This window comes from Heteronotia binoei, chromosome 20, assembly GCF_032191835.1.
Source record: "Heteronotia binoei isolate CCM8104 ecotype False Entrance Well chromosome 20, APGP_CSIRO_Hbin_v1, whole genome shotgun sequence".
Lineage (NCBI taxonomy): Eukaryota > Metazoa > Chordata > Lepidosauria > Squamata > Gekkonidae > Heteronotia > Heteronotia binoei.
In genome coordinates this window covers 3,898,110-3,968,610 of record NC_083242.1, presented here as the reverse complement: position 1 = coordinate 3,968,610, position 70,501 = coordinate 3,898,110, and the positions used below count along the sequence as shown (strand labels likewise).

Below are 70,501 nucleotides of genomic sequence, written 5' to 3'. Positions count from 1 at the left end.
TTCTTACGTTTGGGGCAGTGATGCTCTATATTCTTGGTGCTTGTGGGGGGGGCACAGTGGAAGGGCTTCTAGCCCCACTGGTGGACCTCTTGATGGCACTTGGAGTTTTTTTGACCACTGTGTGACACAGAGTGTTGGACTGGATGGGCCATTGGCATGATGCAACATGGCTTCTCTTATGTTATGTTCTTACGTTCTCCTGTGATGGGTTTCAGCTTTGGTAGACAGACACAAATATTTCTTTTCTGGATCTGATTTTGGAAATAATCGAATGAATGTGGGGCTCAGGTTAAAAGTTGGAATTAAAGAAGAACCTGCTGGGGATGCCAGCCTCCAGGTGGGACCTGGGGATCCCCTGGAAATCCAGCTCATCATCAGACTACAGAGATCAGTTCCCCCTTGAAGAAAATGGTGGCTTTGGAGGGTGGACTCTATGGTATTGTATACCCCACTGAGGTCCCTGCCCTCCCCAGGCTCCATCCCCCAATCTCCAGGAGTTTCCAAGCCTGGAGCTGGCAACCACCTGCCTGTTGGAAACAATTCTCTTCCACCCATTTTTGTCTCTGGGACCCCTGGTGCCTTTATAGCTTTCGACATCTCTTTTAGTCTATATTGATGATACTGGCCATCAACAAGCACAAAATAAATGCAAAAAAATTAATGTTTTTTTAAAGAAGTACATTTAATGGGGAAGAAGAAGGAGATTGAGGAAGAATCGCACTGCTACAGCACCAACCCTAAATCAGACTTTTCCCTGCAGCCACTGTGGCCGGACCTGCCTGTCCCACATTGGTCTTGTCAGCCACCAGCGAGCCTGCAGCAGACGTGGACTATTGCACCCTTCTTAAATCTTCGTTCGCGAAGCCAAGCCAAGAGAGAAGAAGAGAGACATTTAATGGGGAAGAAGAAGAAGATGACTGCATATTTATACCCTGCCCGTCTCTCTGACTCAGAGAATCAGAGCGGCTTACAATTTCCTATATAAGAACATAAGAGAAGCCATGTTGGATCAGGCCAACGGCCCATCAAGTCCAACACTCTGTGTCACACAGTGGCAAAAAATGTTATATACACACATACACTGTGGCTAATAGCCACTGATGGACCTCTGCTCCATATTTTTATCTAAACCCCTCTTGAAGGTGGCTATACTTGTGGCCGCCACCACCTCCTGTGGCAGTGAATTCCACATGTTAATCACCCTTTGGGTGAAGAAGTACTTCCTTTTATCCGTTTTAACCTGTCTGCTCAGCAATTTCATCGAATGCCCACGAGTTCTTGTATTGTGAGAAAGGGAGAAAAGTACTTCTTTCTCTACTTTCTCCATCCCATGCATTATCTTGTAAACCTCTATCATGTCACCCCGCAGTCGACGTTTCTCCAAGCTAAAGAGTCCCAAGCGTTTCAACCTTTCTTCATAGGGAAAGTGCTCCAGCCCTTTAATCATTCTAGTTGCCCTTCTCCAGCAGCCGCAAGTGGAGGAGTGGGGAATCCAACCCGGTTCTGCCAGATAAGAGAGCTCTGCCTGACCCAAGGCCATTCCAGCAGCTGCAAGTGGAGGAGTGGGGAATCTTACCCTGTTCTCCCAGATAAGAGAGCTCTGGCTGACCCAAGGCCATTCCAGCAGCTGCAAGTGGAGGAGCGGGGAATCAAACCCAGTTCTCCCTAGATAAGAGCTATGGCTGACCCAAGGCCATTCCAGCAGCTGCAAGTGGAGGAGCGGGGAATCAAACCCAGTTCTCCCAGATAAGAGTCCACACACTTCACCACTACACCAAACTGGCTCTCTGGTTCAGATATTCTGATTCCCAGGTTCAACATGCACTTTGCAAAAATCAAACCAGGAGCTTACAAGCTGAACCAGAAGACAATCAAGATATTATGATTACTGGTATATAGATTGGTCTGTGGGTGAGCTACTCCAGGGAGCCAGAAATAAAATGTATACCTTCAGGGATCTTTCTTATCTCCTTTCCCTTTCCTCCCTATTATAGCCCTGCAGTTTTTCAACCTCACCAGAAGATGGCAGACTTTCTTCTCCCTCCCTTAACCCTGCATTTTTCTCAGTTTGAAGACCAGACCGCAGTTATCTCCTTTCACGAACGATCCATTGTATACCGCCAGGCTCTACGCTACAGCCATACCTGCTCCAGTCCTGGAGAGAGATTCTCACCTGAGGGATCTACAACAAACCTTTTTGGGGCTATGAAGTCAAGAAACAGACTAGCAAAGCCAAAATGGTACCCAAAGAAAACCCGTTGCTAGACAGGCCCCAAAGAGACAATAACAGAACACCACCAGTGGTCACACACAGCTCTCGACGCAGAACACTTCAGCACATCCTCAACAACTTACAACCTCTGCTGGATAACGACAGTTCTCTTTCACAGGTACTGGGTGCGGGGGGGGGGGGGGGGCAAAGCTTTTCTTACACACTGACAACATCCCCCCTCCAATCTCAAACAACTCCTTACCACAATAAAACAGCATCTGATTTGAATGGGGACACTGGTGCCAGAGTTTGCAATAAACCCAGATACCAACTTCACTAGAGATAAACTATGGAAGCTCCAAGAGAATTGGCTACATCAGGGGAGTGTGGCCTAATATGCAAAGGAAGAAGAAGAAGAAGATATTGGATTTATATCCTGCCCTTCACTCCGAAGAGTCTCAGAGCGGCTCACAATCTCCTTTCCCTTCCTCCCCCGCAACAGACACCCTGTGAGGTAGAAGAAGATATTGGATTTATATCCTGCCCTTCACTCCGAAGAGTCTCAGAGCGGCTCACAATCTCCTTTCCCTTCCTCCCCCGCAACAGACACCCTGTGAGGTGGGTGGGGCTGGAGAGGGCTCTCACAGCAGCTGCCCTTTCAAGGACAACCTCTGCCAGAGCTATGGCTGACCCAAGGCCATTCCAGCAGGTGCAAGTGGAGGAGTGGGGAATCAAACCCGGTTCTCCCAGATAAGAGTCCGCACACTTAACCACTACACCACACTGGCTCTCCAGTTCCTGCTCCCCCCAAAAAAAAACCTCCCTGTAAACTAAACTTGTTATTCCTGTTTGGTCCTTGAATCCATTAGAACAGGGGTGTCCAACTCATTTGTTATGTGGGCCGGATCTGACATAAATGAGACCTTGTCGGGCCATGTCGGGTTGGGTCGAGCCATATTGGGCCAGGCCATGTGTACTTAAAGCATGCTTAAAACATTAGCACTTATTGATCTTAAAGGTGCTTTCTTTGTACTTCTCCCATGGGATACAGGGAGCTGGGCAAAGGAAGCTCTGGCTCTTTCCTTCCTTCTCTAGGGAACTGGGGGGGAGCCTCAGCCAAAAGAAGGAAGAGAGGCTTGGCTCAGTAGCTCTGCTGTGTAATTGAGAGAGCCTGGAAAAACAAGCTCTGCATCCCCCCCCCTTTATCCCCCAGGGAGGAGCCTCAGCCAATGGAGAAGATAGAGGTTTTGCTCTGTATCTCCTGTGCAACTGAGCAAGCCTTGCAAAGCAAGCTGTGACGCAGAAGGAAGCAACAGAGAGAGAGAAAGAAACAGATGACAGCCAGTTGCTCGGGGGCCTGATAGGAGCCTTCTGGGAGCCTGATTCGGCCCCTGGACCACATGTTTGACACCCCTGCGTTAGAACATAAGAACATAAGAGAAGCCATGTTGGATCAGGCCAATGGCCCATCCAGTCCAACACTCTGTGTCCAAGAAAACCAGATGCCTTCAAGAGGTGGGGTCAGGACACTAGAAGCCCTCCCACTGTGCCCCCTCAAGCACCAAGAATACAGAGCATCCCTCCCCCAGACAGTATGCTAATTTACCCTGCTCCTCCTCTACCGATATGTATGGACTGGTCATTTCCATTTCATTGTATCTGAAGAAGTGTGCAGGCACAGTAAAACTTATATCTTGAATAAAACTTAAACTGATCTTCAAGGTGCCCCCCCACCCCCGTTCAGACTTCGTTCGGTCCCTTTCCCTATCCCAGCCTTGCAGTTTCCTAATTTCACCACCAGAGGGCAGCACTTCCTTTCCCAGTCTTAGCCCTGTGTGAATTCAGACCAGCAATGTGCTGGGTTAGACCACTGGTCCATGCCCCGTGGTGCAGAGCGGTAAAGCAGCAGAACTGCAATACTGTGGTCTGAACTCTGCTCACGACATGAGTTCGATTCCAGTGGAAGCTGGATTCAGGTCGCTGGCCCAAGGTTGACTCAGCCTTCCATCCTTCCGAGGTCGGTAAAATGAGTACGCAGCTTGCTGGGGGGGAAGCGTAGAGGACTGGGGAAAGCAATGGCAAATCACCCCATAAAAAGTCTGCCATAAAAACGTTGTGAAAGCAACGTCACCCCAGAGTCAGAAACGACTGGTGCTTGCACAGGGGACCTTCCTTGCCATGTACTTCAGCATCCAGTTTCAAACAGTGGCCAACCAGCTGATCCTGGAGGCCAATAAACAGGGCACAGAGGTCAAGGCCCTCTCCTTACGTTACTTCCTAGCATTGCAGAGTGTTACTGTCTTTGAATACAGAGGTTCCCCCAGGGGGCAAGTAGGCACTGATGCATCTATATTCCATGAACCTGACTACCGTCTGTGCCCCTAGCCTTCACTATATTTAGTGGCAGGTTGTGTTTTATATAACTATGGTATAGCCACTGACAGTTTTGCATTAGACACTTTTTCTTTGTGTCGTTATTCTCCTTTTTTGCTTATCGGAGATTGTTGCTGTTTGGTTAAATTGCTTCCCCCCCCCCCCCCCCCCGTTTTTTGTAATTTGCCTTGAGTCTCAGTGCGGAAGTTAAGCAACATTAATAGTAACAATAATGTAGTCATTGAGTAAGGCATTTTCTTCTTCTTTTCAAATGCAGGTATATTTAGGTCGGTAGTTGTGTTGGACTGAAGCAAGAGAGCAAAGTTTGAATCGAGTGGCAACCAAAAGACCAACCAAGTTTTATTATAAGCTTTTGTGTGCATGCACACTTCTTCATATACATGTATCTAAAGAAGTGTGAATGCACTCCAAAGTTTATTTGTATGTGTATACAGATGTGTCTGAAGAATGCATACTTATCTGAAGGATTGTACATGCACATCATGATGATGATAAGAACATAAGAGAAGCCATGTTAGATCAGGCCAATGGCCCATCCAGTCCAACACTGTGTGTCACATAGTGGCCATATACACACTGTGGCTAATAGCCACTGATGGACCTCTGCTCCATATTTTTATCTAACCCCCTCTTGAAGGTGGCTATGCTTGTGGCCGCCACCACCTCCTGTGGCAGTGAATTCCACATGTTAATCACCCTTTGGGTGAAGAAGTACTTCCTTTTATCCATTTTAACCTGTCTGCTCAGCAATTTCATCGAATGCCCACGAGTTCTTGTATTGTGAGAAAGGGAGAAAAGGACTTCTTTCTCTACTTTCTCCATCCCATGCATTATCTTGTAAACCTCTATCATGTCACCCTGCAGTCGACGTTTCTCCAAGCTAAAGAGCCCCAAGCGTTTCAACCTTTCTTCATAGGGAAAGTGTTCCAGCCCTTAAATCATTGTAGTTGCCCTTTTCTGGATTTTCTCCAATGCTATAATATCCTTTTTGAGGTGCGGCAACCAGAACTGCACACAGTACTCCAAATGAGACCGCACCATCGATTTATACAGGGGCATTATGATACTGGCTGATTTGTTTTCAATTCCCTTCCTAATAATTCCCAGCATGGCATTGGCCTTTTTTATTGCAAACGCACACTCTCTTGACATTTTCAGTGAGTTATCTACCACGACCCCACGATCTCTCTCTTGGTCAGTCTCTGCCAGTTCACACCCCATCAACTTTTATTTGTAGCTGGGATTCTTGGCCCCAATGTGCATTACTTTGCACTTGGCCACATTGAACCGCATCTGCCACGTTGACGCCCACTCACCCAGCTATTGATATTGGGTATTGATTGGATTTATATCTCGCCCTATAATCTGAATCTCAGAGTCTCAGAACAGTCACAGTCTCCTCTACCTTCCCCCCCCCCATGAGGTAGGTGGGGCTGAGGGAGCTTTTTACAGCAGCTGCCCTTTCAAAGACAACTCCTGTGATAGTTATGGCTGACCCAAGTAGGGGTCCCAAATCCCCCGGTAGGCCTGGAGACCCCCGATTTGGAGCCTCCTCCCCCCGCTGGCCATAAAAGGGAAAGCGGGGGGAGGAGGAGAACGGCAGCCCTTCGCACCCAGCCCCGATCGCAGCAGCCAGAGCTCTTCCGTTTTCTCAGGCTGCTTCCCGCCCCCAGTCAGCTGGCCGGTGAAGGGAGGGGAGCCCACTGAAGCCCCGAGTTTTATGGGCTGCTCTTGCTGTGGGGCCTTCCCTGTGTTAGGGGCAGGTCACACATGCCGAGAGCCAACACAGGCTTTCCACTCTGCTCTGGGATCGAGTTTCATGTTACTCACTTTTATTTTAACTTTAGCTGAACTCCTGGAAAATTTCTCTCTTTAAAGCCTCCCCCTCTCCCTTGCGAACATCGAAAGGGGCATTCGCAAAAGCCCACCGCGGGAGAGACCCCTGAAATAAAAAAGGTGCTGAACAGCAGGCGAGTTTATTTCTCAGCCAAACGCGCCTCCTCCTCCTCGCAACAGGGCCGAGCTTTGCAACCCCCTTTTCCCACCCTCCCCGGGGGGGTGTGGGTTGAGGGCGGCGGCAGGCTCTTGCGGCTGCTGGGCAGGTTTGGCGACTCGGGGTTTAAATGTCCATTTGCTTGGGGGGAGGCGGAGGGGGGGGGTTGAGGGAAGCCTGCACTCAGCAAGGATTAAAATACTCTGGGGGGTGAGGGCTGTGGGCTCTGGCCCCCTCCCAGTAGTTCAACAGCTATGTGCTTTCTGGAAGGGGTGTTGGTTGTGTGTGTGTGTGTGTGTGTGTGTGGGCCAGCCTTTGCTTCATTCTGGTCGGGGCTGCCAGCTTGCTCTCCGGGCTTTTCTTTTTTTCTTTTTAAATTGACTTTGCCTCCCATTCAGGACTGGGGGGGAATGCTCTTAGGCTGCTGCAGTCGCCCAGCTTACTTGGGGGAAAGTGGAGCCGTCTGCATTCAAGCTCTCTCTGGCTCTTTAAAAAATTTTTTAACTGGCTTTGCCTCCTGGGGCGGATCAATGATCGGCGGCGGGGGAGGGCCGGGGGCACGCTAAATGCCCTGGCTTCACCTGTTTGGAGGTGGGGGAGGAAGGATGCTCTCAGGCTGCTGCCTTGCCCTCTTAATCCACGCTCTCAGGGTGGAGGAGGGGGGACAAATGTCCTGGCTTTCGCCTCTCTAGGGAAGGCAATGGCAAACCACCCCGTAAAAAGAAAAACCTTGTTAAAGCAACGTCACTCTAGAGTCGGAAATGACTGGTGCTTGCACAGGGGACCTTTCCTTTCCTTTTGCCTCTCATTTGAGAAGGGAGGGGGGAAGGATGATCTCAGTTTGCTGCCACTAGGCAGCTTGATTGGGTGAGAGTGGAGCCATCTGCATCCATGCTGGTGTGTGTGTTAAATGCCTGGGCTTTACCTTCCATTTGGATCTGGGGGGATAAGGATGCTCTCAGGTCCCTTGCCACTGCTATGTTCCTTGCCTCAGCTGCCTTCCTGGGACAGCCTAGACCTGTGATTGTCATTCCAGCCCCCATGAAGAGAGGGAGTGTTTTGCTTTAGAAAGCAAGGGGGGGAGAGCAAAATGTCTACTGGGCACTCTATTATTCCCTATGGAGAACGATTCCCATAGGGAATAATGGGGAATTGATCTGCGGGTATTGGGGGCTCTGGGGGGGCTATTTTTTGAGGTAGAGGCACCAAATTTTTAGTATAGCATCTAGTGCCTCTCCCCAAAATACCCCCGAAGTTTCAAAACGATTGGACCAGAGGGTCCAATTCTATGAGCCCCAAAAGATGGTGCCCCTATCCTTCATTATTTTCTATGGAAGAAAGGCATTTAAAAAGGTGTGCTGTCCCTTTAAATGTGATGGCCAGAACTCCCTTGGAGTTCAATTATGCTTGTCATACCCTTGTTCCTGGCTCCACCCCAATGTCTCCTGGCTCCACCCCCAAAGTCTCCTGGCTCCGCCCCCAAAGTCCCCAGATTTTTCTTGAATTGGACTTGGCAACCCTAGACCCAAGGCCATTCCAGCAGCTGCAAGTGGAGGAGCGGGGAATCAAACCCAGTTCTCCTAGATAAGAGTCCGCACACTTCAGCACTACATCAAACTGGCTCTCTATGTGTATCTGAAGGAGTATGCAAAGGCACACAATACATTTGTATCTGCAGAAGAGTTCCTGCACACAAAACAGTAGACCCAGAATTCAACTTCGTCAGTCTTAAAGGCGCCACTGGACTCAAACGTTGTCCTTTTTAATGCAGCTCCTAGGTTTCGCCACCAGATGGCAGCATCTCCCTTCCCTGTCTTAGCCCGATAGTTTCCGGCTTCATTCAGCCTCCCCTTTTCCCTATTTTAACCCTGCAATTTCTGCATTGCATTCAACAGAAATCTTTTAACGTTTTTTTCCTGCCAGTCATGAACAGCAAACCCTTGACCTGCAATAAACCTCATTCCGCAGGAAAACCTGGAAGAACTTAAAGGTTGCTACTGCCAATGTTGCCATGCGATTTAACAACAGCTGCTAACAATTTTGCCTCGCGCAGGGTAGTTTTTTTGCCTTCGTCTCTCAGTAACCAGGATGGTTTCAGTTCCGGAGAGAAGAAGTTTCTCAGTTTCATCACCAGATAGCAGCATCTCCCTGCCTTAAGCCTCAGTTCCCTAATTTCACCACGGGAGGGCAGCATTTCCTTTCCATTTATTAGCCTCGCAACTTCTGGGCGTAGAAAGGAACCTTTAAGCGTCAGTTCCCTAATTTCACCACGGGAGGGCAGCATTTCCTTTCCATTTATTAGCCTCGCAACTTCTGGGCGTAGAAAGGAACCTTTAAGCGTCAGTTTCCTAATTTCACCACGGGAGGGCAGCATTTCCTTTCCATTTATTAGCCTCGCAACTTCTGGGCGTAGAAAGGAACCCTTTAAGCGTCAGTTCCCTAATTTCACCACGGGAGGGCAGCATTTCCTTTCCATTTATTAGCCTCGCAACTTCTGGGCGTAGAAAGGAACCCTTTAAGCGTCAGTTTCCTAATTTCACCACGGGAGGGCAGCATTTCCTTTCCATTTATTAGCCTCGCAACTTCTGGGCGTAGAAAGGAACCCTTTAAGCGTCAGTTTCCTAATTTCACCACGGGAGGGCAGCATTTCCTTTCCATTTATTAGCCTCGCAACTTCTGGGCGTAGAAAGGAACCTTTAAGCGTCAGTTCCCTAATTTCACCACGGGAGGACAGCATTTTCTTTCCATTTATTAGCCTCGCAACTTCTGGGCGTAGAAAGGAACCTTTAAGCGTCAGTTCCCTAATTTCACCACGGGAGGACAGCATTTCCTTTCCATTTATTAGCCTCGCAACTTCTGGGCGTAGAAAGGAACCTTTAAGCGTCAGTTCCCTAATTTCACCACGGGAGGGCAGCATTTCCTTTCCATTTATTAGCCTCGCAACTTCTGGGCGTAGAAAGGAACCTTTAAGCGTCAGTTCCCTAATTTCACCACGGGAGGGCAGCATTTCCTTTCCATTTATTAGCCTCGCGACTTCTGGGCGTAGAAAGGAACCTTTAAGCGTCAGTTCCCTAATTTCACCACGGGAGGGCAGCATTTCCTTTCCATTTTTTCCCATTTCTGAGCGAAGAAATGAACCGCTCTGCTTTCTGCGGGAACGCAAAATGATTTTTTTTTGCAAGGAAAGAAAAGCGCCTGAAGATTTTGGTGCCTGGAGATACGGGGGTGTAGCCAGGGGAGGGTGGGTGGAGAGAGGCAGGACCTCCGTGGGGTATAATGTCATAAAGTCCACCTTCCAAACAGGCCTTTTTCTCCAGCCCAGGGGAACTCTCTGCCATCTGCAAATTGGTCATAATTCCAGGCGATCTCTAGGCCACAACTGGAGGTTGGCAGCCCAGCTTCTGCAGGAAGAACGGCCACATTCCACCAAACTCTGGCCGGTCAGTACAGGGATGGAGGAAGAATGTACCTCGACAAATGATGCCTAGGAGCCCATTTTTAACCCTTTATACATTTTTATCTACTTGAAGAAAACATCCTGCCTACAGAAATTGACCCCTCTGGTTATGGGCTTTGAGAGCACTTAGAGAAGAAATTAGAAGAGCCCCGTGGCGCAGAGTGGTAAAGCTGCAGTATTGCAGTCCAAACTCCCTGCTCGTGACCTGAGTTCGATCCCGGCATAAGCTGGGTTCAGGTAGCCAACTCCAGGTTGACTCAGTCTTCCATCCTTCCGAGGTCGTAAAATGAGTACCCAGGTTGCTGTGGGGGGGGAGTGTAGATGACTGGGGAAGGCAGGGGCATTTTTGTTGTTCAGTCACACAGTCAAGTCTGACTCTTTGCGACCCCATGGACAAAGTCACGCCAGGCCCTCCTGTCTTCCACCATCCTCCGAAGTCTGCTCAAATTTGTGTTTGTTACATCAGTAACGCTGTCCCGCCATCTCATCTTTTGCCATCCCCTTCTTCTTTTGTCTTCTGTCTTTCCCAGCATCAGGATCTTCTCCGGCGAGTGCTCCCTTCTCATTTGGGGGCCAAAGTCTTTGAGCTTCAGCTTCAGCATCTGACCTTCCAGGGAACAGTCTGGGTTGATTTCCCTTAGGACTGACTGACTGGATCTTCTTGCAGTCCACCCCGTAAAAAGTCTGCCATGAAAACGTTGCGAAAGCAACGCCACCCCAGAGTCGGAAACGACTGGTGCTTGCACAGGGGATTACCTTGACCTTTTTTTTAACCTTTAGAGCAAAAATAGAGCACCACCCCTTGCCTTTGAAATTTGCATGAGCTATAAATGCATGTGATCCTTCTGCGGGGGTCATATGGTCCTGGGTGTGGTGTTTTGCCTCCTGGGAAAGTCCCATTTTTGTACTTTTGGAAGGCCTAAGTTTCTAGGCCCTGGGCTTGCGCTGGCTACCGAAAACATCTGGAGGCCCAGCTGGTCTGGGGGCTGAGAACTGGGTCTCGCACAGAGCTGCTTTCTCCTTCTCACGGCACAGTCTGAATAAACGGTCCAAAGAAGAAGAAAATATATATTGGCTCCCTTTGCGTGTCTCCTGTCTCCGGCATGGAAGGCCCTTTTCGACACACGGAACTCGGATTTTTAGAGCCTGTCGTCTTGGCAAACGGGAGCGATTAAAGGACGGGGGCCCAGAGGAAGAGGAACGATCTGGAAACGCCAGTAATGAGACCGAACTGCAAGGCGGGGAGGCGAAGGGAGCTCCAGCTACAGATTCCTGCCCCCAGGGCCAGGAGGGCATCAAACGTAACAGTCTCTCCTCTGCTGGAGGCCCACGATCCTGGCAGCCAGCAGAAAGGCCAGGCCGGTCAGGACCTCGGTGGCGAAGGAGAGCCAGGCGCACACCAGCGACCAGCCGAAATGGATCCTGAGGATTTCCAGGAGCTTCCTGCCGCCCAGAAGGAAGAGGGCTTCCCTGAAGGCCGCCGTGGAGTAGGCGATGTAGACGCTGACCCCGGCCAGCGTGAGGAGAGCTGGAAGACATTGCAAACACAAACAAGTCGTTAAAGCAGCAATAATGGCCAGCGAGCACCAGGCTCCCACTGCTGGGGTTTTGGGGTATCTTCTTTTTTCCCCGAGAACTGGGGGTGCCACTCTCTAGGTTGGACCTGAGGATGCCCCAGAATTCTAGCTCATTGCCAGACTCCAGAGATCAGTTCCCCTGGAGGAAATGGCTGCTTTGGAGGGGGGACTCTGTGGCCTTGTGCCCCACGGAGGTTCAGGGATGCCAGCCTCCAGGTGGGACCTGGGGATGCCCCAGAATTCTAGCTCATTGCCAGACTCCAGAGATCAGTTCTGCTGGAGGAAAGGGTTGCTTTGGAGGGGGGACTCTGTGGCCTTGTGCCCCACGGAGGTTCAGGGATGCCAGCCTCCAGGTGGGACCTGGGGATGCCCCAGAATTCTAGCTCATTGCCAGACTCCAGAGATCAGTTCCCCTGGAGGAAATGGCTGCTTTGGAGGGGGGGACTGGCCTTGTGCCCCACAGAGGTTCAGGGATGCCAGCCTCCAGGTGGGACCTGGGGATGCCCCAGAATTCTAGCTCATTGCCAGACTCCAGAGATCAGTTCCCCTGGAGGAAATGGCTGCTTTGGAGGGGGGGACTGGCCTTGTGCCCCACGGAGGTTCAGGGATGCCAGCCTCCAGGTGGGACCTGGGGATGCCCCAGAATTCTAGCTCATTGCCAGACTCCAGAGATCAGTTCCCCTGGAGGAAATGGCTGCTTTGGAGGGGGGACTCTGTGGCCTTGTGCCCCATGAAGGTTCAGGGATGCCAGCCTCCAGGTGGGACCTGGGGATGCCCCAGAATTCTAGCTCATTGCCAGACTCCAGAGATCAGTTCTGCTGGAGGAAAGGGTTGCTTTGGAAGAGGGGACTCTCTGGCATGGTACCCGACCCTGTCCTTTCCAGCCTCCATCCCCAAATCTGCAGGACTTTCCCAGCCTGGATCTGACTTGCTGAAGGCTACCTGGAGAACGAGGCGAGATTTGAATCGGGGGCTTTGGCTCTCCGCTTCCAGTCTTAGCCGTGAAGCTGCCCCTGTGTGCCTGCCCCACAGGGTTGCTTGAGGGTGATAGAGCCATCGAATCCTCAGAGATGAAAGGCACCATAGAGGCCATCTAGTCCAACCCCCCTGCTCAATGCAGGATCAGCCTAGAGCATCCCAGACAAGGGTTTATCCAGCCGCTGCTTGGTAGGGTTGCCATCTTTGGGATGGGAAATTCCTGGAGATTTGCAGGTATAGCGTTGGGACGACAGGGCACGCAGAGGGGAAGAACTTCCTTGGGATATATGCCATAGAGCCCGCCCACCCCCCCAAAGTGACCATTTTCTCCATGGGAACTATTCTCTGTCACCTGGAGATTAACTGTGATCCTAGGAGATCTCCAGGTCCCACCTGGAGGCTGGCAACCAAGACTCCGCATTGGCCTAAGCAGCCAGTTCCTCTGCTGAACTACTCTTAGTGCAAACGTATCAAAAAATATTGCGCAAATCACACGTATTAAATAAATAATACAGTTTATATCATAGTGTGTAGAAACATACAAAAATTATCAACTATACAAAACATTTTAACAACAACAAAGTCTCTAACGTATATTATTTCAAGGAGGACCCCAGAAAGTCTCTTATTTTCTCAAGAGAGTACTTAGGCTCAGAAGCAAAGTTCCACAGGAGTCCCTCCGTTGGTTGTCGGCTTCCGAAGGGAAAATGTTTGCCTTCACGCAACCACCGGTTTTGAATTGCGTTCCACTGCTCCTGCAGCTTCCTCATAAGCCAACTGGAGTTCCCAGCCAAGCTCCTGTCATACGCCCATTTCAATTACTCAATTGATGGCTTGAAGCGGAACTCCAGTTGACTTATGAGGAAGCTGCAGGAGCAGCGGAACGCAATTCAAAACCGGCGGTTGCGTGAAGGCAAACATTTTCCCTTCGGAAGCCGACAAGCTACGGAGGGACTCCTGTGGAACTTTGCTTCTGAGTCGAAGTACTCTCTTTGAGAAAAGAAGAGACTTTCTGGGGTCCTCCTTGAAATAATATACGTTAGAGACTTTGTTGTTGTTAAAATGTTTTGTATAGTTGATAATTTTTGTATGTTTCTACGCACTATGATATAAACTGTATTATTTATTTAATACGCGTGATTTGCACAATATTTTTTGATACATTTGCATTTTGTATATTGTGCTGCCATTGTCCTTTGCATGAAGAAGAAGAAGAAGAATTGCAGATTTATACCCCGCCCTTTTCTCTGAATCAGAGACTCAGAGTGGCTTACAATCTCCTGTATCTTCTCCCCCCACAACAGACATCCTGTGAGGTGGATGGGGCTGAGAGGGCTCTCCCAGCAGCTGCCCTTTCAAGGACAACCTCTGCCAGAGCTAATGGTGAACCCAAGGCCAATCCAGCAGGTGCAAGTGGAGGAGTGGGGAATCAAACCCGGTTCTTCCAGATAAGAGTCCACGCACTTAACCACTACACCAAACTGGCTCTTGAACTACTCTTAGTGGCTGGTACCTTCCCACCCTTCATTGAAACTCATGATTGCCAGTCCTCTCCTCTGCTGCCAACAAGAACAGCTCCCACCCTTCTCTGAAGAGCAGCCCTTCAAGAGAGCAGCCCTGTCCCCTCCCAACCTCCTTTTCTGCAGACTGAGCATCCCCAGGTCACTCCACCTCTCCTCCAAGGGCTTCTTGGCCTCCAGCCCCCTGATCACCTTCTCTGCTCTCCTCTGCCACCCGCTCCCTTCTGCCCACATCCTATTGGAAGGGAGGCCTCCGATCCCGTGGCCTTCAGCTGCGTGGCCTACCTCCAGTGAGGAAGACCAGCCCCGTCACCAGCAGGAGGAAGTGCGCCTGGGCCAAGAGGCTGAAGAAACCGTTCATCCCTCCAAAGATCATCACGATGAGGCTGAGAGGCAGGAGAATCACAAAAGCCCCGTGCATGTCTAGACACGCGGAGAGAGAAGGGACAGAGAGTCACAAGGTAGAATCTGATCTGATCCGCCTGAAAATCCCCACCCGCACATGTGCTCATTCACACTGGATGGCGAAGTTAGAAGTCCCCCATAGGTTGCTGTGGAGGTAGAACGTGGCTTTCGGTAGACTTCATAGGGCTGCCGGGTTGGGAAATACCTGGAGATTTTGGGGGGATGGAGTCTGGGGAAGGCAGAGTTGGGGAGGGGTGGGAGAGCCAGCTTGGTGGTGAACTCTAATCTGTGATGGACTCTAATCTGGAGAACCAAGTTCAATTCCCCACTCTTCCACATGCAGCCAACTAGAAGAAGAAGAAGATATTGGATTTATATCCCGCCCTCCACTCCGAAGAGTCTCAGAGCGGCTCACGATCTCCTTTATCTTCCTCCCCTACAACAGACACCCTGGGAGGTAGATGAAGATACTGGATTTAAATCCCACCCTCCACTCCGAAGAGTCTCAGAGCGGCTCACAATCTCCTTTATCTTCCTCCCCCACAACAGACACCCTGTGAGGTGGGTGGGGCTGGAGAGGGCTCTCACGGCAGCTGCCCTTTCAAGGACAACCTCTGCCAGAGCTATGGCTGACCCAAGGCCATGCTAGCAGGTGCAAGTGGAGGAGTGGGGAATCAAACCCGGTTCTCCCAGATAAGAGCCCACACACTTAACCACTACACCAAACCGGCTCTAAGTGACCTTGGGCCAGTCACAGCTCTCTCAGCTCCACCTACCTCACAGGGTGTCTGTTGTGAGGAGGAGAAGAAGGGAAGGCAACTGTAAGCCATTCCGAGACTCCTTTGAGTAGTGAAGGGTGGGCTATAAAACCAATCCCTCTTCATCATCATCATCTTCTTCTTTTTTCATAAGAACATGAGAGAAGCCATGTTGGATCAGGCCAATGGCCCATCCAGTCCAACACTCTGTGGCACACATAAGAACCTAAGAGAAGCCATGTTGGATCAGGCCAATGGCCCATCCAGTCCAACACTCTGTGGCACACATAAGAACCTAAGAGAAGCCATGTTGGATCAGGCCAATGGCCCATCCAGTCCAACACTCTGTATCACACAGAGGCCAAAAAAACCAAGTGCCGTCAGGAGGTCCACCAGTGGGGCCAGGACACTAGAAGCCCTCCCACTGTGCCCCTCCCCCCAAGCACCAGGAGTACAGAGCATCCCTGCCCCAGACAGAGAGTTCTAGCAATACGCTGTGGCTTATAGCCACTGATGGACCTCTGCTTCAGATGTTTATCCAAACCCCTCTTGAAGCCGTCTATGCTCGTAGCCACCACCGCCTCCTGCGGCAGTGAATTCCACACGTTAATCACCCTTTGGGTGAAGAAGGACTTCCTTTTATCTGCTCTAACCCGACGTCTTCTTTGTCTTCTTCTCCTCAGCAAGTTGTGATGCCATAGAGTCCGCCCTCCAAAGCAACCATCTTCTCCAAGGGAATGGATCTCGGTCGCCTGGAGATCAACGGGAATAGTGGGAGATCTCCAGGTGCTTCCTGGAGGGTGGCAACTCTACCTAGAGTCCACCTTCCAAAGCAGCCATTTTCTCCTAAGGGAACTGAACCCCGTTGCCTGGAGACCAAGTGAAATCCCAGGAACTCTCCCGCCCTCCTGAGACCCATTGTTTTCCACCAGACCAAAAGTGTGTGTGGGGAGGGGGTCAAATCCTGCCAGAACAGAAGTGCCATGGGGTGGGCCTTGCCTGCCGAGTGAACAGGTTTCAGCTCCCAGCTGTGTTTGCTCACGCTCTGGCAAAAAGAACTCTCCATTTACCTTTCCCCCCTCACATGTTTTCGTACAGGCAGCTAATGGATAACTGGAAATTCAAAGTTCTCTGGTGCTTCCTAGGAGCCTTTGGGCGGAGCCCGGCCTTATCGCTTTTTTTGGCCCGGGTGAGGGCCTTCGGATTTGCTTTGGCTGCTCCTTCCCACGGGGGCCGTCTCCCCAACAGCTGCGCAAACAGAGGATTGCTGGGGGCTTTCTGGGGGCTTTGTGTGGCCGCCGCTTCTTGCCGTCCCGCAGGTGGCAGGATGACCTTGGCTCACCTGTTGCCTGCCTCCCCTGCCTTCGGCCAGGTGGGCCTTGCTTCGTGGCTCCCAGTTGCTAGGCAGCAACCTGCCCACGGTTTTTTGATAGGCACGTTGGTCTGCAGGAGAAGAGCTCAATTCTGGCCTCTGTGACCTTTCGGGAGTGAATGTCCCCTTGGTCAGGTAGTGATAGGGATGCCAAGTCCAATTCAAGAAATATCTGAAGACTTTGGGGGTGGAGCCAGGAGACTTTGGGGGTGGAGCCAGGAGACTTTGGGGGTGGAGCCAGGAACAAGGGTGTGACAAGCATAACTGAACTCCAAAGGGAGTTCTGGCCATCCCATTTCAAAGGGCCTCAGGCCTTTTAAATGCCTTCCCTCCATTTGGGATAATGAAGGATAGGGGCACCTCTCATAGAATTGGACCCCTTGATCCGGTCCTTTTGAGACTTGGAGGGTTTTTTGGGGAGAGGCACTGGATGCTATGCTGAAAATTTGGTGCCTCCGTCTCAACAAACAGCCCCCACAGAGCCCCAGATACCTGTGGATCAATTCTCCATTATAACCTTTGGGAATCGGTCTCCATGGAGAATCATGGAGTGCCCAGCAGACACTCCCCCCCCCCCGCTTTCTGATGACCCTGAAGTGGGGGGAGGGCCTCCAAACCAGAGGAACCCCTGCTTCCACCTGGGAATTGGCAACCCTAGGTACTGACAAAGAGAACTTTGGACTCTTGAAAGCTCCTGTCCACTTTATCTTGGTGCAACTGGATGCAAATCTAATGGGGGGGGGGGGTTGAGAACACTCTTGATGGTGCCCATGGATGCCACCCTCCAGGTGGGATCTGGTGGTCCCCTGTTCTCACAGCTTGTTTCTGGACTACAAAGCTCTGTTTCTCTGGAGAAAAGGGCTGCTTTGGAGGGTGGACTCTGGGACATCATACCCCACTGACATCCTTGTTCTCCCAGGCTCCATCCCCAGATCTCCAGGAGTTTCCCAACCTGGATTTGACAACCTACCCTCCCACACCCCACCAGTTGCCAGAAGAAGAAGATATTGGATTTATATCCCGCCCTCCACTCCAAAGAGTCTCAGAGCGGCTCACAATCTCCTTTCCCTTCCTCCCCCACAACAGACACCCTGTGAGGTGGGTGGGGCTGGAGAGGGCTCTCACAGCAGCTGCCCTTTCAAGGACAACCCTGCCAGAGCTATGGCTGACCCAAGGCAGGTGCAAGTGGAGGAGTGGGGAATCAAAGCCGGTTCTCCCAGATAAGAGACCGCACACTTAACCACTACACCAAACTGGCTCTCCTGGAGACCTGGAGACCTGCCAACCAGCGTTCCCTCTAAGCTGAGTTAGCATGAGCTATCTCGTAGTTTTTTAGCCTCCGGCTCATGTATTTTTGGCTTAAAGGTCAAGGTAGTCCCCTGTGCAAGCACCAGCCGTTTCCGACTCTGGGGTGACGTCGCATCACGACGTTCTCACAGCAGACTTTTTAATGGGTTTTTATTTTTATTTTTTTGCCATTGCCTTCCCCGGTCAGATACGCTTTACCCCCAGCTCTTAGCTCAGGAAAGATGACCCCAGAGCATGATTCATGCAGTAGCTGCTCACAACTTTCATGCCAGTAGCTCGCAAAGTAGAATTTTTGCTCACAAGGCTCCCCAGCTTAGAGGGAGCATTTCTGGCAACCTACAGCTGCGGGGAAGAAGAAGATGAAGATATTGGAAGATATTGGATTTATATCCCGCCCTCCACTCCGAAGAGTCTCAGAGCGGCTCACAATCTCCTTTCCCTTCCTCCCCCACAACAGACACCCTGTGAGGTGGGTGGGGCTGGAGAGGGCTCTCACAGCAGCTGCCCTTTCAAGGACAACCTCTGCCAGAGCTATGGCTGACACAAGGCCATTACAGCAGCTGCAAGTGGAGGAGTGGGGAATCAAACCCGGTTTTCCCAGAGAAGAGTCCGCACACTTAACCACTACACCAAACTGGGGAGGGTGAGAAAAGACTTCTCAATATGGCTTCACGATGGGGGCTTGGTTGTACCGAGTTATCTCAGAAGGGGGGGATTATGTAGGGGGTGTCTTTGCAATGTGTAGCCCCGCCTTAAACTTTTGGCTTTAAGGTTCAATGACCCTTCAAACTCAAAACCTGCTTGCTTTAAAAAAAAAAAAAAAAGCTAAAGGAAGGAATGGAACGAATACCCACAGCAAGCGGGTTGGATCGGAGTCGCACAATATCCTTTCAATATCCTTGCTTATTTTGTTCCTCTCTTGTACATGGTGGGAAACATGGTGGGAAGGGGGCAGTGGCCCTCCCCCCGCTTTTCAATGCTGCTATGGCAACCATTGAATGACCCAAAGATGGCCCTGAATCAAGGTGGTCATTTTGCCATTATTCTCGTTAACCAGACTGACAACAGTACCACGGTGCCCCAGCGCATGAGGGCTGCAGCCGCAACAGTAGATTTCGCCTCTGCTTCCCGCCTGCGCATGGAAAGCTCTGTGCCCCTGGGGATTGCGTGGACAACGGAGAAGGTGGTTCAATAAAAAGAGCAGGGTGGGAGGAGGCGGACAATGTAATCTCCAATAAACATCTTGTCTCCCCAACCTAATTCAGACACAGCAAGTTTCTCGAGTCTTGAGTTAGGCTCGAGCTGAAGGAATACATATAGCCCTGATTTCTGTACTTTCTGCATCGGTTTCACAGGCGAGTTCTGCATCGCTGGGTGGACTGCCTCTCTCTGAAAATGCCGCCCCCCAAAAAGGCCCGTTATCCATGCCTACCATTTCTCGGTGGAAGTAAGGCCCCGAGGATGGGCTTGAACAGGGGTGGCCAAACTGTGGCTCAGGAGCCACGTGTGGCGCTTTCACACATCTTGTGCGACTCTCGAAGTCCCCAGTGCCCCTTTGGCTGGCTTGGAGAAGGCATTTGTCTCTTTAAATCACTTCTCCAAGCCAACCAGACAGTGGCTTGAAGAATGCATTTGAACTTAAAATTACTTTCTTTCCATCTCTCCCTCCCTCATCTATTTTCCTCCCTCCCTTCCTTCCTCTATTCCTCCCTCCCTCCAATCTCTCATGTCTTGTGGCTCTCCAATATCTGACATTTATTTCATGTGGCTCTTGCATGAAACAGGTTTGGCCGCCCCTGGGTTCCAAGTTTAGCGAGTGGTGCAGGAGGCTAACAAGTTCGGCTCCCCTCTCACTTCCAGAGTGGCACTCTTTCTGCCTTGGCTGCTGGGTATGCAAATAGGTGTGAGAGGAGATGGGGGATTGGTGGAATCATGATGCCAGAGTTGAGTACATTCTGAGGTTGGTCTGGAAGGCGCTTCACCTTCCCTGGTCTTAAAGTGGTAAAAACCGGGGGCGGTGAGGCTGCGCAGGGGTGGGGGGCGGGGCAGAGGAGGGAGGAGGAAATGAGGGGAGGAGGCACCACGGGAGGGGGGGCGGCCGCTGGCTCCGGGGCTGTGGGGGGCCGCCCAGCCCTGGGGCCGGTCCCTGGGACAAAAAAGTTTGGGGGCCACTGGCCTAGCGAACCAGTGGGAGAGATGAAATTGTAGGACAAATGATGCCAAGCAAGAGAAATAAAATAGAAAATACCCTTTAAAAAAATTAAAAAGCAGGGAATTTTTTTAAAAAGAAAGAAACAAGATGAAATAAAAGACAAATGTCAGAGGTGAAAAATGGGAGCTCTGAGTTCGGAAATTCCTGAAGTTTTGGGTGTGGAGCATGAGGAGGGGTGTGGTTTCGGAAGGGTCCAATGCCAAAGAGTCCAACTTCCAAAGCAGCCGTTTGCTCCAGAAGAACTGATTTCTATCCATTGTAATCTCCAGCCACCACCTGGAAGCTGGCAACCCTAGCCTGGGCCAGAAGACCCCACACACACACACAGAGAGAGCTCATACAGCTACCCAGAGAAGGCCATGTCACTGCCACGTGGACATGCTACTCAGGCATTACTCACTTAGTAGCTGCCGGTGAGAAGAAGTGACGTTTGTTGCCTTGTACCGAAAAGGGTTGACCAAAGAGGAGCAGGTGTTGTTAACTGGGAGGAAAAGAAGAAAGAAGTTAGGAGAGCGTGCGCCTCCGAACACAATGGGGCCTTACATCCGCTTGTGCTGTACTAAGAGAATCCAAAATAGCCTTTAAGATAGAAATGCATCGTGCTGTTACCGGATCCTTGTTGATCGCTCTCGTTGCCCTCAACAGAAAGAAGCAGTTGGCAAGATGCATTAGAAACTCTCAGTGCGATGCAGTGTTCAGGACGTAGCTTGGCTTACCTGCGTGAGTCATTCATTCATTACATTTTTACTCCCCCCCCCTTTATTCAAACTGCCCAGGGTGCTAGACATGCTTCATTTCCCCCAATTCCATCCTGCCTTTTATCGTCACAACACCCCTGCCGAGTAGGCCGTTAATGGTCTACCTCTTCCCTCTGCTCAGATTGTACATGGCTTGTCTAGTTGCAAACAGCAAATTTTTTATAGGGGAAAATCCTCAAGATAGGTTCACGTTTGTCTGAAGGTCTGCATTCTTGTGCTGCCACTTGGGTGCTACAGGCAGGGATCTACAGGGGTGTCAAACATGCGGCCCGGGGGGGGGCAAATCAGGCCCCCGGAGGGCTCCTATCAGACCCCCGAACAACTGGCTGTCATCTGCTTCCTTCTCCCTCTCTCTTGCTTCCTTCCGCATCAGAGCTTGCTTTGCCAAGCTTGCTCAATTGCGCAGGAGCTACAGGGCAAAACCTCGATTTTCTCCATCGGCTGAGGCTCCTCCCTTGGGGAAGAAGGGGCAAGGCAGAGCTACTGACCCAAGCTTCTCTTCCTTCTATTGGCTGAGGCTTCTCCCCCTCCTGGTCCCCTGGGGAAGGAAGGAAAGAGCCAGAACTTCCTTTGCTTAGTTCCCTGGATCCCGTGGGAGAAATACAAAGAAAGCACCTTTAAGGCCAAAGAGTGTTTGTCCTTTATAAAGTTTATATCTCTGCTACCTAATCTTAAAGAGGTACACACATGGCCTGGCCTGACATGGCCCGGCCCAACAAGGTCTCATTAATGTCAGATCCGGCCCTCATAAATGAGTTTGACACTCCTGATCTACAACATCTGTGCTCACAGCTGTTCTCTGGCCCTTGGGGCACGTGAGAAATTGATGGCTGCTTGTTGGCCTAATCCCCCATGAACTGACCTCTCTGTTAAGATTTTCTACTGAGGTCTACCTTTGGAGATGCGGGCGGCAACCACCAACGGGGCCCTTCTGGTGGTGGCACCGAGCCAGCTCAGTTTTAGCCACCACTTGAACACTGTGATTCTCCCAGGCACTTATTTCTGCCCCTTCTTCCTGAGAGCTGCACTTATTTCTCCTATGCCTGACCTTTGACTCTTCTACTTCCATAGCTCAATATGTTATTATTCCACCAAAGGGTTTGTTTAAGAGATTGTGGTATTTGCAGTTGCTAAATGGCTCTGTGCTACTGTTGGGGGGGGGGGGGTTAATCTTCATCCTGATGCGTTTTTGAGCAGTTGTTTGGGGACTTCATTACAGACAGCAGCATGCAAATATTTCCCATAGATAAATCATTGGCGTGTTCAACTCCTGAGTCACGCAGTAGCCGAGATAATAGCTTTAAAAAGAAAGAAAGTTAATTTCAGCCATCAACAAACATGCCCTACTACAGCAGAGCAGAAATGGCACAGAGATAGAATCAACACATTGCTAATATTTCCAATTCTAAATGACATGCAAAAAGCCATTTTGAGGGGCTAGGAAGCCGGCTTGAGAGGAAGGGAAAGATGAAAATGTGGTCTCTGTTCTGCTGCTGTTTCTAGGTTGCCTACCCCAAAACAATCACCTTTTAGACTTGGTTGCAAAGTTAACAGGGCAGTTCCAAAAGCAGAATTTACACCCTTCTGGACCTGTTAAAGTGGATGGGCTTAGAAGGGTGAAATGCTGCCCTCAGATGCCCCCTTGGGGACAAGGAAGAGATCAAAAAGAGATGGTAAGCAGAAGGTCCCATGTTCAATCCCCAGCATCTCCAACTAAAAAGGGTCCAGGCAAGTAGGCATGAAAAACCTCAGCTTGAGACCCTGGAGAGCCATGAATGAGGCTGTGGCTCAGTGGTAGAGCATCTGCTTGGGAAGCAGAAGGTCCCATGTTCAATCCCCGGCAACTCCAACTAAAAAGGGTCCAGGCAAGTAGGTGTGAAAAACCTCAGCTTGAGACCCTGGAGAGCCATGAATGGGGCTGTGGCTCAGTGGTAGAGCATCTGCTTGGTAAGCAGAAGGTTCCAGGTTCAATCCCCGGCATCTCCAACTAAAAGGGTACAGGCAAGTAGGCGTGAAAAACCTCAGCTTGAGACCCTGGAGAGCCATGAATGGGGCTGTGGCTCAGTGGTAGAGCATCTGCTTGGGAAGCAGAAGGTCCCAGGTTCAATCCCCAGCATCTCCAACTAAAAGGGTCCAGGCAAATAGGCGTGAAAAACCTCCACTTAAGACCCTGGAGAGCCATGAATGGGGCTGTGGCTCAGTGGTAGAGCATCTGCTTGGGAAGCAGAAGGTCCCAGGTTCAATCCCCGGCATCTCCAACTAAAAACAGCCCAGGCAAGTAGGCGTGAAAAACCTCAGCTTGAGACCCTGGAGAGCCGCTGCCAGTCTGAGTAGACAATACTGACTTCAATGGACCAAGGGTCTGATTCAGTAGAAGGCAGCTTCATATGTTCAAAAAGCAATGAATTAAAAAGAGCCTTGACCATTTCAAGATGATGTCCGAATCTTCCAAAAATCCACAGTGCTGCTGGCTGCAGAAGGGCAGATCTAGGTGTAAAGTTCTTGGTGGGGAAAACAGACTTTTTTCATATATTTATCTTTATTGCTTATTTAAATGTCCCATGGCTGAGACCTAGAGAATGAAAAGATCTCTGGGGAAATGTCCCCTCTGAACTGTGAGGCATGACTGGGAGGGTATTGTGATGTCTTCAGAGTAAACGCTGTGGGTACAAACAAGAGACAGTGTACTTGTGGGGCAAAGTAACCGCATGCCCAGGTAAAAGCCAAGAGGAAATATTTAAATTTTTTCTCCCTGAACCTCATGTTCTCTTTCTCTTCCTATCACTAACGGCTCTTTGCCTTACAGAAATAACAACTGATGGGTGACTTGATAGAGGTTTGCAAAATTATGCATGGGATGGAGAAAGCAGATAAATAAGTAGAATCATAGAGTTGGAAGGGACCTCCAGAGTCGTCTAGTCCAACCCCCTGCACAATGCAGGAAACCCACAAATACCTACTCCAAATTCACAGGATCTTCATCGCTGTCAGATGGCCCTCTAGCCTCTGTTTAAAAACCTCCAAGGAAGGAAAAAGTACTTTTCTCCTTTTCTCACAATACAAGAATTTGTGGACACTCAATGAAATTGAGAAGTTGGGTTAGAGTAGTTGGGTAAAACTGATCAAAGGAAGTCCTTCTTCACCCAAAGAGTCATTAGCACCTGGAATTCATTGCCACAGGAAGTGGTGGCAGCTACAAGCATAGACAGCTTCAAGAAGGGATTGGACAGACATGGAGCAGACATCCACCAGTGGCTATTAGCCACAATGTAGAGATAAAATGCTCTGTCTGGAGCAGTGATGCTCTGTCTTCTTGGTGCTTGGGGGAGGCAAGAGTGGGAGGGCTTCTGGAAGTTCTGGCTCCACTGGTGGACCTTCTAATGGCATGTAGGTTTTGGCTACTGTGTGACACAGAGGGTTGGACTGGATGGGCCACTGGCCTGATCCAACATGGCTTCTCTGATGTTCTTATGACACTAAAACCATTTACCCACCATGCGGTGAGAGATATCAGAAGCCCAGTTGTTAGGACCATCCATCCTTCTCAGTGCCACAAAAGTGCCTCTTGAAGGGACCGCTGATCACAAAGTTGTGGATTTTCTTCTCCTCCCTCCCTATATATGCAGCTGCCCAAACCAAGCCCCGTAACAGGAAGTTACTTACAGCTACAGGTCCTCCAAAGCCCCGTGTGAGAACTCAGGCTGCTTGTGTGGTTTTGCAACCTCTCCAGTTCGGAAGTGTCGATGACATACCAGAAGTCGGTCGCGATGGCCACCACCAAGAAGGTGAAGCTCGAAACGCCCAAGAGGGCCGTGATCAAAGAGAGGACCTTCAGCGTCCCTGTCATGGTGACCCGAAGTGAAAGAATCGGTCTGATGTTTTCGTCTGCAGCTCTTCGGGCTCACAAACTTCTTACTTGTAATCCTAAAGACCGTGCGACAGCCTGTCAGTGGCAACAATGGATAGGTAGTTAATTCAATGCCAGCCTCCAACTATTATCCTTCTACATCTCCTCCCCTCTCTTCTCTCCCAATGGGAAAATTGATCGCCAGTTGCCTCTTTTGAATAGGAGATTCCCTTGATTTGGTTCTCCCGTCCTCTCCGTCGAACAGCTCCCTCTCTGGTTCAGTCCACAAGCCCAAGACCCTGGGAAGAAGCCCACTCCATTCTGTCAAAATGCCAAACGGCTTTCTCCCGGGCAGTTTTTTCTAGGCTAACCCTCTGTACTCTTCCTAGATGCTGGGAGGAACGCATCGGAAATCAGCACCAAGGACAGTTCCCAGAGAATGATGATAACGCTTTTTCAAGCCGGTGGGGAAAAGGAATTTTGCAATACCGTTGTCGAGCCGTTTTGCGCGCATGATAAGGATAAGCACACTTCCCCCCCCTCCCTCCCTCCTTCCCCTTTCCTTGCATTTTCTGGGGCTGCCATGCGATTTCGGAAGATCAGATGGTGCCGTTCCCTTCATCGACAGCGGAGTGCCTTCACTGTGTAAATGCTAACAGACTTATCCAGGCAGAAAAGTCCACAGAGCATTAATCGCTTCTTTGGAGGGATTTTTGGTTACATCTTAAAAATGCCATGAGCCCCTCCAGCTTACAGGCTTTCTGATCCGCGTAGCCCACTACCCCCAACAGCGTTTCAAGAGCACGTTGAGCGTTATGTGTAAAAACACTTTTGGTGATCCCGGCATAACTTTTTTTTTTTAGATGCACATCTGAAGTCCGATCAGTCAAGAGAGGGCCGGGGCTGGGTGGAAGGGCTGGTGGCACGCATGAAATCCCAGTTTCAATCCTGGCCCCCTCCAGATCGGTGTGTTGGTTCAAAGCGGCAGACTCTAATCTGGAGAACTGGGTTTGATTCCCTCCCCTCCATATGCAGCCAGTTGGGTGACCTTGGGTCAGTCACAGGTTTTCTCAGAGCTCTCTCAGCCCCACCTACTTCACAGAGTGTCTGTTGTGGGGAGAAGAAGGGAAGGAGATTGTAAGCCATTTGGAGACTTTGTGAAGGGCGGGTTATAAATCCAATCTCTTCTTCTCTTCCTCCTCCTCATATTCAGAGAACCGGAACATTTTTCAAAGTGTAGGAGGTATTTTGTTTGCTTCTTTGTTTTCTTTTGAGCCTAGTATTTTAAAACCCCTGTTTTCAATCTGTTCTCCTTTCTCGCCACCCACGCCTCTTCTCTTTCATGCCTTTATTTTCTTTCTCATCAATTTCTGTCTGACAAATGCAGTTGTTTTGGTTTTTGTTTTCCTTGTGGTGTAATGAGAATTTCTTTTGCTTTTTCTTTGTATTATTAATCAAACTGACACCAAGTAAATGAATATGAGAGGAGGAAGAAGAGGAGGAGAAGAAACTGGATTTATACCCCACCCTTCACTCAGAGTGACTTACAGTCTCCTTTCCCTTCCCCTCCCCGCAACAGATACCCTGTGAGGTGGGTGAGGCTGAGAGAGCTCAGAGAGAACTGTGACTGGTCCAAGGTCACCCAACTAGCTGCACCTGGGTGAGGAATGGGGAATAAAACCTGGTTCTCCCATATAAGAGTCTGCATTCTTAATCACTACACCAAACTAGCTCTAAAAACCCAGAGCTGTGGGGACTATGTCTTAAGAATACTGAAATGAAAAACACTGAGTTTTTTTTGTATATTTATACCTTGTCTCCCCTCCCCAGACAATACAGGAACCCAAAGAGTCTCATCATTTTGTCTTCCTCCAGTTTCTCTTTTCTGCTACAACCCTGGCAGAGTGAATGGCCTCAGGTCACCCAACAGACTTCTATGGCAGGGGTGGCCAAACATGTGGCTCTATCACTTGCTCTTGAAGCCCCCACCACCCTGCCAGCCAGCTTGAGAAAGCATTTGTCTCTTTAAATCACCTTGCCAAGCCAAGCCATATTGCGTGGCTTGGAGAATGCATTTAAAGTTGCTTTCTTTACACCTCTCCTTCCCCCCCATCTGCCTTCCTTCTTGCAGCTCTCAAATGTCTGATGTTCATGGCTTGCGGCTCTCAGACATCTGACATTCATTCTATGTGGCTCTTATGTGAAGCAAGTTTGGCCACCTATGGCGTTCAGACCGTCCTCTCTTGGATCCTGGGTTGACTCTCCATCCATAACGAGTGAATCTGAAGCAGTGAGCAGTGACTTACGAAAGCTGGTCCCCTGCCACAAATTCTGTTTTGTCTTTAAGGTGCTCTCTTCTACTACTCCGTCTGCTATACAGTGGCTCTCAAAACAGAAGTATTTGTTCAATGGCGTTAATTTTTATCCTGAAAAGCGTTCTAATTTTTATTTCTTATTAACCAGTGTGGTCAATCACCATGGAGACTTTGGTCTTAGAAACAGGAAACGCATCTGATGGGCAAAAGAACGAATTGCTTCTCAAACGTGCTGGGAGAATTTGGTGTTTTGACTTTGAAAAGGCAGCAGGACGCTCAGGATCTAGAGCTCGTTGGTTACAGCTCAGAGCACTGTCACTGTAAAAGGGTCACAAAATGGCAAAAAATGATAAAAGCCAGAGCTTTTTTTGTAGCAGGAACTCCTTTGCATATTAGGCCACACCCCCTGATGTAGCCAGTCTTCCAAGAGCTTGCAGTAGGCCCTGTATGAAGACCCCTGTAAGCTCTTGGAGGATTGGCTACATCAAGGGGTGTGGCCTAATATGCAAAGGCAGGGCTTTTTTGAGCAGGAACACACAGGAATGCAGTTCCAGTTGCCTATGCGTCAGGAGGTGTGGCCTAACATGTAAATGAGTTCCTGCTGGGCTTTTTCTACCCCCAAAAAAGCCCTGTGCAAAGGAGTTCCTGCAAAAAAAGAAAAAGCCCTGATAGGAACCACTACCTTCTAATAGTGCAAATCTAGGTATACTTATGCCCTTCAAAGCCCATTCAGTGGACTTACAAGGGCATAACATTATATAGCATTGTACAGTAAATATATAAAACGGCACCTTCCCAGGACCAGTACCAAAGCTGACAATAGTTGCCATGACTTCTCTCTTTTTGTACATTATGGGATGCATTCTTCTGACATTCATCCTATGGAGCAAGAGCTGTTTTCTGCTGCCCCAAAGATCAGACTAGATCCAGTAGCTGAAATTACATCAGAAGAGTTTCTGGCTCAACATTAGGAAGAACTTCCTGACCGTTAGAGCGGTTCCTCAGTGGAACAGGCTTCCCCTTCGGGAGCTGGTGGGCTCTCCTTCCTTGGAAGTCTTTAAACAGGCTCGATGGCCATTTGACAGCAATGAGGATCCTGTGAATTAGGCAGATCATGAGAAGGAGGGCAGGGAAGGCTGCATCAGCGCTTAGTTCTCATGGTCCTTTTTTACATGCCCAGGGAAATCATGTTCACCACTTCTCCAGGCCAGTTTGGCAAGGGATCCTGGAGGGTTTTGTTTTGTTTTTTGCCTCCCTTTAGGCACAGGTCAGGGGTCAACTTGGGGACTGAGGGGAGGGGGGGAGATAGCTGTGAATTTCCTGCATTGTGCAGGGGGTTGGACTAGATGACCCTTGGAACCCCTTCCAGCTCTGTGTTTCTGTAAAAAGATCTTCCTTCGTCTCCATCACTGCTGATACCAGCCAGGGCCTGGGGGTGGATTCACTGGTCAGTTAATTGCCAGCCCAGCTCAGCAAATCAGGTTACAGTACCAGTTGCCCCAGCAATAGGTCAAAAGGTCCCCTCCACCCTTCCCAATCAAGATTTTTGCATCTCCTCTCATCTTTTTTTTTTTTTTTAAGTGCGTGCTTATTGCAGAACGTGCTGTGGTGCCAAACATTCTGGAAGCTCACTTGGAGAGTCACAAACATGATTTCAGCCCAATTCCTGGGATGGCAAAAAGCTGCCCTACAATGCGCCTCTGACCCTGTTGGTTTTTAAAATGAATGTGTGTTTGTGTGTGCGCATGTGTGTCTTGTGTGGATTGTGCAGCATCCTTTTCCTAAGACGCTTCGTTGGTTGGAAATCTCCCATGATCTCCCCAGGAAAACGCAAGCTATTTAGGGATTCTTTTATTTCCTGCTTCAGAGCAACCTATTTTTGTCCCAGGACGCAACAGTCGACCAGCAGGGCATCTAACCAATTTTCAAGTTCCCTGTTTTCCTGGTTTCCCTGGCCTCTGCCTCAGGGTGGCAGCCAGCGAAAGAAGAATGCGAAATCTTGCACCGCATTTCCAATTTCCCTCCCCATCTCCCAGTTCATCAGTTCTGTTCTCCAGGACAGAAGCAGGGGAATAAAGGGTAATGACAGAGGGGACCACGAGAGAACAGTGGCGCAGTTCCCAGCTCTGCGCGTAAATTGGTGCGTACTGCAAAACAGCAATTAAATTGGGGGTGGAAATCAGTGTGTCTTCTTCTGTAGACAAGGAAAATTTAGAGGGCAGGGGGATTTGGCAGAGGGCGGGGGCTCTGTTCTGCATTTCAGAGCCAGACAGGGAAGCCACCTTTTCCCCAAACCAAATGACAGGCCGTCAATATCTTTTTCTCTCTTTCCAATTTATTCCCCCTCCTTGTTTTTAAGTCAAGGGAGCAGCAGGGGTCGGCTGGAGGGGGGACTCTGGAGCAATAGACCAGGCCGAGATGTCTTCCCTCCCCAATCTCTCCAAGCCCCTAACTTGAAGTTGGCAACCTGGCTACACCCAGCCTACGGAGTTTTGGAATGCAATTCCGGCTCTATCAGCCTTATGCGCCTCATCCCCGGATGGTTTCGCCTGAAGATCTTTACGACTCGGAAAACAGCATTTGCACATCTTCACAGGAGAAAGCTGGCATTTATTTCTTTCATTACTCTTTTGACATTTATTGATTGCGCCTTCGTTCGAAAGTGAAGTTGCGCGCAGCGACGCATCAAAAAAAAAAGTTATATTGTCTCCTGCTCTTCCAAAGAAAACCAGTTCAACAGAACTGCGAGACCCCCTTCCTGCCAAAATGCACTGAAAGAGAACCAGCCTCCTAATGAAGTCTCGGATTCCAGCAGTTGCCTCTCAGACTGTTTCACACGTGGGACATATTTAGGTGTCTGCTTAAGAGCAGAAAGGAAAGTGGTTTGGGGAAAGGGAAACAGAGCTGAGAGCTTTCCGTGCCAGTCCTCAGTTTGCAATGAGATTGAGCGTCAAGAATAGAGCAGAGATATTGGTGAATATGGTTTGCCAAATCCCTTCCACCCTCCCTGCCTCTAAAAGGTAGACCCCTGTGCAAGCACCAGGTCATTACTGACCCATGAGGAGACATCACAACCCATGGGGTGATGTCACATCACATTTTCATGGCAGACTTTTTAATGGGGTGGTTTGCCATTGCCTTCCCCAGTCATCTACACTTTCCCCCACAACAAGCTGGGTACTACTTTTACTGATCTCGGAAGGATGGAAGGCTGAGTCAACCTTGAGCCGGCTACCTGAACCCAGCTTCCACTGGGATCAAACTCAGGTTGTGAGCAGAGCTTGGACTGCATTCCTGCAGCTGACCACGGGGCTCTTCTACCTGCGTGGAAAAGGGATGGCTCCCAAGTTTGAAATGGAGTCACAGCTTTTTTTTTACGACCTCTGAACCGGGCAAAAGGGCAAACTGCAATTCTTCTCTCGCCTACAAAACAGGATTCTAAACCGCAGTTAAATCTCAGTTGAACAGAAAACAAACTGCAGTTGGTTGACCTAGCAGGTCTGTTTCTCACCTATTAGGGTTGCCAATTTCCAGATGATGCCTGGAGATCCCCTGCCATTCCATTTGACCTCTGGGCAACAGAGGTCAGTTCCCCTAGGGTTTGATTCCCCCTTCATCCACTCGCAGCTGCTGGAATGGCCTTGGGTCAGTCAGAGCTCTCGCAGAGATGTCCTTGAAAGGGCAGCTTCTGGGAGAGCCCTCTCAGCCCCACCCTCCTCTCAGGGTGTCTATTCTGGGGGGGAGAAGATATAGGAGATTGTAAGCTGCTCTGAGACTCTGATTCAGAGAGAACGGTGGGGTATAAATCTACGATCTTCTTGTTCTTCATGACAAATTTTATAGAAAGGAGAATACAGAGGAGAAAGTAAGAAGTCCTGGTTAAATGCATATTATGGGATGGCAAGGAGCTCCTCCAACCTGGAGCAGCCAGGGAGAAGACGGAGAATGGAAGAGAAGGCAGACTTCCTTAGGAAATAATGAGCATTGATTTCCATGTGGAAGCAGACTTGAGAAACAGAATTATCACCCCGCAGACTGTACAAGGGAGGACTGCAAATGATGTTATTTACCTCCCTTGGGGAACAAAATGGGGGAGGCAGGTAATTGAAGGATACAGCTGTGACGGATCACAGGGTCCAAAGCCAGTCCTGGGCAGGTAAATTGACCACAGAGGGAAAAGGAGATACATCTACAGGATGAGAGAGAAAACTAGTCTCTGGTTGTGAATGATGTTTGGGGAGAATATCAGAAGAGCCCTGCTGGATCAGACCAGGGAGGATCCATCTAGTCCAGCCTCATGTCTCACACAGTGGCCAGCCAGTTCCTCTGGAGAGCCAATAACAAGGCACAGAAGCTGAAGCCTTCATAAGAACATAAGAAGAGCCCTGCTGGATCAGACCAATAGTCCATCATCCTGTCTCACACAGTGGACAGCCAGTTCCTCTGAAGGGCCAACAACAGGGCAGAGAGGCCGAGGCCTTCCGCTGAGAAGAACATCAGAAGATCCCTGCTGGATCAAATCAGTGAGGTTCCATCTAGTCTAGCCTCCTGTTTCACACAGTGGCCAACCAGTTCCTCTGGAGGGCCAACAACAGGGCAGAGAGGCCGAGGCCTTCCCCTGAGAAGAACATCAGAAGAGCCCTGCTGGATCAGACCAGGAAGGGTCCATCCAGTCCAGCCTCCTGTTTCACACAGTGGCCAGCCAGTTCCTCTTGAGGGCCAACAGCAGGGCAGAGAGGCCAAGGCCTTTCCCTGATGTTGCCTCCTGGCTCTGGGCTCCAGAGGCTAACTGCCTTTGAATGTGGAGCTTCCCCTCAGTCTCCATGGCTAGTAGCCATTGATAAACCTATCTTCCATGAGAATTTATTTAATCCCTTTTTAAAGCTTTTCATTCCTGTGGCCATCACTACATCCTCTGAAAGTAAACCCCACCTTTTAATCACTCTCTGTGTAAAGTAGTATTTTCGTTTGTCCACTCTGAACCTACTGCCCGTCGGTTTCACTGGTTCTTCTCTCCTCCATTTTATCCTAACAACAACTCTGTGAGGTAGGTTAGAAGATGATATTGGATTTATATCCCGCCCGATACTCTGAATCTCAGAGCGGTTACAATTTCCTTTTACCTTCTTCCACACCCCCCCCGACCACAACAGACACCCTGTGAGGTGGGTGGAGCTGAGAGAGCTCTTACAGCAGCTGCCCTTTCAAGGACAACTCCTACGAGAGCTATGGCTGACCCAAGGCCATTCCAGCAGCTGCAAGTGGAGGAGGGGGGAATCAAACCTGGTTCTCCCAGATAAGAGTCCGCACACTTCACCACTACACCAAACTGGCTCTCTTGGTTAGGTGAAAAGTGTTAGATTGGCCCAACATCACACAATGCATATTATGGCTGAGTAAGGTTTTAGTCAGGGTCTTCCCTCTCCTAGTTCAACACTCTGATTGCTACCGTCCACTGACTGTACAAGTAGATAACTTAACAGAAGAATGTGACTGTTGTTGGGTATGCTGTTGGACAGTGACTGCTCTCTTTCACAGGAAGTGCTACCATTAGGGCTGCTGTAGAATATGAGGTCACCAGTAATGTCACTGGCCCATGACATCATCAAGGCCCCGCCCAGGGCTTTTTTGATAGCAGGAACTCCTTTGCATATTAGGCCACACACCCCTAATGTAGCCAATCCTCCAAGAGCTTATAGGGCTCTTCGTACAGGTCCTCCTGTAAGCTCCAGGAGGATAGGCTACATGAGGGGGGGGGTGGCCTAATATGCAAAGGAGTTCCTGCTACAAAAAAACAAACAAACTCTGGCACTGCCCCTTGAGCCTCAGCATTTGGGATACCAGGGACATGAGAATCCCTATACAAGGGGTGTACAATAAAATGGAGGGACAATCCCTGTTGAAGAGAAAAAGAAGACTGCAGATTTATACCCCGCCCTTCTCTCCAAATCAGAGACTCGGAGTGGCTCACAATCTCCTTCTCCTTCCCCCACAACAGACACCCTGTGAGGTGGGTGGGGCTGAGAGGGCTCTCACAGCAGCTGCCCTTTCAAGGACAACCTCTGCCAGAGCAATGGTTGACCCAAGGCCATTCCAGCAGCTGCAAATGGAGGAGTGGGGAATCAAACCCGGTTCTCCCAGATAAGAGTCCACACACTTAACCACTACACCAAAGTGGCTCTCTATTAGAGCTATGGCTGACCCAAGGCCATTCCAGCAGCTGCAAGTGGAGGAGTGGGGAACCAAACCCGGTTCTTCCAGATAAGAGCCCCCACACTTAACCACTACACCAAACAGGCTCTCTATTAGAGCTATGGCTGACCCAAGGCCATTCCAGAAGCTGCAAGTGGAGGAGTGGGGAACCAAACCCGGTTCTTCCAGATAAGAGTCTGCACACTTAACCATTACACCAAACTGGCTGAAAGATTACATGTTCAGACAGAAAAAAGGCAGTACATACAAGAGACAGGTCAAGTAAGTTAAAAAGAACTTTAAAAGACCTGCACACTGTCACCTGCCCAGTATTCTTTTTCTTCGTTATTATTGTTATTTGGCTAATGGACGATAATGCCCAGCGACCACAAACTGCATTTATCAGGCCATTTTGTAACAGCCAAGGTGACAGGTCTGAAAGGAGACGCTGTCTGCAAAGGCAGGGCGGGGAAGAAGAGACAGTATCATTTAACTCAAGACAGTGAGGAAATTAAAGGGAACTCGTCCAGGAAGCCTGTCTCAGATGCAGCATGAATTTGACCGAGTGGAGAAAGATCAAGGTGATTCTCTATTAAATGCTGGGTTCCAGACAGAACAGCTCTGCTTTATTTCGTGCAATCAGCAACAAGACAAACTCCCGCTTAAGTCGAAACCCACACCCAGTTCCCAATTCCCCACAACAATAAGTGCAGTAACTAAGCCATTAGTCCCCATTGGCCACCACCCAGAGTCCAGGAGGCTCTTGTTATTTATTCATTAATTTATTTTTCATATTTATATCCCGCCCTCCCTGCCGAGGCAGGCTCAGGGCGGCTAACAACATTATAATATCAATGACAAACAATAAAAGCAATTACAATAATGGTTCAGTTAAAAAGTTAAAACAGTTTAAACCATTTGAAATTATGAATACAATTTTAAAACAGCAGTTACGGAGCCTCGGGCTCAGTGAGGTGAGCAGAACCTCCTAGAATGGCCACGCTAGCTTAACGTAAGAGCCACATAGAATAAATGTCAGATGTCTGAGAGCTACAATACATGAACGTGTGGTGTTTGAGAGCTGGGAGGGAAGGAGGGGGCGGGGAGGAAGGAAGGAAGGTAGATGGGTGAGGGAGAAGTGGAAAGAAAACAACTTTAAACGCATTCTCCAAGCTGGCCAACGAGGCGGTGGGGGCTTTGAGAGCCACACAATATGTGTGAAAGAACATGAGCCACGGTTTGGCCACCCCCGCGTTGAATGCTCTTGATTTAATACACAACGGTATCTCGGCAGACTAAAGAAGAATTATGAGGAGGAGGAAACTCCAGGGCGAAATAAGGATTGTGGAACTTATCCAAGTTTCGCAGGGCCTGTAAGATGGCGCTCTTCCCCCAGACTTTTTTAATCGATCCATCGGCTGTCCCCTGAAGTCATGGCCTCCCCCGAGCACCTTATCAGCACCTCGTGTTATGTTGGATTCTGTGATTCTTTAATTTTACAGATTTTGAAATTAGGATATTCTCTAGTTTGGATGTACTTTGTTTAATGTTTTTTGTAAGGTTTTTAATGTCGTAAGCCGCCCAGAGCCCACACTCGTTACTCTCTATGGAGACCCTCCAAGATTCAAAAAGATGGGACTAGGGAGTCCAATTCTATGAGCCCCAAAAGAAGGCCTTCTTCATGATCTCCAACAGAGGGAAGGCATTTAAAGGGCGTGCAGTCCCTTTAAATGTAACTGCAAAAATTCCCTCTGGTGTTCAGTCATGCTTGCTACAACTTTGCTCCTGGCTCCGCCCCAATGTCTCCTGACTCCACCCCTAAAGCCCCCAGATATTTCTTGAACTGGGCCTGGCAACCTTATATGGCAGCATACCCCCAATGTGGTCTCCATCTCCAAATCACCAGGAGTTTCCCGATTTGCATTTGGCACCTCTTCTTAAAATGGCTGCCAAGGAGGCAGCGAAAGATTTCCCTAGCCATGTATGAAAGCTTTTGAAGGGCTCTGTTAGATCAGAAGCAAAGCCCCTCTTATGTTGTTCTCTCAGCTTAGGCGGATGCTGACGTCCCAGGCATGTTGTGGTGGGTCTCATTTTACCCTGGCATCTATCCATAAGGAGCCGCCTTGGATTTTTCCATCGAGAGGCAAGCTATAAACATTTTTAAGACATAAAAAGAAAACCAATCAACTAGGAAATTAGCTTTTTTATCACAACGTGTTTGGTGAGCTACAGAGGGTTTTATGAGGAGATTTTGATAGCGGGTCGGGTTTCCGAACCTCCAGGTATGGCCTGGAGTTTTTCTGAGAATGACAGCTGCTCTCCAGACCGCAGAGACCAGTTCTCCTGGAGAAAATGGCAACAGTGAAGGCCAGACTGTCATTCCTTCCCCCTGATGTACTCTTCTTCTTCCCCAAACTCCACTCTTTCTGGAGGAAATAGCAGCTTCGGAGCGCAGACTTTATAAGCTTTTCCAGTCCATGGGCACTTCCAGTCCATGGGCACTTTCAGAATTCTGGCACAGCCACAAAATGGCTGCTGCAGGAGGCGGAGCCAGCCACAAAATGGCTGCCGCAGCTTCCCTTCCGCCATATTGTGTAGATCCTTGTGCTCTGGCAGCCGCTATCGCCAAAGCAGAGCTTTTAAAAAATGTGCACAGCCAATCAGTGGACAACCAGAAGCCCTCATGGGCCAAAGTCCTGCCCACCCTCTACAACAATTGGTGGGGGTCGTGGCTCCCGCAGGGACCCTGTTGGGGACTCCTGTTCCATAGCGTCACATGGCCACTGAGCTCCTCCCCTTCCCTAACTCAGCCCTCTCCAAGCACCGCCCCCCCCCCAAGCAACAGGAATTTCTAGGGTTGTCAGTTCAGGGTTGGGAAATTCCTGGAAATTTTTTTTTGGTGGGGGGAGAGTCTGGGGAGTGAAGGATTTAGGGAAGGGAAGGGCCTCAGCAGGGTATAGTGCCATAGGATCCACCTTCCCAAGCAGCCATTTTCTCTTTGCCGCCTGGGAATCAGTTGTCATCCCAGGAGATCTACAGTTACCACCTGGAAGTTAATAAAAACACAACCACAAATGACCCATTAATAGTGACCAGTTACTACGATTATAGACTGGAAAAGGTCAAGGTAGTCACCTGTGCAAGCACCAGTCATTTTCAACTCTGGGGTGACGTTGCTTTCACAACGTTTTCACGGCAGACTTGTTACAGGGTGGTTTGCCATTGCCTTCCCCTGTCATCTGCACTTTCCCCCCAGCAAGCTGGGGACTCATTTGACCGACCTCGGAAGGATGGAAGGCTGAGTCAACCTCGAGCCGGCTACCTGAACCAGCTTCCGCTGGGATCGAACTCAGGTCGTGAGCAGAGCAATATAGTATATGTTGCTATATACTAGCAATACAATAATGTGATAATGGTGAGAATACACGAATACATAGAGACATAGACAAAACTCTCAAAGAGTGTATTCATGGAAGATAGTAGAGCAGCAAAAGTACAGGGAGTCGACTTGTAGCTCCTGTTTCGACAAATCTTCAAGCAACGGAAAGCTCTACTCCATTTTCCTTCAGATCCAATAATCCACGAACCACAAATCATACAGCTTCACAGTTCGTCAGTATCAACAACCTCTTTCATATAACACGAAAGTAATCTCACAATGTTTCATCGCAGGACATATAGTCTCAACCAGGGCTTCTTGGGTAGGAAAAAACCAGCAGGAACTCATTTGCATATTAGACCACACACCTCGTTGTCGCCACTGTTTCACATAGGGCTTTTGGTAGGGAAAGCCCAGCTGGAATTCATTTACATATTAGGTCAAACCCCCTGACATCAAGCCTGCCAGAACTGCATTCCTTCTTTTTTTAAAAAAAGCCCTGCTCTCAACTAACTTCAAACAGGCACCAGCTCAGTTTTCAACAGGGCTATTTTTTTGTGGCAGGAGCTCCTTTGCACCCCTGATGTAGCCAGTCCTCCTGGAGTTTACAGCAGGCCCCCTGTACTAAGAGCCCTGTAAGCTCTTGGAGGATTGGCTACATCGAGGATGTGTGGTCTAATATGCAAAGGAGTTCCTGGTTTGTAAAAATAATTTTTAAAAAGCCCTTAGGGGAGGGACAGTGGCTCAGTGGTAGAGCATCTGCGTGGTAAGCAGAAGGTCCCAAGTTCAATCCCCGGCATCTCCAACTAAAAAAGGTCCAGGCAAATAGTGTGAAAAACCTCGGCTTGAGACCCTGGAGAGCTGCTGCCAGTCTGAGAAGACGATACTGACTTTGATGGACCGGGGGTCTGATTCAGTAGAAGGCAGCTTCATATGTTCATATATATGATATAAACTGTAGTCGGGTAGCCCTGGAAGGAAAAATTAGGATATGATAAAGGAATGCTGAAGCACCTAGCCTCTGAGTTAGTTAGCACAACTGAAAACCTGGGTTTGCCACTGGTTTATGAATGACTGTGGGCACATTCACACTACACTAAATAATGCATTTTGGAACTCCAGTTCTAAAACACATTATTTAGTGCAGTGCAAACACACCCAACGTGTACCAAACTTTGAAGATTCACCCTCTCACACAACATGAAAACTACCCATATTTGAGAGGACTGTGCATAGAGGACTGAGCTGGTACATGATGTAACCAGAGTTGCCAAATTTGGGTTCGTAAATACTTTGGGATTGGAGGGTGGAGCTCCAGAGAGTGGAATTTAGTGAGGAGATGAACCACAGGGTATACTGCCATGCGGTCCACTTTCCGAAGCAGCTGTTTCCTCTGGGAGAAGTGGCAGAAATAATGTTTTATATAAATAATAAATGCGTAAACGATTTATGTAGCCCGGAAATCAGCTGCAATTCTGGAAGATCTCCAGCCCCTGCCTGGAGGTTGGGAACCCAGCAGAATGTACATCCTTCTCCTAAATTACCTTTTTCCAGTTGGAGAGCTGAGGAGGGATTCAAGTCAATACACGGCAGCACCCTTGCGGCTTTCAAGCGATTATTAAATTTCTTCCAAAAGAGAGCATTCAAGGTATGATGGTTTTCAAGGTAATGAACCACGATCGTAAAGCCAGCAACTTTACAAGCACAGGTATAACCGAATCATATAACTTCTATAAACATAGCAAGGTTTGCAGAGACGCTGCTCCGAGCAAAGGCAAGCCCGTGACAAATGGGGCCCAGGAGCACAAAGAAAACAGCGGTTCCGAAATGTTAACTTAAAGAAATGGAAGGCTGCTTTCTTCCCCTGTGTGCTTTTCAACTCCAGCAGCTCCTGCAGATGTCTTTGATGGTGTATCTCTCTGATGCTTTATCTCTCTGGCTGGAGTCTGCAAAGAAATTAGCAGTCCCTTAGTCAAAGTCTAGTCTGTTTCTCTCTTGCTGCGGGTCACACTGGTGGGGGAGGGGGGAAAGCACTTGCCATTTAATAGGGTTGTCAATCTCCAGGTGGCATCTGGAGATCTCGTCCAATAACAGCTGGTCTCTAGACTACAGAGATCAGTTCCCCTGGAGAAAGTGGTTAGTTTGGCAGGTGGACTCTCTTGCTTTATACCTAACTGAGGTCCCTCCCCTCCTCAAACCCCACCCCAAGATCTCCAAGTATGTCCCCACCCAGAGCTGGTAACCCTACCTGGGTAATCAAGGAGTAACTTTACTAACGACCCATCTGTGTGCCCTTTTTCTCCTTAGGCCCTGAATGCAAAACTAAAGCAACGTGTTAAATATAAAATGGCATGGGTTATAACGAGGTAGGGTTGCCAAGTCCAATTCAAGAAATATCTGGGGACTTTGGGGTGGACCAGGAGACTTTGGTGGTGGAGCCAGGAGATTCTGGGGGTGGAGACAGGAGCAAGGGTGTGACAAGCATAAGTGAACTCCAAAGAGAGTTCTGGCCATCTCTCTCTCTCTCGGCTTGACTTCGCGAACGAAGATTTAAGAAGGGTGCAGTAGTCCACGTCTGCTGCAGGCTCGCTGGTGGCTGACAAGACCAATGCGGGACAGGCAGATCCGGCCACAGTGGCTGGTGCTGTAGCAGTGCGATTCTTCCTCGATCTTCTTTTGTCCTCAAGACCAGCTATGCGTGCGTTCTCAAAGGAAGAGACAGCCTGGTGGATGGTGTGCCTCCATGCTTTGCGATCTGAGGCTAGGTCAGACCACTGGTGATGGTTGATGCGACAGGTGCCAAGGGATTTCTTCAAGGAGTCCTTGTACCTCTTCTTTGGTGCCCCTCTATTTTGATGGCCGGTGGAAAGTTCGCCATACAGAGCAATCTTGGGAAGGCAGTGGTTTTCCATCCTAGAAATATGCCCTGCCCAGCGCAGCTGCGTCTTCAACAGCAGTGCCTCGATGCTTGTAACCTCCGCCCGCTTGAGGACTTCAGTGTTGGTCACAAAGTCACTCCAATGGATGTTAAGGATGGTGCGAAGGCAGCGCTGATGAAAGCGCTCAAGGAGTCGCAGGTGATGACGGTATAAAACCCACGATTCGGAGCCGTAGATTCTGGCCATCACATTTAAAGGGAACGCACACCTTTAAATGCCTTCCTTCCATAGGAAATAATGACGTATAGGGGCACCTTCTTTTGGGGCTCATAGAATTGGACCCCCTGATCCAATCTGTTTGAAACTATGCTGAAAATCTGGTGCCCCTACCTCAAAAAACAGCCCCCCCAGAGCCCAGATACCCGCGGATCAATTCTCCATTATACCCTATGGGAAACAGTCTCCATAGGGAATAATGGAGTGCTCAGCAGACATCCCCCCCTTTCTGATGACCCTGGAGCAGTGGGGGGGCCTCCAAACCGGGGGATCCCCTGCCCCCACCTGGGGATTGGCAACCCTAGCACCTAGGGTTGCCAGCCTCCAGGCGGGGGCTGGAGATCTCCCGCTTTTACAACTGATCTCCACTTTGGCGGGAGCTGCCCTGCGAGGTTTCTTGCGGGAGGGATTCTCGGGTTTGGCGTCGTCCGAGCCTTTGGTCCCGCCTACTCTATCCCCTGTCGCCCAATCCGCAGCCGAGACGGTTGCCAGGCAACGAGGCGGCACTCCAACCCCTCCCTTCGCCAGAAGGGAGGCTCGAGAGGATGAGTTTCTCCTCGTCGCCCTGACAACCAACCCGGCGGCGGCAGCGGATTGGGCGAGCGCGGGAGGCTCTGGAGTGGGCGGGCCCAAAGGGAGCACGTGACCCCGCGGGGCCACGGACGGCGCCGGAAGTGAGTGGGCGTGGCGTCGCGCAGGGCGGGGAGGGGGGAGAGGCAAAATGGCGGCGTCGGGTGGAGACGTTTCGGGTGGGCCGCTGAGGGAGGGGAGGTGAGGTGAGAGGCGAGGCGAATTTGCAGCCCCCTCAGAGGCTGTTTTTCGGCTTTGGCAGGAAGGAGGTCCCGCTTTCCCCACTTCAGAGGTTGCTAGGTTCCTGCCTCCATCCCATAATAGTCTTTGCCAGGGCCCTTCATTTCCGTTGAGGTGCTCGGCTGTGCCTCTGCGCATGTGCAGAGTGTAGGCTTGCCAAGTTCAATTCAAGGACAGCTGGGGTCTTTAGGGGAGGAGCCGGGAGACTTTGGGGGTGGAGCCAGGAGACTACTTGAGAGCTTACTGCAGCCAAAACGGCGACCTTCCCATGAACCAGGTGTAGTAATTAAGAGTCAGAGAAAGCCAGGATCTGCCATAAAACTCAATGGGTGACCTGGGGTCAGTCAGTCTCTCTCTCCCTCAGCCTAACTACTTCACAGGGTTGTTGTGAGGATAAAGGGTATGACAAGAAGAATTGAACTCCAAAGGGAGTTCTTCTGGCCATCACTTTTAAAGGGACCACACACCTTTTGACTGCCTTCCCTCTATGGGAAAGAATGAAGGATAGGGGCACCTCTTTGGGGGCTCATAGAATTGGACCCCCTGGTCCAATCTTTTTGAAAGTTGGAGGGTGTTTTAAGGAGAGGCACCGGATGCTATGCTGCATATCTGGTGCCTCTGCCTCAGAAAATAGCCCCCGTAGAACACCAGGTATCTGCAGATCAATTCACCATTATACCCTATGGGATTTGGTCTCCTTAGGGAATCATGGAGTGCCCAGCAGAAATTTCCCTCTCCCCCCCCATCTTTCTGATGACCCTGAAGCGGGGGTAGGGTCTCCAAACCGGGGGATCCCCTGCCCCCACCTGGGGATTGGCCACCCTAGCAGAGTGTCTTGGCAGCTGCTTTGCATGTTTGAGCTATGACAACTAAGAACCATTTAAGAAGTTAATTTTATGGCATCTGAAAGACTTAACTTGAAGAACTAAGATTTACAATGAAGATGCCTCTGGGCATGTGGAGAGTGCTTTTTCAGTTTTCTGTAAATTTAGACTGTGTAGCAGCCATCCCTCCCAACCCCCCTGGAATTTTTGTTGTTGTAGTTGTTTAGAAATCTAATTGTCCTACATTTCTTTCCATGGGGACCCAAACCAGCTTACAAAAACACCTAAATATAGCTTAAATCAACAATTTAAGAAACAAAACAGTTTAAATAAAGAAAACATGCACAAGTTCTGGTTTTTGTGGGATGGTGCATACCATGGCTATAAGCCTTTTCATTTCCCTTTTTATATATTTAGGCTGTGTGAAATGGGAGGGAGGGACCATGTAGCATTTTGAACTAGAAGAACCTGGGGTTTTTTAATGCCTTAGTTCTTGACCCTTTCAGGATACCTGTCAAAATCCCTTTTTTGATTTTGGTTTTTTGTGTGGTTGTATAAGACTGGGTCCCTTGCATTTACACCTCTACCTCATTGCAGGTCTTATTCCTTTTAGCTTGTCTCCTGTCTGGGGTCCAGGAATTGGTGAGGGGGAGAGAGAGAGAAAATGTGAACATTCTATTAGGGTTGGTGCAATATGGTCTAGGTATATCCTTTAGAAATAAAACAGACATTTGTAATAAGGTGGGCTGAATGCATGGGATGGAAAGAGTGTGTGTTTGTGTGTGTGCTGAGCCCAGAGAAATTATTCTTGGGTTCTGCTGCGCTGCACTCCTTTTCTCAGAAATGAAGATTATGTAGTAGTGTAGCAGCACCAGCATTCTAAGAAGTGTTACACCCTTCATAATGTAGTATCTGAAGAAGGGTGTGTGCACTTGAAAGATCATGCCCAGAATAAAACTGAGTTGGTCTTGAAGGTGCCATTGGACTCGAACTTTAGACCAACACAGCTACACACCTGGATCACCCCTCTTAATGAATACAGAAAGATGTGACTGCTTAGAATAGCACTGAAAATCTCAATTGTCTAGATGTATTAGACTACTTAGCAGAAGTAACTGCCTCTTACCACCAATAACCCTTGTTAGAGGCCTCTGTCATCTTTTTCCTTCTGCATTACTTTTGGAGGCTGGTTGCTATTGGGAGGGTTGGGGGGGAGTGGGAACACCTTTCAATTAATTCTTGATCCTTTTGAAGTGTTTTCTACAGATTTCTATGAGATCCCTAGTAAGGTTCAATTATTTGTTTGTTTGTATTTTCACCCTGCTTTGCTTTCTGAAATTGACCTCCGAGGTGGCTTGCAGCAGTTTGAACGATGGGAATTGCTTCATTCTGCATGACAAGGAGCCATGTTGAGTTTTGTGGATCTGTGGTAAAGCTGCAGTACTGCAGTCTGAACTCTCTGCTCACGACCTGAGTTTGATTCCAGCGGAAGCTGGTTTCAGGTAGCCAGCTCAGGTTGACTCAGCCGCCATCCTTCCGAGGTCGGTAAAATGAGTCCCCAGCTTGCTGGGTGGGAAGTGTAGGTGACTGGGGAAGACAATGGCAAACCACCCTGTAAAAAGTCTGCCATGAAAACGTGAAAGCAACGTCACCCCAGAGTTGGAAACGACTGGTGCTTGCACAGGGAACTACCTTTACCGTTTACATCCACAAAACAAGATGGATTGTAGTGCCTGGATGGATATGTATCATTTTTAGAAGCTTCTTATTACATTTAGCATTAACAGTCTTGAGAAACATGACAAAAGTCTCAGGCCATATTGGGTTCCTAAGACCTAGGAGTGTGAAAATATTGAGCCTCTAAAAAGAAACCTTGCACTAGAAGTTTTAAAATCTGTTTTAAAACTATTTTTACCCTGCTTTGCTTTCTGAAGTTTTAAAAATCTGAGGCGGGGGTTTGGCATGCCCAGGAAAAATTTAGAAATATTAGTCATATTTACCAACTCTGAATATTTGTTCAACCATGCTGAAAAAGTTTTCCACAATAAATTGCTTGAAATGAATGTAGGTTTTCCACAATAAATTGCTTGAAATGAATGTAGGTTTTTTTTCCTTTTCCGTAAATCAGTTTTGTTTAAATCGCAGATCCTCTGAAAGACAGCATAGCAATTAGGATAAATAGAAGAATTCAAAGGTAGGTAGATTAATTTATGCATTGAAATGTTCAAAAGGGAGAGGATTTCTGTCTTGCACCAAATCGATTGCAAAGGGAATTCAAAGCCTACTCTAGACTGTGTATTCAGGAACAATGTTTGGAGCCGCTCTGAGATTTCTGAAATAATTTAGGAAGTGATTTTTTTACACAAGTCCTAAACTGCAGTTTTGCAGTTTCTTGTAAAGACGTACTGATGTCAGATTTAAGTGAATTGAGAAATGATTTTAAAAATTAAGAAAGGTACCCCAAATAGTTTAAAAAAGTATATGTTAGTATACACAATGTAATCAACAAAAGAAACAGTCAGAAAGGTTTGCCTTTAACATTTAAATATAAAATTTTAGCTGTTGCATTGCTCACAGAAACTACTGATCTAGAGACTGTTACTAACCTATGGTACAATTTTGGTTGGTCAAAGGTGTTTTTTAAGATTGAAAAGAAATGCTATCCTTGTTTTCTTTATTTACAGAATCGCAGATAATTGATTGTGTAAGTGGTAAAAGTATTATGTCTTAGATACGTTTACTGCACTTGGATTTCTCTCTCATTAATTTACTGTGTGTTACTAAAACCTGGTTGTGTTTTGTGTGGATGAGTGAAAGAATGCAAAAAAGATAATCCATGCATAAAATTCTAAGGGTAAATAGCTGTCAGTCCTGACATTACTTCTCTACCTTTAATGACAGCCGGACATACACCAGTTTGGCTCATTCTCTTGCTTTTCTCTGTAGCACTGAATGCTATACTACTTTCCCTAAATCAGATTACAGCTAGAGAGAGAAGAAGCAGTGTCAAAAACAAACAATAAGTTGAAAGAGGGAAAAGGAGGACAGGGTAATGATCTTTGAAAATACAGAAGCCCTAGTTAGGCCTAACTTCCTCTCCAAGGCGAGAACCTGCAGATAAGAGCATAAGAACATAAGAGAAGCCATCTTGGATCAGGCCAATGGCCCATCCAGTCCAACACTCTGTCACACAGCAGCCAAAATGCAGTTTCCATCAAGAGGTCCACCAGTGGGGCCAGAACTCCAGAAACCCTCCCACTGTTGCTCCCCCCAAGCACCAAGAATACAGAGCATCACTGCCTCAGACAGAGTGTTCCATCTAGATCTTGCAGCTAATAGCCACTGATGGACCACTGCTCTATATATTTATCCAAATCCCTCTTGAAGCATGTCTATGCCTGTAGCCTCCACCGCTTCCTGTGGCAGCGAATTCCATGTGTTTATGACTCTTTTGGGGTGGAGAAGTGCTTCTTTTTATCTGTTCTAAGATCAAACCAGACCTAACTGTGTTTATTCAAGACCAGGCTAAAAGTCAGGGATGAACTGGAGCATTCCCTTCTTCCTCCCCAAGTGTGGCGGTGGAGCTGTTAAGATTTCCTCCTGTGGAACAAACTGCAGTTTTTTGATGGTGTCCAAGCAAAGTCTGGTTAGTCCACTCGCTGGCCAATCAGGCTTCTACACCATAGTCCAATCCTGGTTTGCAAGGAGGTTTATTTACGACTGTATTTAGAAGCCTGGGAGGAACGAGAATTTGCCAGCAGGACCATTAGTTGCATTTGAAAAGGAGCCTCAGATTTATGCCAGTCACTCAGGACTAAGTGGTTTATTGGCCGCTGAGAACCTTATTCATGAGCTCCGTGTGCCCCAATGTGCTGGACGTGTTTCTTCAACCCCATTACAGGCCAAACGCAATTCTGTCACTCATAAGAGTCAAGCGATCCCTTCCCTAGCTGCACAGTTAGACCGCAGGGGTTAGCATTCCTTCTGTAAAGAGCTGCTCATGTGAGACATCTGGACTGCTTTACATCATCACCAGAAGCATCCCTGGATGACTTTCAAAAAATAAAAAGTCAGCTGTCAATTGGGAGAGGAGCCCTATCTCTGTGCTACACCTTGTAGAATGTTTATATTTTGATTGTCCTTGCTGCGTTGGCAGCCTAACACTGAATGGTGCTAACTGACTTGGGATGTGCGTGGAAACTCACAATGTTATGAAGTGACACCTCCCCCCCCCCAAAAAACGCTAAAATATTTATGTGTTCCCGGTGTGGTGGAATGGTCTGCTTGTTTATTTAAAGTTCCTTAGACTCAAGTTGCAAGACCACACACACAAAAGTTTAATTATCAACATAAAAACAAGCATGCTGGAAACAAAAGTAAAAAAACCAATACAAATTCAAGTAAGGAATGAAACACACACAGCGATTAAAACAACCGCGCAGACTGAAAACAAACATGCAGATTACAACCACAGCCTATGCATTTTAGTTTCCAGCAGATGCCTTCCGAAATAAAACAGTTTTGCAGCCCTTCCCAAAGGTGGCCAAAGAAGTCACTTCTGTACCTATTCAAGTAGGCCGTTCCAGAGGACTGTTGCTTTCGGGACAAATGTCCTGTCTGCTGAGACGGAATGAGAGGTTGCAGAATGGTGATTGTGCAGGTGATCTGAGGGCTCTTTGGGGAGAGAGGGCCTGCATGAGATGAATATGGAAGGGAGGCAGAAAGCTGGGAAGTGTAGTAGGAAGACAGCTCTGGAAAGCTGGGGGGGGCCAGGTGACAGAAGGAGCGGCGACTGGGCCTTAGTGAGTTGAGAATCAGGGGCCCAAGGTAAGACACCTGGCTCCTTTGCCTTCAACCACTGCACTTCAGACCAAATCCATCTGGTGCTAACTTCCCCCAAAATTTGTATCTCCCTCTTAAGAAAAGTTTCGAGCAGTGATGCAGCTGTTGAAGGGAGAGGAGGCCTGCAGCAGTTCAGTGCAGAGAAGGCTGATCAAGCCAGGGGGGTAAGATTCCACACAAGGCCAAGGGGCTGGCAGAATCGGCTGGAGAGGTTTTAGGAAACAGTACATTTTATATTCTATTCCTGAGAGCTGATTTGGTGTAGTGGTTAAGTGTGCGGACTCTTATCTGGAGAGCCAGTTTGGTGTAGTGGAGAGCCAGTTTGGTGTAGTGGTTAAGTGTGTGGACTCTTATCTGGGAGAACCGGGTTTGATTCCCCACTCCTCCACTTGCACCTGCTAGCATGGCCTTGGGTCAGCCATAGCTCTGGCAGAGGTTGTCCTTGAAAGGGCAGCTGCTGTGAGAGCCCTCTCCAGCCCCACCCACCTCACAGGGTGTTTGTTGTGGGGGAGGAAGGTAAAGGAGATTGTGAGCCGCTCTGAGACTCTTCGGAGTGGAGGGCGGGATATAAATCCAATATCTTCTTCATCTTCTTCTTATCTGGAAGAACCAAGTTTGATTCCCCACTCCTCCACTTGCACCTGTTGGAATGGCCGTGGGTTAGCCATAGCTCTTGTAGGAGTTGTCTTTGAAAGGGCAGCTGCTGGGAGAGCTCTCTCGGCTCCACCTACCTCACAGGGTGTCTGTTGTTGAGGGGGGGGGGGCGTTAAAAGGATATTGTAAGCCGCTGCAAGACTTATTCAGAGACAAGGGCGGGGTATAAATCTACAGTCGTCATCTTCATTAACCAGCAGGGAGACTGCAGCCAAGAAATCCGTAGGCGATGGAGACTGGGAAGGGCAGTCATGGAGGAATTAGAAAAGATTCTTAAGCGTTAAGAATGAGTTACTGGCTACCAAGATGAAGGTAGTTCATGCCTTTGTATGGGTGTGAAGTTGGACAAGGAGAGAAGCTGACAGGAAGAAAGTTGGTTCATTTGAAATGTGGTGTCGGAGGAGTTTTACACACCCAGAGACCACCTAAAGGACAAGTAACTGGGTTATAGATCAACTCGAGCTTGAATTCTCCCTAGAAGCCAAAACGACTAAACTGAAGCTGTCATAATTTGGTCACATTATGAGGAGACTGGTCTCACTGGGAAAGACAATCATGCTAGGAGAAGCGGAAGGCAGCAGGGGAAAGAGGAAGACCCAACAGGAGATAGATGGACTCCGCCACGGATGCCGCGAGGGCGCTCCATTTGCAAGGCCTGAGAAGGCTGTTACTGATAGGACGCTTGGGAAGGCATCGATTCGTAGGTTGCCAGGAGTCAGAAGCGATGATGGCAGTTAACACATGCACATACACACGTGGGGCATACCAGTTTGAAACAGCCAGCTCTTTCCCCACTATTCTCTCCAGTGGATCTAAAACAGGCTGACCACCAGCCTCCCCCCCCCCCCAGCTCCCACTTTTTCATCTGAAGCCGTTTGTGTCTTCCAATTCCAGATGCTTCCATCACCAGCGCGCCATAGCAGGTGCAGGAGAGAGGGAGGCTATGGATGAGGTGACGTTTCGGAGCGACACTGTTTTGTCTGATGTCCACATGCACACGCCCAGCAAACGGCATCTTATGGTGAGACTGAACACCGTCGGCCAGCCAGGTAATCTTTCCAAAGGATCTGTGACTTTTTTTGCAGGTAAATTCTTTTGTGCCACGGCTGGTTTTTCAGCAGCTTTTACAGGGGAAGTGCTCAGAACAAGGAGCCAATAATCCCTCATTGCCGTGTGATCTGCCAGCCTTTTGCAGGACTTCTCCATCCCGTTCAGTCTGCTACATGGAGCTTCCTTGGTTTCCAGGATCCTTACTAGACTGCCACCATTTTTAGCCAAAATGCCCACAGCAAACGATGCTGAGTTAGTTGGTGGAGCTTTTCAGAATCTCTTCCCATCTTCCGCACCAGTGGAAGCTGGAGAGCCAGTTTGGTGTAGTGGTTAAGTGTGCGGACTCTTATCTGGGAGAACCGGGTTTGATTCCCCACTCCTCCACTTGCACCTGCTGGAATGGCCTTGGGTCAGCCGTAGCTCTGGCAGAGGTTGTCCTTGAAAGGGCAGCTGCTGTGAGAGCCCTCTCCAGCCCCACCCACCTCACAGGGTGTCTTTTGTGGGGGAGGAAGGTAAAGGAGATTGTGAGCCGCTCTGAGACTCTTCGGAGTGGAGGGCGGGATATAAATCCAATATCATCATCTTCTTCTTTGACCCTGCCTGGGCACTAAAACACCTTACGTAAGAGAAGCTACGTTGGATCTGGCCAATGGCCCAAGTCCAGCACTCTGTGTCGCACAGAGGCCAAAACCCAGGTACCAGTAAGGAGGTCTACCAGGAGGCCGCCAAGAAGACAGAGCATCACTGCCCCACGCAGTGCGTTCCATCCATAACTTGTGACTAACAGCCACTGATGGATCTCTGCTCCATATGTTTATCCAGTGTCCTCTTGAAGCTGGCTATGCTTGTTGCCACCACCATTTCCTGTGGCAGTGAATTCCTAGGACTTAGCTATGCTTTCCCTTTGGTTGGAAGCTTGCTGAAGTCTTAATGGGCTAATACAAGGGCAGTGTCATCAGAGTCCTATTTAGTAATACCAAATCCAGACAGGTAAGGAAGCTCTTTGTCAAAACTGAAAGATGTCCTACTTGTAGGTTTATTTAATGGACAGATATTTGGGGAGCTGCAGATTAATTATCGATCTAGGGAAGGTCTAGATCAGGGTTAGCCAAACTTGCTTAATGTAAGAGCCACATAGAATAAATGACAGATGTTTGAGAGCCACATGAGATAAACATCAGATGGTTGAAAGGTAGAAGGAAGGAAAGAAAGAAAATGGATGGGGGAGGGAGAGAGAGGTGGAAAAAAGCAACTTTAAATGCATTCGCCAAACTTTCAGCTGGCTTGGCTTGGAGAAGTGATTTAAAGAGAGCAGTGCCTTTTCCAAGTCTGCCAATGGGATGGTGGGAGCTTTGAGAGCCACACAATATGTGTGAAACCATATTGAACCACATGTGGCTCCTGAACCACCCTGATGAACTCTCACAAAATATAATTCCTTTGCTTGCCAGGTTTTGTTTTGTTGGACAAAATATTTACAGTGTTCGTGCTTCTTACGCGGCACCATCAGACCTCAGATTCTTCCCTTTTCAGTGTTTCTCTCACAGTTCAATCTCCTTCTGGACAAAAGTTGCTGCGATCTTGGGGAAAAAGAGACAGACTTTAAAAAAGAAAACATTAAGTGCCGGCAGACGTATGGAAAAGAGTTGGAGAAGGAGGATAACCCGAATGACTCTGCCAAGGAAAGAAAGGCTTCTGAAGGGATCGAAGCTCTGTTGGACGAAGACGGGGATTTGGAACTTGTCCGAAAGCCTCAGTTGCCCGATGAAGAAGCCGAGAATCTCTCCAGGAACAAAGTATGTCCCATCATTTTGACAAAAGGCAGCGACATCTTGGAAGAGGAAGAACATAAAGACAGCAGCAACTGTGAAGTTATTAGAATAGGTCAGTAATGCAGCATTGGGACACAGACTGATTTCATTCTTTGTAGAATGATCCAAATATAATTCTGGGTGGACAAACCTCAAGGGGAAGAGCATTTCCCACGCAAGGAGCCACTACCAAAAAGGCCCTGTTTCCAGTTGTCATCCGCTTCATCTCTAAATGTTGTGAGCCGCCCTGAGCCACTTCGGTGGGAAGGGCGGGATATAAATTGAAATTAACTGAAACTGAAAGGCAGCGGCTGAGAGACTGAGGCTTCAGAAGAGAATGTAAAGGTGGGCTAGACAATAGGAGTGGAGGCAGTCCTTCAGCTCCCCTGGTCCCAAGTCGTTTAGGGCCCTAAAGGTACTTTGATTTATGTCCAGAAACAGATGGGCACTCAGTGCAGATCTTTCACGGTTATCTCTCCCTACCACCCCGCCACCATCTGGACCAATTGATATTTCCTTAACAGTTTTTTAATGGCAGCCTCACATAAAAGTCATTCCAGGAATCTAACCTGGATTCGATCAAAGCACGGATCACTGTGGTGAGATTCTGCTCTTTGAGGAATGGCCACAACTTGAGTTTCCAACTGTAAGTCAGCATCCAGCAGCCCCCCCCCCCCAAGCTACGATGGGGGAATGCAAACTTGAGAGGCTGAATCCTCTAAGCAAATAAGTGCATCTTGCATCTTGCCATGATCCCATGCAGACAGGTTCTGTGGGGAGCCAGGCAAAGCCCAGCCTACCACTCCATGCCAGACGCTTCAAGGCATTTCACAGAAACGTGTTTAAATGAAAGAAAGCTATGAATCGAAGTGCTTTTTCCATTACTTGTTTTGCATTCTTTTCCCCAGAGCACACCATGGCAACCCCTTTGGAAGATGCTGGCAAACAGGTGGGTAGCTTTTTTTGGCCAACCCTCAACCATTTATCCTTTGTTCATGCCATCCCGTACTAAGCCAGCATAGCACAGCGGGTAACAGTGGCGGACTCTGATCTGGAGAACCGGGTTCGATTCCCCACTCCTGCTGGGTGACCTTGGGCCAGTCACAATTCTCTCAGAGCTGTCTCAGCCTCACAGGTTGCCTGTTGTGGCGAGAGGAAGGGAAGGAGATTGTAAACGGCTTTGAGACTCCTCCAGGTAGAGGAAAGCGGGGTATCAAAACCCTGCTCTTCCTCTAACTTCGGCCTCCTGTTCTAAAGGTCTGGAGAGGGGCGTTCCTGCTCGTGGACTACATCCTCTCGGAGCGAGACCTGTTCAAAGACTGCACGGTGCTGGAGCTCGGGGGAGGCACAGGGATCGTCAGTATTGCCATGGCAACGGCCGCCAAGACTGTTTACTGCACGGGTATCTTCTTCTTGCGTTTTGGGTGGAGAGTGTCAGACTAGCATCTGGGAGACCCAGGTTCGAATCCCCACTCTGTCAAGTCGGCTTGATTCAATAACGAGACTTTGCTGATACAAAGTTGCTAGTTTATTGTTATCATGTCTATCGACTACAGTAGAAATTGAAAGACTGGAGATCATACAGTAAAGGTCAGCATTTAAGGTACACATCAAAGGGATTCTTGAGGGAGGGGCACTCTATGCAGGGCACATTCACACATTGATGTTACAATTTCTTTCTCAGGCCTGGCTTGGCCTTGAGTGCCTTCCCGCCTTTAGACTCCCCCGACACTCTTGCCTGAGAAGGCTCTATAATCTCTTTCCCATATTCCCATTTCAAAGCAACACTACATAACAAAGGAAGGGAGTGGGGTGAGGAAGGATCAAGCTAGCAGCATTGGCATACAGTGTGGCTTTACCCAGGATACATTTCTCCTGAACCAAAGATTGGATGCAGACTTGACCAGAATTAAAGCAGACTTGACACACTCATGCCACAGAAGCCGGCTGGATGACTGTGGGCCAGTCACGCCCACTCAGCCTAACCCGTCCCACAGAGTCGTTGCAAGAATAAAACGGAGAGGGAAACAATGCAGGCTGTTTTGGGTTCCCATCGGGGGGGGGGGGAGGTGGAGGGGTACATATGAATTAAATAAATAAATGGATCAGTTGTTCTTGGGTGCTTGCTTTTTTTAAAAAAATAGCCTGAAGAGCAGTCTGTTGAGATGAAACATTTAAAAGCAGGAGGAAAAACTTGGAGGGCATCTGTCTTTGGCTTTGGGAAGGATTGCTGTGTTAGTCTGCAAAACGGCCTGGATTCGAGTCCAGTTGCACCTTTGAGACCAAATAAGATCTTTTGAGAGTCAACAAAAGCTTTTGAGAGTCAAAAATTCCCTTCATCAGATAGGGCGTTTTCTCTCTCAGAAGCTTCTACCCTTGAAATCTTCTTGGTATCTGTGGTGCTACTGGACTCGAACCCAGCTCTTCCCTTTGGTTTTGCTCTGCTCTCGTTCTTTGCACTTCCCATCATCTTGGCTCCAAGAAGCGTCACACTCGCTTCTCCAAATGTTTCCCCAGATGTCGGCGAAGATCTTCTGGACATGTGCGAACGCAACGTCGCTTTAAACAAACACCTCTGCGAGCCAGCCGGTAAGGTCTGTTTGTAAACTGAGAATGTTGGCCGGGAGGTGCTCTTGAGAACGTTTCCTTGGGCAAGTCTGTTGCACAAATCTTAACGAAGTTTTGAACCACCTTTAAGTGTTATGGCTGACCGCTGAAGGGCTGTTGGAATCTGAGAGAGTAAAATTGTACCTGGTTGGGAGCATTTTATAGGGGATAAGACCCAGAGCATCAAGGCTATAGTTCTACCAGGGCAGCAAGACTCATGACCTCAGACTGCAGAGACAATTGCCAAGAGGCCAAGCTCTCCTGGAGCAGAGGGGATTTTCTTTTTCTCTTGTGGGGTTGTTTACTTTTGAATGTGTCTAAACGTGACAAACAAGGCCTCATTAACTGCTGGCAGTTTGAACGGTTTGAGGATTGAAACTTCCTGTGATTTATATGGTGTTGAATCTGTTCCAGTGTGGTGTAGTGGTTAAGAGCGGCAGGCTCTCATCTGGGGAACCAAGTTTGAGTCCGGTACAAGGTGCTGGTTATTACCTTTAAAGCCTTATATGGCCTAGGACCTGCCTACCTTAGGGACCGTCTCTCCCCACATGTTCTCCAGAGAGTACTGAGATCGGGCTCTCAAAATCTGCTTGCTATCCCCGGGCCAAAGGAGGCCCGTCTGAAATCCACCAGGGACAGGGCCTTTTCGGCAACAGCTCCTTGCTGGTGGAACCAGCTGCCGGAAGAGGTGAGGGCCCTGCGGGACCTTGGCCAGTTCCGCAGGGCCTGTAAGACAGCCCTCTTCTGGCTAGCCTATAACTAACTGGCATTGGAAACTTTATAGAACGCTGTAGTGTAGTATTCTGTCAGATCGCTGTTTTATTTGTTTTATTATTTTACTGTTTTAATTGTTGTAAATTGATGTATTTTTAAAACCAAAATCTATGTTAGATCTTATGTTGTGAGCCTCCCTGAGCCGCTTCGGTGGGAAGGGCGGGATATAAACTGAAATAAACTGAAACCGAAACTGATTCCCCACTTCTCCTCATGAAGCCAGCTGGGTGACCTTGGGCCAGTCCCAAGAGCAGTTTCTCTCAGAGCTCTCTCAGCCCCACCTGCCTCACAGGGTGTCTGTTGTGGGGAGGGGAAGGGAAAAGCGATTGTAAGACGCGAGGCTCCTTCGGGTAGCGAAGGTGGCGTATAAGACCAACTCTTCCTCCTCCTCATCTTAGGGGCCAGTTGCCTGGGAGAAAAGTAAACCTGTAAAATGTTTTAAATAAATGAGGGAGGGAGTGATTGGTGTCTTCCCAAGACTCCAGTTCCCAGGGTTCTGGAGGGGTTGGAAGGTTAAACTCCCCTTCACTTAATGTCCCTCCTAGTCTTCAGATTAGAATTCCCTCCTGTCTTCTGCATTTTTTAATTCTCCAACTGTAAGAAATTTTTGCTGCATTTCCTGCTTAATGGTTATCAACACGTCCTCTCTAATTGACTTACAGGAAGTGAAGTTAAGGTCAGGATGTTGGACTGGCTGCAAGATGAGCTTTGCACTGGTAGGTAACGACTTGGATTTCTTAAAAAGCAGGAGTGGATGCTTTTCTGTCCATGAACTTATAATGAGAGCCCTTCCCCGTGGGCTCCCAAGGGGGGGGGGGGCAGGCAGGATACAGGAATCACCAGACCCAGGTTTGTGGTGGGTCACAGTTATCTGCCGCAATGAAATGGCTTAAGTCCTTCCTGCATTTTTTTTGTTTTGCTCAGATCCTGATATTTCCCACAGCTGGTCTGACGAAGAGATCGCGGAGCTGCATGACCTCACCACTGTGATTTTAGCTGCTGATGGTAAGGGCATGGAGGTCTTAGGGAAGAACCAAGGCTTCCAGGGGAAGGCCTGAAGCCTCCAGTCAAATGACAAACAACCCGCTTGAACTGTTCAGTTTGGTGGGACGGGAGGGGGGGTAGAGTGGGATTTCCATATTGCCCCTTCCCTGCTCTACTTAAGAGAGGCTGTGGCTTAGCAGGAGAACATTTGCTGGCCATGCAGAAGGTCCCAGGTTCAATCCCCGGCATCTCCAGTGAAAAGGACCGAGCAGGACGTGATGGGAAAGGCCTCAGCCTGAGATCCTGGAGAGCAGCTGCTGGTCTGAGTAGACCAGACTGACCTTCATGGGGACTGATGGTCTAATTCAGTATCAGACAGCTTCACGTGTGTTTATGAGCCTCCAAATTACATCGATCTGCTTTTATCCTACCCTGACTCAGACAGCCCAGGCTAGCTTAACCTCGTCAGATCTGGGAAGGTAAGCAGGGTCGGCCCTGGCTACTATTGGGATGGGAGACTTTGAAGGAATACCAGGGTCATGACACACACAGCAAACCACTTCTGAACATCTCCTGCCTTGAAAACCCTACAGCAGGAGTGGCCAAACTTTGGCTCGGGAGCCAAATGTGGCTCTTTCACACACATTGTGTGGCTCTCAAAGTCCCTGCTGCCCTGTCGGCTGGTTTGGGGAAGGTATTTTTCTCTTTAATTCACTTAAATGTATTTAAAGTTGCTTTCTTTCCACCTTCCTCTCCCTTCCCATCCCCATCTATTTTCCTCCCTCCCTCCCTCCCTTCCTTTCCCCTCACCTCCCCTCCCTCCCTCCCTCCTTTCCTTCCTTCCTTCCTTCCTTCCTTCCTTCCTTCCTTCCTTCCTTCCTTCCTTCCTTCCTTCCTTCCTTCCTTCCTTCCTTCCTTCCTTCCTTCCTTCCTTCCTTCCTTCCTTCCTTCCTTCCTTCCTTCCTCCCTCCCTCCCTCCCTCCCTCCCTCCCTCCCTCCCTTGTCTTGTGGCTCTCAAACACCTTATGTTTATTCTGTGTGGCTCTTACATTCAGCAAGTTTGGCCACCCCTGCCCTACAGAGTCATTGTAAGTCAGTTGTGACTTGATGGCAACCCCCCCCTCCCCTTTTGCCTCTCCCTTCCTACTCCCAGAAGTTCAAGGTGGCATACACACACAGTTGCCCTCCCCTCATTGAATCTCACTGTGACCCTGTGGGGTAGGTTGGGCTGAGGGATTGTGACTGGCCTCAGCTTACTCGGCCTGTATCCTGGTCTCCCCAGTTCTGAATAGGCATTGTAGAGTCATACAATCATTGAGCTGGAAGGGACCTCCAAGGTCATCTAGTCCAACTCCCTGCACAATGCAGGGAATCCACAAAGACTTCCTCCACATACACCCCCGGTGACCCCTGTTCCAGGCCCAGGAGATGGCAAAAAACCTCCAGGATCCCTGGCCAAACCGGCCTGGAGAAAAATTGCTTCCTGACCCCAAAGTGGCCACCAGCATTTTCCTGAGCATGTTTGAAGCAGAACACTATGCTTACTACTGGCTCAGCCTGCCTTTTCCTTGGCATCGCATATAAAGGATCTCCAGCAGCTGATATTGAAAGAGGCTTTCCTTGCCTAAGACCCCAGAGAACCCCTGCCCGTTCAAAGAGATTTTACTGGGCAAATGGACCAAGGGTGTGATTCAGTATACGGCGCTACCATATGATCAGGACTTGAAATGGATAACAGCTTCAAAACAGATAGATCTAATGGCAAACTATATGTATGTTACATGTTAAAAGTTAAATTAGTTGGATGGAAACACTTCTGAGAAAGTAATACCCTCTTTTTGGCCCAGGCTTATATAATAGTGGAAGGCCCCGTGGCGCAGAGTGGTAAAGCTTCAGTACCACAGTCCTAAGCTCTGCTCACGACCTGAGTTCGATTCCAGCAGAAGCTGGTTCAGGTAGCTGGCCCAAGGTTGACTCAGGCTTCCATCCTTCCGAGGTCAGTAAAATGAGTACCCAGCTTGCTGGGAGGAAAGCATAGATGACTGGGGAAGGCAATGGCAAACCACCTCATAAAAAGTCTGCTGTGAAAACATTGTGAAAGCAACATCACCCCAGGGTCAGAAACGACTGGTGCTTGCACAGGGGACCTTTCCTTTCCTATATAATACTATAATATATAATGATAATTATATAATAAAGAGCCCCGTGGCGCAGAGTGTTAAAGCTGCAGTACTGCAGTCCTAAGCTTCTCACGACCTGCGTTCGATCAGCGGAAACCCGGCGGAAGCTAGGTTTTCATGTAGCCGGCTTGAGGTTGACTCAGCCTTCCATCCTTCTGAGGTGGGTCAAATGAGTACCCAGCTTGCTGGGGGGAAAGCGTAGAGGACTGGGGAAGGCAATGGCAAACCACCCCGTAAAAAGCCTGCCGTGAAAACGTTGTGAAAGCAACGTCACCCGAGTCGGAAACGACTGGTGTTTGCACAGGGGACCTTTCCTTTCCCATATAATAGAGTGATTGACAGGCATTCTCACATATTACTGTTTTATTGCTTTCTCATACTCATGCCACCCAGATCAAAGGTTTGCTCAATTTGTTAATTTTACTATTCTGTCATTGGATCTTAAATTTGTACCATTTTGTATTCTGAGCCACTGCCTGCCAGCCATGTGCGGCTCTGCCCACTGTACCTGATGCTTCATCTGATGAAGTGTGCTTGGAGCACAGGAAAGCTTACGTTCTGAATAAAACTTTGTTGGTCTTAAAGGTGAACTTGGCTCCTACTTTGTTCTACAGCTTCAGAACAGCTTTGGAAACCAGCTTTGGGACAATTAAAAGGTCGCTCCTCCTCCCTCATTTTCTCCTGACCTGTTTCTTTCTTTTCTCTCTCGCAGTATTTTACGATGATGATCTAACAGACGCTTTCTTCCGAACGCTGTACCGAATCACCCACAACTTGAAAAACCCCTGCACTGTCTACCTGTCGATAGAGAAGAGGTGAGTGGCGCCTCTAACCGCATCATGCAACACGCAGTGCGTCCGTTGCGACTGTTCTTAACACAAGGCTGTGTTCTGAAAAAGCTTCCAGAACGGACTAGTTAAGGCGCTCTCCGTGTTTAGAAGAGGAAGCCGCTCTTTGGAGAGCACAGAAAACAAAGTTGTTAGCCTCACTCCGCATTCATAAGAGCAATCGGATTTTTCAAGCATCTGGAAAACAATTGCTATCATCAGGGCAGAATTAAACGGGTGAGAAGTGTTTTGATGGAAATTGTCGCATAGAGTTCCAGATTGGCTGCAGTTCCATCAAGAGCGCTTGACAAGAGAAGCATACTTGAGAGCCTGTGCAGACATGAAATTTCCCTGAACTTCCCTTGACCCATCAAAGCAGATAAATGTACAATGGCATGTAGCAATGAGTTCTCTTACTCTGGCAGAAGATCCACTTATGCTAGAGGAAGGGGGGTTTTTTTGGAGGGTGGGCAAAAGTTTTGGACTTGAGGTGGATTACCTGCTGTTAATGCTTGACGTTTGACAAAGCGCTCCAGAGAGTTTCAGGGATCAGTCTGCACAGTCCTAACAATAGAGCCAGCAGATTGATCAGTACTATTGTGCCAGCAAGCTCAAAGAATGTTGTAACGTTCTTTGTATGGGGCTGCCGCTCTTGAAGGTGGCAGGCGCAGAACGCAGCAGAGCATTTGCTGTCTGGTAGGAACACATAATGTCCACTCTGACGTCCCTTCCCTAGCTTCCTTTTCCCCAGTCCCAGATGCCAACATTTACCTTTAAAGCCTTCCCGTTCTGGAACCCCTCTCCCTGAAGTTTCCCCTGTAGAAGCTTTATTTCTCCAGAGAACGGGCTCTTTGCCATCCCTTCTCTTGCCAGTGTACAAGCCACTCCTGCCCATACACCGGCCTTTTCAGTTTCTCACCCATTCCTTTGGAACAGTCCTCCCAGAGGAACTGAAGATAATTCCTTTCTTAGTAATCTGCAAGATAACTCCCTCTTTACCAATCTGCAAGATAACTCAGCCCTACCCCACCTTCCTGAGTGGATATAAATTACCTGCCTACTGTCTTCTTCTCCGTTTAACCCAGAAAGATCTCCAGTTTTCTGGGTTATTCCTCTGAAGATGCCAGTCACAGTTGCTGGCAAAACATCAGGTCTCACAATGCCAAGACCACGGCCACACAGCCTGGGAAATCTGCAACGGCTAATGAATTCCGATCGTGAAAGCCTTCAACAACGTATGATTCCCTCCTTACTGATCTGCAAGTCAGACTGCAGAACCTTATTTGTTTGAGAATTTGGGGCAAGCTGAGTAGTGTTTGAGAGGCTAAAGATATCGATAACAGGGCGTTTTCCATTGTTACAGTCTCCAGTTGCTGTATTACTTTGGTTACACTCAGTGTTCCCTCTAAGCTGAGTTAGCGTGAGCTAGCTTGCAGGTTTTGAGCCTCCAGCTCACACGTTTTTGTCTTAGCTCAGGAAAAATGGCCTCAGAGCCCACTACTTGATGCCGTCGCTCACAACTTTAACGCCAGTAGCTCACAAAGTGGAATTTTTGCTCACAAGACTCTGCAGCTTAGAGGGAACATTGGTTACACTGGGAGTGTTTTAAGCATTAAATTAGTTTACTGGGTTTTTTTTTTTAAATTTTGATGTTCTTTACCCCCCCCCCTTGGGCCTCAACTGTGTTGGGAGAAAAGCAAGCAGAGATAATTTTATAGAAGTAAGGAATCGCTAGCGTAGAGGGTTAAGGATTAGAAGCCCACCACCCACATTTGTTCTGCTCCCCCTCCAAACAGAGAAAGGATTTCAAATACTATCCTAAAGGTTTGTGTGTGTTTGGGTTTGTTTGTTTGTTTGTTTTTTTACCCCTTTCTCCTCCTGTTTAATTCCTTTGCATCGATTCTTGCCTTGTGTTCATCAGTCACGGTAAAATGCAAATGTCAAGGCAATCCAGCCCTGGGAGATTGACAAGAAAATCTCGCTGTCGGTAGAGACAGCCAAGCAGCAGAGAATATAGCCTCCTCCCCACACCACATCCTCTGTGTAGGAGTCCTCACGGAAGCAACAAGGAATTTGTCGGGTTCTCTTATTTACCTGCTGCGCAGGCCAATATTTGCCGTTGGGTTCATGCATTACCTTCTCGTGGGAAAAGGCGGCTGTTTTCCATTTTAAGATAAGCGTTTGGGAAATATTATTTGAACGGCTTGACATGATGGCAGCCTGTTGCCCTATGAACCTGCATGACTGTTGAGATCCTATTCCAAGGCCCTGCTCCTCACACCCCTCCCCTCTGGAATGAGCGGGGTGGCTGGAGGGGCAAGACCTTTTCTGTTGTGACCCATCGTCCATGGGGTGCCTTCTGCCAGGCTCCAAACGAACCCGTTATAGGGTACCTTTGCTGTTCTCCGAAACATTTGTGGAGGGTGGACAACTTCACGCACTTTGGTCAGCTTTGACTCTTTGTTGCTGGCAGCACCTTTTAAAAAAATTACCTCCCCTCGCCTCCTTCATTAAGAGTCTGGTATGATAAAGTTTGGGATCAATTTATCGTGCATAAAATTGCGACCTTTGTGAACCACAGCTTTTCGAATTCGGAAAGTTCTCATATCAAGCTTCGATCTATCTGGGCCCCGATTTTTAATTTTATGTCAGAGCAACGTATTCTTCCTTCCAACTGCACTTATCATTCTTGGCTTCATTTTTAGTCATTTCAAGTCTGAGAGGCGCATTTCTGGGTGTATTATTTGGTTGGCTCGTATTTAGTTATGTTTAGTTATTCTCTGTTCATGCTATTTTATGCAGTATTTCTTTGAACTATTTTTTGCAATGCTATTGAATGCTATAATTTTATGCTCTTCGTTTGGTGTAGTGGTTAAGTGTGCGGACTCCTATCTGGGAGAACCGGGTTTGATTCCCCACTCCTCCACTTGCACCTGCTGAGATGGCCTTGGGTCAGCCATAGCTCTGGCAGAGGTTGTCCTTGAAAGGGCAGCTGCTGGGAGAGCCCTCTCCAGCCCCACCCACCTCACAGGGTGTCTGTTGTGGGGGAGGAAGGGAAAGGAGATTGTGAGCCACTCTGAGACTCTTCGGAGCGGAGGGCGGGATATAAATCCAGTATCTTCATCTACCTCACAGGGTGACTGTTGTGGGGGAGAAAGGGAAAGGGGATTGTCAGCCGCTCTGAGACTCTTCGGAGTGGAGGGTGGGATATAAATCCAATATCTTCATCTACCTCACAGGGTGTCTGTTGTGGGGGAGGAAGGGAAAGGAGATTGTGAGCCGCTCTGAGACTCTTCGGAGTGGAGGGCGGGATATAAATCCAATATCTCCATCTACCTCACAGGGTGTCTGTTGTGGGGGAGGAAGGTAAAGGAGATTGTGAGCCGCTCTGAGACTCTTCGGAGTGGAGGGTGGGATATAAATCCAATATCTTCATCTACCTCACAGGGTGTCTGTTGTGGGGGAGGAAGGGAAAGGAGATTGTGAGCCGCTCTGAGACTCTTCGGAGTGGAGGGCGGGATATAAATCCAGTATCTTCATCTACCTCACAGGGTGTCTGTTGTGGGGGAGGAAGATAAAGGAGATTGTGAGCCGCTCTGAGACTCTTCGGAGTGGAGGGCAGGATATAAATCCAGTATCTTCATCTACCTCACAGGGTGTCTGTTGTGGGGGAGGAAGATAAAGGAGATTGTGAGCTGCTCTGAGACTCTTCAGAGTGGAGGGCTGGATATAAATCCAGTATCTTCATCTACCTCACAGGGTGTCTGTTGTGGGGGAGGAAGGGAAAGGAGATTGTGAGCCGCTCTGAGACTCTTCAGAGTGGAGGGCTGGATATAAATCCAGTATCTTCATCTACCTCACAGGGTGTCTGTTGTGGGGGAGGAAGGGAAAGGAGATTGTGAGCCGCTCTGAGACTCTTCAGAGTGGAGGGCTGGATATAAATCCAGTATCTTCATCTACCTCACAGGGTGTCTGTTGTGGGGAAGGAAGGTAAAGGAGATTGTGAGCCGCTCTGAGACTCTTCGGAGTGGAGGGCGGGATATAAATCCAATATCCTCATCTACCTCACAGGGTGTCTGTTGTGGGGGAGGAAGATAAAGGAGATTGTGAGCCGCTCTGAGACTCTTCGGAGTGGAGGGCGGGATATAAATCCAGTATCTTCATCTACCTCACAGGGTGTCTGTTGTGGGGGAGGAAGGGAAAGGAGATTGTGAGCCGCTCTGAGACTCTTCGGAGTGGAGGGCGGGATATAAATCCAGTATCTTCATCTACCTCACAGGGTGTCTGTTGTGGGGGAGGAAGATAAAGGAGATTGTGAGCCGCTCTGAGACTCTTCGGAGTGGAGGGCGGGATATAAATCCAGTATCTTCATCTACCTCACAGGGTGTCTGTTGTGGGGGAGGAAGGGAAAGGAGATTGTGAGCCGCTCTGAGACTCTTCAGAGTGGAGGGCGGGATATAAATCCAGTATCTTCATCTACCTCACAGGGTGTCTGTTGTGGGGGAGGAAGGGAAAGGAGATTGTGAGCCGCTCTGAGACTCTTCGGAGTGGAGGGCGGGATATAAATCCAATATCTTCATCTACCTCACAGGGTGTCTGTTGTGGGGGAGGAAGGGAAAGGAGATTGTGAGCCGCTCTGAGACTCTTCAGAGTGGAGGGCGGGATATAAATCCAGTATCTTCATCTACCTCACAGGGTGTCTGTTGTGGGGGAGGAAGGGAAAGGAGATTGTGAGCCGCTCTGAGACTCTTCGGAGTGGAGGGCGGGATATAAATCCAATATCTTCATCTACCTCACAGGGTGTCTGTTGTGGGGGAGGAAGGGAAAGGAGATTGTGAGCCGCTCTGAGACTCTTCGGAGTGGAGGGCGGGATATAAATCCAATATCTTCTTCTTCTTCGTATGCATTTGTAAGTCAAAGATCTTTGTTTTTAATAAAAGATTTATTTATTTAAAAAAAATTTCTCATTTGACTTCCGGCTGACGCTGTTTTATTCTCATATTTTGTGTTTATGCTTTTCCTGCTGATGGGTACTTTCTGCTTCTGCTTTTTGTGATGCTTGTGCTGCTTTTACAGTGCAATCCTAAGGACAGGTACTCCAGTCTAAGCCCACTGAAATGAATACACTTACACTGGAATAACTCTCCTTAGGGTTGCACTGTTAGTGGGCCATTGGTGTTTCCGTTTTAGTGCATTCTGTGCTTACAGCGGCAGGTGCTTCGAGCCAGTGGCTTTGGAGGGGGTGTATCCAGATTCATTAAACTCCTACTGGAAGAGTTAATCTTAAGCTAACAGGAGCCGCTTACCCCCAAACGGTCCAGCGAACAGCCACTCCGGTGTCCTTCTGATGAGGGCTTTTTTTTGTAGCAGGAGCTTCTTTGCATATTAGACCACCACCCTGATGTAGCCAATCCTCCAAGTGCTTACAGGGCTCTTAGTACAGGGCCTACTGTAAGCTCCAAGAGGATTGGCTAACATTGTGGGGAGGGGCGGTGGCCAATTATGAAAAGGAGTTCCTGCTACAAAAAAAGCCGTGCTTCTGACAAGATTGCTAGATTGTGAAGTGCAGGGATTGTGAATTCAGAGGGATTTTTGAATTATTGTTTGTTGGTGGTACTGTATATTGTGTTGAATTAATGTTCCATATTTTGAGCGTTGAAGAGATGAGCTCTGGAAAAACAGGATATGGATTCTCCAAATGAAATGATGTCTCTCTTTCCAGGCTCAACTTCACCTTAAGACGCATGGACGTTGCATGTGAAGCGTACAGTCACTTTAGAAGCACCCTAAATGACCTGGTGAACCTCAGAGACGGCAAAGTGAGATACATCATCGAGCCTCTTGGCCTCTCCTTCCCTCAGTGTATTGTTTACGAGCGAGTCGAGCAGCTGGTGGGTACCAAGGTTCAGAAACCTAACAGCATGTTTAGCCTGGAGAGAGAGGGGATAGGATCACCATCTTCAAGTCCTTGAAGGGCTGTCATAGAGAGGATGGGGTGGAATTGTTTTCTGTGGCCCTAGAAGATAGGACCAGAACCAATGGGTTGAAATTAAATCAGAAGAGTTTCCAGCTCAACATTAGGAAGAACTTTCTGACCGTTAGAGTGGTTCCTCAGTGGAACAGGCTTCCTCGGGAGGTGGTGGGCTCTCCTTCCTTGGAGGTTTTTAAACAGAGGCTAGAGGGCCATCTGACAGCAGTGAAGATCCTGTGAATTTGGGGGGGGGGGTGGTATTTGTGAGTTTAGAGCAATTCCTCAGTGGAACAGGCTTCCTTTTTGGGAGGTGGTGGCTCTCCTTCCTTGGAGGTTTTTATACAGAGGCTAGATGGCCATCGGACAGCAATGAAGATCCTGTGAATTTAGGGGGAGGCATTTGTGAGTTTAGAGCAGTTCCTCAGTGGAACAGGCTTCCACCTTGGGAGGTGGTGGGCTCTCCTTCCTTGGAGGTTTTTCAACAGAGGCTAGATGGCCATCTGACAGCAATGAAGATCCTGTGAATTTAGGGGGAGGTGTTTGTGAGTTTAGAGGGGTTCCTCAGTGGAACAGGCTTCCTCAGGAGGTGGTGGGCTCTCCTTCCTTGGAGGTTCTTAAACCGAGGCTAGAGGGCCATCTGACAGCAGTGAAGATCCTGTGAATTTAGGGGTGGGGAGGTATTTGTGAGTTTCTTGCATTGTGTAGGGGGTTGGACTAGATGGCCCTGGATGTCCCTTCCAACTCTGATTCGTAGGATTCTGTGTACCCTCCAATTGATTCTTGGTTTAATCACCATCAGTCAAAGAGCTGAACTGGAGGCAAAAATGGGCCTTATGCCAATGCGCCACGGACCTGGCAATTTACTAAGGGTCTGTCTTGCAGGGGTGATATCAGGGATGGGGAAACTGTCCTTCAGAGAAGTTAGCTCCTTGTTCAGGATCTTCTCATTGAAAAGCCCCTGTTAACCATTCAAGGACCTCCACTCATTTGAAAACCATTGGTTGTAATGTTGTGTATAAAAGACCAAGGCTGTTTGCCATGATGGCTAATTGAAACCCCCATTTTCAGAGGCAGCCATGCTGCTCAATACGGGTTGTTGCTGGGGTGGCTTTGGTATCTATAAGATCATAAGAGAAGCCATATTGGCCCACACAGTCCAACACTTTATCACACAGTGGCCAAAAACCAGATGCCATCTAGAGGTCCATCAGTAGGGGCAGAACCTCAGAAGTCTTTCCACTGTTGCCCCCCCTGCCCCCAGCACTAAGAAGACAGAGCATCACTGTCCCAGACATAAGAACCTACAAGAAGCCATATTGGATCAGGCCGGTGGCCCCTCCAGTCCAACGCACTATGTTACACAGTAACCAAAACCCAGGTGCCATCAGGAGGTCCACCATCAGGGCCAGAACTCCAAAAGTCCTCCTCTGGGGCCACCCAAGAAGCCAGAGCATCACTGCCCCAGACAGAATGTTCCATCTGTACATTGTGGTTAAGAGCCACTGATGAACTTCTGCTCCAGATGTGTATCCAGTCTCCTCTTGAAGCTGACTATGCTTGTAGCCACCACCACATCCTGCAGCAGTGAATTCCACACATTAATGACTCTTTGGGTGAAGAAGTATTTCCTTTTATCTGTTCTGAGCTCACTGTTCATTAATTTCATCGAGAGCCCATGAGTTCTTGTATTGTGAATAGAGAGAAAAGGACTTCTTTCTCTGCCCTCTCTGTCCCATGCATAATTTTGTAAACCTCTTATCATGTCACCCCTCAATTGTCATTTCTCCAAGCTAAAGAGCCCTAACCTCTTCAACATTTCCTCTTCGGAAAGGTGTTCCATCTCTTTAATAATTTTAGTCGCCCTTTTCTGCATCTTTTTCAGTGCTGTAATCGCTTGTTTGAGATGCTGTGACTAGAACTGTACACAGTATTCTAAAAGATGCGGCACCAGAGATATATACAGGGGCATTATGATATTGGCTGATTGGTTTTCATTTCCGTGACAGTCTTAAAGGCCTTCTGGGGGCATCTAGTAAAGCTACTGTGTGTGAGAGAGGATGCCGGACCATCGGTCTGATCCAAGACAGATGTTTTTACATTCTTGTGTGAACACAAAAATTCAGTTGAGGGGTCATGAAGGGGCACTGAATGAAGGAAACCTGAAACTTCATTAGGTCAGTTTGCAGAACCTGCAGCCATTTTTATTCTCACCGCTTCGGTTGAGTCTGCTGTTGCTAGTGATGTTTTACACCGATAGAGGTACCATCTGTGGCAGTTCAACCTGCTAGATAGTTCAGCGGCTTTTCAGGATTTGCATGTGAGCAGGTTACACACGTTGCTAGAGAAGATGGGAACGGCTGCTTCGTGGAGTTCTGCACACTGAGATTTCAAAACGTCTTCTCCTCTCATAGTAGGGTTGCCAAGTCCAGTTGCTGAAATATCTGGGGACTTTGGGGATGGAGCCAGGAGCAAGAGTGTGACAAGCATTACTGAACTCCAAAGGGAGTTCTGGCCATATCATTTAAAGGGACCGCACACTTTTTAAATGCCTTCCCTCCATTGGAAAACATGAAGGACAGGGGCCCCTTTGGGGGCTCATAGAATTGGACCACCTGGTCAAGTCTTTTTAAAACTTGGAGGGTGTTTTGAGGAGAGGCACCGGATGCTATGCTGAAAATTTGGTGCCTCTGCCTCAAAAAACAGCCCCACCCCAGATACCCACAGATCAATTCTCCACTATACCCTATGGCAGGGGTGGCCAACGGTAGCTCTCCAGATGTTTTTTTGCCTACAACTCCCATCAGCCCCAGCCATTGGCCATGCTGGCTGGGGCTGATGGGAGTTGTAGGCAAAAAACATCTGGAGAGCTACTGTTGGCCACCCCTGCCCTATGGGAATCGGCCTCCATAGAGAATAATGGAGTGCCCAGCAGACATTTTTCTACCCCCAACCACCAGCTTTCTGGTGACTCTGAAGTGGAGAGAGGGCCTCCAAACTAGAGGATCCCCTGCCCGATCCCCAGGGATTGGTAACCCCATCTCATAGGGCTAGGTGAGTTCTTCTGCAATGTAAACCCCCTCCCCCTCCCCGAGTAATTCAAATGAAAGAGAGCTTCCAAGATATTTTGTGTTCTAATAATGAAGTTCTAAGTCCTAGGTAGAAACTTGAGGTCACACAGTCTTCAAATAGTTTGTCTTGATTAATGAGGGTTTATCAAATTTTGTGTTTTCTCTTCCCTCCCCCTTCCCCCGCCAGGAGTTGTGGAAGATTACTGCAGTTCGGACCTCTGAAAAGAGCAGCACTCTGGAAAAACAGAAATAGAAGCCAAAACTTTTCTACATTTGTTTATAGAATAATTTCCTTGGAGGTTTTTGCTAAAAAAAACATCCTCTGTGTCAAACCGGGAACTAAATTGGTCTGGGGTGTGTGCTTAACAGCTGATTAAATATACCCATGGAAGCAAATCTTGATTGTGATTTATGGTCTGTTTGGTGCAGTGGTTAAGAGCAGCGGACTCTAATCTGAAGAACCACGTATGATTCCCCACTCTTTCTCTGCATGCAGCCAGCTGGGTGATCCTGGGTCAGTCACAAGTTCTCTCAGAGCTGTTCTCTCAAGAGCAGTTCTCTCAGAGCTCTCTCAGCCCCACCTGCCTCACAGGGTGTCTGTTGTGGGGAGAGGAAAGGAAGGCGATCGTAAGCCACTCTGAGACTCCCAGTGAAAAGTGGGGTATAAATCCAATCTCTTCTCTTGTTTCCACAATGCACTTTTGTGCACTGACAGCTATCCCAGAGGAGTGGCATTTCTGGATACAAGGCTATGAAAAGGGCCAGGAAAAATGGCTGCTCCATGGCACTGCTGAGTGCTGAGAGCACCCATCCTTTAGGTGGATAATTATTAATATTTTCTATGTTTCAAACAATTGTTATTAGTAACATATGGTAATATATCCAATTTCTTACATCCTTAATTACTTTTTCCTCTATCCCATATATTACTTTCTACCTACCCCTCCCCCCGTTACTTGACCCCCGCCGGTGTACATTATTATTAAAACATTATTATTAAAGGTACCCTTAATTAATAAGAACCAAAATTCATATCCTCCTCCCTCTTATACTTAATCATTATCAAACATTGTCCAATTCCCGTTTTATTTTCCACTCTTTTTCTACGTATCTTCTAAACTTCTTCCACTCCATCTTGAATACTTCTAGATCATAGTCTCTTAAGGTTCTTGTTAACTTGTCCATTTCACTCCGTGTCATAACTTTTACAATCCAATCCCATTTCTCTGGTATTTTTTTCTTGCTTCCACAACTGCGCATACATTGTCCTAGCAGCTGAGAGCAAGTACCAGATTAAAGTCCTATCTTCTTTTGGAAAAATTTTTCATTTATAATCCCAACAGAAAAGTGTCTGCAACATTGTTAAATTCGTATCCCAAGATCTTAGAAATCTCTTGTTGAATCTTCTGCCAATACATTTTTGCTCTTTCACAAGTCCACCGCATATGGTAGAAAGAACCTTCATGTTTTTTATTAATATTTTCTATGCTGTCCCTAAAACCGCAATACTCTGGACACCAGAGATACCTGGCCTCTGAACTGTCACCGGGTATTTCCCACCCTTGGGAGCACAGAGGGCTTGCTTGAAGGTTCTCAGACGTCACACCCGGTACAAGACTCCTGCGTTTCAGAGAGTATTATTATTTATTACATTTGATGAATCCACCCTATCCCGGCTAGAGCCAGGCTCAGGGCAATGTACAGCATTAAAAATACATATATATAAATCAATTAAATTAAAAAATTACAAACCTGATATACTCTTATTCGGTGCTTTCAAGTGCTCTTATTCAGTCATTACATCACGTCAGGGGTGGAGGTGGAGAGGAAAAGGTGCCCGCACGGCCTTATACAAAGGTTTGGTGGAATGGCTCTGCCTTACAGGCCCTGTGAAACTAAAAGCTCCCAAAGGGCCCTGATGCCTGTACTGAGAAGGTCAATTCAAGTCCAGTGTCACCTTAGAGACCAGCAAGATAAGCTTTCAAGAGTCTTATCTGACAAAAGGAGCGTTGAGTCTCAAAAGCTTATGCCCCCACCAAAAAATCTTGCTGGACTCTGGGTGGGGGCACCTGGGAATGATTCCTGCTCTCCGGGCATCCAGAGAGAGAGAGAAGCAAGGCTGCAGGACCCAGGGGACACCAGCAGAAAGACAGTAGTTAGGAAAACCAAAGCATTTGCTGCAGAAGCGGCTGGGGAGGGCTCCTGCTTTACACCAGAACCGAGTCGAGCTCCTGCCCGAATGTTGCAAAAGGCAGGATTCAGTAGGTGTGGTAGAGCCATCCCTCCCGTTCCTGAGGCCAGCTTTGATGACAGAGCCTGGCGAGGGACCTCAGTCATGGTCCCAAGGGAGAGGGGTCACATTCATCCCAGGCTGGTGCAGAACTCATAAATGATGCAAAAGTTCCCACTTCTCTGGCGGCAGCTAGCAAGTGGGGAGGAGGTGCCTAGTGGCGCCCCGTAGGCCACACAGCGTCCTAGGCAGCCACCTACATGGCCCACTCCCAGGAGTCGGCCATGACCATGGTCAAGCTCATACCCCACAATCCCATCCAATATAACAGGACAGATCCATGAGGCCAAGCACCTATCGTTGGAACTCTCTGTCTGAGGCAGTGATGCTCTGTATTCTGGGTGCTTGAGGGGGCACAGTGGGAGGGCTTCTAATGTCCTGGCCCCACTGGTGGACCTCCTGATGGCGCCTGGGTTTTTTGGCTACTGTGTGACACAGAGTGTTGGACTGGATGGGCCCTTGGCCTGATCCAACATGTCTCCCTGCAGCCGACACCCTTACTGTTTTCAAGGGCAGATTCAAGACTGGCAATTGGTTAATTGTGAGAAGCGGTATCCAATTGTGTAACCAGGAGGGAGGGGGGTTAGAAGGGAGTGGGGATTCTGGAAAATTCCATCCGGGAAGACCCTTGATTGGATCACTCCAACCACCTGACCCTAAAGGGGGAGAAAGTATACTACCAGTGCAGACCAGAAGGAAGCCATGTCGGCTTTATGCTCATGCCCTGCTAATGCACTTTGATATTTTCTTGCGTCATCATAAAAGAATTACAGCTGGAATACTTATGCTGCAACAAGAGGTATCATCTAATACCAGGTATTTCATGTATTAGAATCATAAGAGTTGGAAGGGGCCTCCAGGGTCATCTAGTCCAACCCACTGCACAATGCAGGAAATTTACAACTACCTTCCCCTAAATTCACAGGATCAGAATTGCTGTCAGATGGCCATCTAGCCTCTGTTTAAAAACCTCCAACGAAGGAGAACCCACCACCTCCTGAGGAGACCTGTTCCACTGAGGAACCCCTCTAATGGTCAGGAAGTTCTTCCTAACGTTGAGCCAGAAATTCTTCTGATTTAATTTCAACCCATTGGTTCTGGTCTGACCTGGGGCAACAGAAAACCATTCCACACCATCCTCTATGTGACAGCCCTTCAAGTACTTGAAGATGGTGATCATACCACCTTTCAGCCGCCTCTTCTCCAGGCTAAACAACCCAGCTCCTTCAACCTTTCTTCATAGGACTTGGTTTCCAGACACCTCACCGTCTTCGTTGCCCTGCTCTGGACCTGTTCCAGCTTGCCTATATACTTAAAATGTGGTGCCCAAAACTGAACACAATACTCCAGGAAAGGTCTTACCAGAGCAGAGTAAAGCGATACCACCACTTCACGTGATCTGGACACTGCTTCTGTTAATGCAGCCCAAAATTGCATTTGCCTTTTTAGCTGCAAGTTGCAACATCACACTCTTGACTCATGTTCAGCATATGGTATGCTAGGACCCCTAGATCCTTTTCTCACAGACTACTGTCAAGTCTCCCCCATCCTATAACCACACATTGGATTTTTCCTACCTAAATGCAGAACTTTACATTTATCCCTGTTAAAATTAATTGATTTTAGTCCAGTTTTCCAGCCTGCCAAGATGTGATTGAACGTGTTTTGTTAAGCAAGTTTCATTCTGTTATTCATTCATGAAGGGAGGTACCCAACCAGGTTTTCAAAATCTGCTTCCACCCACAGTCTTGTAATGGTCAAATCTTGACCTGGCTGCTTATTCTATTGCAGATTAACCTGCAAATGTGGCTTTTGCTTTGGGAAGAACAGCTCTTGTGTGTGGCAGAAGAGACTATTCTGCCACCTAGTGGACATAGAACATTATAATATCAATCTCTCCCCCCCCCCCCCACCAAAACACCTTTTTCATTTCAGCCTTGGCAAACCTGGAGTAAATTAAGTACTTTTGGTGGGTTT

General features: G+C 48.5%; 2 protein-coding genes across 2 annotated transcripts; one reads left to right on the top strand and one right to left on the bottom strand.

Moving 5' to 3' along the window:
* Positions 1-11,351: 11,351 nt before the first annotated feature.
* TMEM114 (transmembrane protein 114) lies at positions 11,352-24,791 on the bottom strand. Its single transcript, XM_060260959.1, has 4 exons — positions 24,608-24,791; positions 20,587-20,667; positions 14,417-14,554; positions 11,352-11,584 (listed from the first exon to the last, which is right to left on the bottom strand). The coding sequence occupies exons 1-4, from the start codon at positions 24,789-24,791 to the stop codon at positions 11,352-11,354; spliced, it is 636 nt and encodes a 211-aa protein (XP_060116942.1).
* Positions 24,792-40,478: 15,687 nt separating this feature from the next.
* On the top strand, positions 40,479-66,630 carry METTL22 (methyltransferase 22, Kin17 lysine). The gene is made up of 12 exons (XM_060260611.1): positions 40,479-40,506; positions 43,612-43,660; positions 47,857-48,011; positions 49,546-49,896; positions 50,732-50,772; positions 51,081-51,225; positions 52,341-52,412; positions 53,867-53,920; positions 54,129-54,209; positions 57,081-57,183; positions 62,918-63,086; positions 66,422-66,630. The coding sequence occupies exons 3-12, from the start codon at positions 47,906-47,908 to the stop codon at positions 66,485-66,487; spliced, it is 1,188 nt and encodes a 395-aa protein (XP_060116594.1). The 5' UTR covers positions 40,479-40,506; positions 43,612-43,660; positions 47,857-47,905; the 3' UTR covers positions 66,488-66,630.
* Positions 66,631-70,501: the final 3,871 nt, after the last annotated feature.

Coding starts and splice junctions, on each gene's coding strand:
- TMEM114 (XM_060260959.1), bottom strand. CDS start 24,791: ATGACAGGGACGCTGAAGGTCCTCTCTTTGATCACGGCCCTCTTGGGC. Junction 14,555..20,586: donor TTCTCACCGGCAGCTACTAA/GTGAGTAATGCC, acceptor CCGCGTGTCTAG/ACATGCACGGGGCTTTTGTG. Junction 11,585..14,416: donor GCTGGTCTTCCTCACTGGAG/GTAGGCCACGCA, acceptor AATGTCTTCCAG/CTCTCCTCACGCTGGCCGGG.
- METTL22 (XM_060260611.1), top strand. CDS start 47,906: ATGGATGAGGTGACGTTTCGGAGCGACACTGTTTTGTCTGATGTCCAC. Junction 53,921..54,128: donor GCAAGATGAGCTTTGCACTG/GTAGGTAACGAC, acceptor TGTTTTGCTCAG/ATCCTGATATTTCCCACAGC. Junction 63,087..66,421: donor ACGAGCGAGTCGAGCAGCTG/GTGGGTACCAAG, acceptor TTCCCCCGCCAG/GAGTTGTGGAAGATTACTGC.